The 72,089-nt window shown below is 32.1% G+C and overlaps 4 protein-coding genes and 1 pseudogene across 4 annotated transcripts in view; 3 read left to right on the top strand and 2 right to left on the bottom strand.

The window, feature by feature from the left end:
- The first annotated feature begins 66 nt into the window (after positions 1-66).
- Positions 67-2,897, top strand: LOC114181717 (probable polygalacturonase). Its single transcript, XM_028068249.1, has 6 exons — positions 67-178; positions 496-828; positions 1,406-1,526; positions 1,629-1,803; positions 1,915-1,985; positions 2,083-2,897. The coding sequence occupies exons 1-6, from the start codon at positions 83-85 to the stop codon at positions 2,769-2,771; spliced, it is 1,485 nt and encodes a 494-aa protein (XP_027924050.1). The 5' UTR covers positions 67-82; the 3' UTR covers positions 2,772-2,897.
- A 24,442-nt stretch (positions 2,898-27,339) lies between these two features.
- On the top strand, positions 27,340-30,904 carry LOC114180455 (annotated as a pseudogene).
- Positions 30,905-51,208: 20,304 nt separating this feature from the next.
- On the top strand, positions 51,209-54,136 carry LOC114182549 (probable polygalacturonase). The gene is made up of 6 exons (XM_028069438.1): positions 51,209-51,293; positions 51,516-51,848; positions 52,426-52,546; positions 52,648-52,822; positions 52,932-53,002; positions 53,274-54,136. The coding sequence occupies exons 1-6, from the start codon at positions 51,261-51,263 to the stop codon at positions 53,960-53,962; spliced, it is 1,422 nt and encodes a 473-aa protein (XP_027925239.1). The 5' UTR covers positions 51,209-51,260; the 3' UTR covers positions 53,963-54,136.
- A 6,762-nt stretch (positions 54,137-60,898) lies between these two features.
- Positions 60,899-67,718, bottom strand: LOC114180454 (putative serine carboxypeptidase-like 23). The gene is given in 8 exon segments (XM_028066770.1): positions 60,899-60,902; positions 61,541-61,620; positions 61,795-61,877; positions 61,941-61,969; positions 61,971-62,025; positions 62,128-62,226; positions 62,409-62,516; positions 67,676-67,718. Coding segments are annotated over 8 exon segments (501 nt in total).
- Positions 67,719-70,914: 3,196 nt separating this feature from the next.
- Positions 70,915-72,089, bottom strand: part of LOC114182376 (probable inactive ATP-dependent zinc metalloprotease FTSHI 3, chloroplastic) — a 4,208-nt gene continuing 3,033 nt past the window's right edge. The window contains exons 3-5 of the mRNA XM_028069245.1: positions 71,764-72,087; positions 71,334-71,634; positions 70,915-71,260 (exon numbers count right to left, since the gene is read on the bottom strand). Coding sequence (XP_027925046.1) covers positions 71,061-71,260; positions 71,334-71,634; positions 71,764-72,087 — 825 coding nt within the window. The 3' untranslated portion in view covers positions 70,915-71,060. The remainder of the gene's footprint in view (positions 71,261-71,333; positions 71,635-71,763; positions 72,088-72,089) is intronic.

The following is a 72,089-nucleotide window of genomic DNA, read 5'->3' as shown; positions in this document are numbered from 1 at the left end:
TAATGAAATTTTTAAAACAATAAAACATTATTATTCAATCAGTGCATTCATTATTGATAATCCCCTCTATATATATCTGTCTATGTTTGTATCTTTTCTTCAAGAAAAGCTCAAGACAACAACTTCACTCTGCTATTCTCATACCATGAAGCAGTTTCTGCATCTCAGAAATAATTATGTAATTCTTTTTTCTTATCTCTAGATTTTCTTACGGCAGATAACACATTCTGTCATGAATAATCCATCTAATAGAGTTTTTGGGATGCATTTATAGACTTCCTTTTGTATTCTGATCATTTTCACATAGCAAAAGTTTGGTTAGTGTTGTTCATATATTTTTCAATAGCATTGTCTACAATAAATGGTATTTTTAATAAAAATCAGGGATGCGTTTGTCCACTTTTCAACTCTCGTGGACACGTAGTTCCGTCACTGATTGTTCACAAAGATGGTTTTTGTTGAATTGATATGATGAGTTTGGTGTTGTATGTGCAGGTCCTTGGTGTGATCTCTTTAATTGTGATACTGGGATCAGTGAACGTGAAGGTAGCAGAAAGTAGGGTTCAGAGTGAATTGGCGAAAACCGAATATTCTGCCATCAATTGCAGAAAGCACAGTGGAAGTTTGAAAGATTTTGGAGGAGTCGGTGATGGGAAAACATCAAACACAAAGGCTTTTAACTCTGCAATAAGCAAACTGAGCCAATATGGTTCTGATGGAGGTTCAACCCTTATTGTGCCACCAGGGAAATGGCTAACAGGTCCCTTTAATCTCACAAGCCATTTCACTCTTTTTCTCATGAAGGATGCTGTTATTCTTGCTTCTCAGGTATATCTAATCTAACCTATAACCTCTACTTTTCTCCCTTTTCTTGTAATCAATTTTTTAGACTTACACAACATAGCAAAAATCAAATATAATCCTTTATTATGACTACATTATTCATTTTAGACAATGAAAGTTTCTCTTTTTACTCAATCTTTTGATTACACAATATTTGTGCTTCTTATTTTAAGATGTCAATATCTTTCAATTTACCACCTCTTATCTGTTTCATAATTAAATTAAATTTTAATAGTTAAAAGAAATTATTTCTTTCAATACCATTCTCTTAAAGCCATCTAATTTAAATTAATTTGATCTTAAAACATATTTATATATTTCGAATTTATTATACGCAAAAATAATTGTCTTATTTTATGCATTCACTATTACATAGATTTGAATAGTTGTATATAAGTATAATTATTTTCTATTTTATAATTATTCTGAATATTTTTTTTATTTCTTTATTCTCAACTTCACTTTCAAGGATAATCCATTTAAACAAACAACACATCTACATTTTGCCTTTTCCAAAGTACTATAATAGCAAAATGATCACTTACATTCATCACATTAACAGAATGAATTAGAATGGCCTCATCTTCCTATATTACCATCTTATGGAAGAGGAAGAGATGCTCCTGGTGGAAGGTTTAGCAGTCTAATTTTTGGGACTAATCTCACTGATGTTGTAATTACTGGTAATCATTTACACAAACCATATTACTTTATTGAAGATTGTTAAGTTCTTTTCAAATTGGCTAAGTCATTCTGAATTGGATTTCCTTAAACTTGGTGATTAGGTCAAAATGGTACAATTGATGGACAAGGATCTTATTGGTGGGACAAGTTCCACAAGAAGCAGTTGACTCTCACAAGACCCTACATGATTGAGATCATGTACTCTGATCAAATCCAAATATCAGATCTCACTTTGATCAATTCCCCAACTTGGTTTGTTCATCCAATTTACAGCAGGTTTGATAAAATTCTCCTTTTTTTTTTCTTTCCAAATTTCTTAAAACTGCTTATTCGTTTTCATTGATGTATCGTCTGCTTCACTATTCTGATCAAGCTTTACATCTTCAGTAACATAATCGTTAAAGGGCTAACCATTCTTGCCCCAGTGGATTCTCCAAACACAGATGGAATTAACCCAGGTAAAATTGTTTGTTTTCAGTTTATATTACTTGAATTGGCAACATTAGGTAAAAACCACTGTCAAATTATTCTTACTAACTTTTCTCTTCTCCACAGATTCATGCACAAACACCAGGATTGAAGACTGTTACATTGTTTCTGGTGATGATTGCATTTCTGCAAAAAGTGGTTGGGATGAGTATGGAATTAAATTTGGAAAGCCAACACAACACTTAGTGATTAAAAGGGTGACTTGCATATCCCCAGACAGTGCCATGGTTGCATTAGGAAGTGAAATGTCTGGCGGAATTGATGATGTCAGAGTTGAAGATCTCACTGCCATCAACACTGAATCAGCTGTTAGAATCAAATCAGCAGTTGGAAGAGGTGGATTTGTGAAGAACATATTTGTCAGAGGATTGAATCTGAATACCATGAAATATGTATTTTGGATGACAGGTTCTTATGGACAACACCCTGACAATAATTATGATCCCAAAGCACTTCCTACTGTTACCGGAATTAATTTTAAAGATGTTGTTGCCAAGAATGTTACATATTCTGCAAAACTTGAAGGAATCTCCAATGACCCTTTCACTGGAATCTGCATTTCTAATGTGACTATCGAAGTGAGTGCATTGAAGAAGAAGAAGCTTCAATGGAATTGCACTGATGTTGCTGGAGTTACCAATAATGTCACTCCTCCACCTTGTGCATTGTTGCCACAGAAAGAGAAAACTGATTGTGCTTTTCCAAATGACAAATTACCCATTGAAGGTGTTCAATTCAAGACATGTTCCTTATAAAACAGTCTTGACAAATGTATTTGAATGTATCACATACATATATTAGAAATAATAGAAAGTAATGTGTTAGAAGAGAATAAATTGAGTTAATCTTATGAACTAAAAGATCATTACTTTTTTGTTTAAGGATTATTATTTCTAATTTTAAGCAAAACAAACTATTAATATCAGTAATTGGATTATTATAAGAAGGATGTGGAGATTAAGTTTATGGCCTATCCGGCCCTAGTATTACAAAAATAAAACATATTCAATTATTTTAACTATTAACAAATTTTAAAAAATTAATAAAATTAAAGTTTTTAAATTAAGATTGTAATTTTTTTTCTTATTGTACCGAAAAGAAATTACAATTTTATGCTTATATTATAACTTTTTTGTTATCCTAAAAATAAAATATAATATATTTATTTTATTGAATCAATTATTTATTTTATCTTTACTAAAATGATGTATAGTATGAAGATCAAAATAACTCACATTTGTAAGTTAAATCGGTTACAAATGAATATATAACTGAATTAAATTAGATGAATATATTTTCTTTAGTAAGGCAACATTGTGCATAGTATAATATATAAGTATTTTCATTTTAAAATCATTTAAATACTCTTAGTTATGGATCTTTTAAAAGAAGAATTATTAGAATGATATAATATTAATGAAATATGACCAAGACCCAATATCTTAAAATTTTCGGGTATGGATTCGCTCCATTTTTTTTATATATATCATTTAAAACAACTTAATTGTCTTTGTTTTCTTGATAAAAAGGCACTTGAAAAATATGTTTTCGAATTTTTTAGATTAATGAATTAATGCATAGTTTAGATAATTAATGAATGAGTTAATCAATAAATTAATTATTTACCTAATTACTTACATAATTAATTATTAAGTAATTAGTTAAATAATGAATTCATAAATCAGTAATTTAATTACATAATAAATTAAAAAATAAATTTATTTGTGTATTATATAAGGATAACTTTTTTTCACGCCATTTTTTATTAGAAAACAATTTAGTTTGTAAATTAATAATTTAATTAATTTATAGAAAAGTAAATTATTGAAAATAAATAAATTGTGAAGTAATATAAAAAAAACATATACATTATATATTCATTTTTCAATTTTAAGAACTAAAATATATCAAAATTTTGAATAAAAATAATTCTAATTTAACATTAAATATCAAAAACTAAAAATATATTTAACTTTTAAAATATCATATAATTATTTAGTTCGCTGTCTATACATAACATGTCATGGAATATATATAAGTTTCTCACCAAATTTGAGCATCTATTTTATTTGTCATTCATTTCAAATTTATTAATAAACATATTTTTTATTTGCAAAAAGAAATGTATATAATAGTTATTATTAATACAATTTATCTCTAAACTTTTATTCTAGTGTTTCCAATACTGCATATATATTAATTTTAATTGTAGCTAAAACAACATGAGATCAAGTGAGCAGAGCAAAATAATTGTAATTAAATCCAAAACTGTGACAGTTATGCACTAATTTACAAACAAATCCAAAATTCATTATAGCTACAGGATTATCTTCGAACAAATCCTCGACAACTCTTCAAGTAAGTGTATTGGATTTAATTGTAGCACGACAATGTTGTATCCACAAGAATTTGGTTAGATAAAATAGTGATCTAGAACCTTATTTAAATTTACAATAAAATAGTGATTAGGCTAAACAAATTTTAAATAGATTGTGTTGATGATTAATATGAAATGATGTTGATAAGAATGTTCAGACTGAACTTTACTAATCTTCTACTACTGTATTGTTATTATTCTGCTATAGAACAAGTTGATTGCTATATTTTCTTGAAAGTACTAAGGTAATTATAAATCAATTCCTTGATTTTAGAACCTAAGGATATCAAATCCAATGCAATTTCTCCAGTCTTTGATTGATGACTCCTTGCATTAAGAACATGACTATATGTTTAGGTTAAGCATATAGATCTATTCCTAGTTACATTAGATGATTTGGTTGGATCTTACCTTAAGCCAATTTTCTATCTCAACCTAAATTGATGAAATTAGATGAGTGATCAAGTCAACAAAGCAATAAATGCAAATCAAATCATTAATAACAACATAGGGAATAAAAAAAGTTACATTCAATCCCAACATAGAAGAGTCTAGCTACTCATGATGATGAATATGAATACAAACCCTTGTAGTTGTTGTCCCTCTCCCATGTCTCCTAAATTCTAATACAAACCCAAAAGGAGTTTTAGAGAGAAGCCAAAAATCAGCAAACTAAAAATTTCCAAGACTTAGGTTTTATTCAAATTTTGTATGTATATCTCTTTTACTTACTTTTGTTCATAATCTCTTTTATCTAAGGGCTACATGATCTTGGAAAGTTTGATGTTGTAGTTTATAATGGATCTTGGATTGAATGGGGAGCACAATCTTATACATCTGTTGACATCTCATAAATTCAACATTGTTAGATTTTTCTTTGTCAGAACTTAGTTGTAATTGTCAAACATCTTTTGATACCAAAAATTCCTCTACTACAATATTTCTTTTGGTTGAGTTGCTAGTTTTTTCTAAAACATTGGCATATTTATACTATTTCCTCTATTTAATGTAAATTTTGTCACATGGCTTATATGAAAATAATGATAGGATTGTTTAAGAAGACCCTATAATGTGTTGGGTAAACTAAAAGTTATAAATAAAATAATATTCTGATGCAAGTTTTAACATCTTCTCTTCAATAAATTTTTCTTTTAAATTTGAGTACCTATGAAAACTCTCTAAGTATTAAAATGAGTCGTTAGCCAAGAAAGGGGAGGGGGTGAATTGGCTTTCTAAAAATTTGATAACTTTTAAATTCTTAAAACCCATTTTTATTGAATCAGACCAACCATAAATTCAGAATGCAATTGCTACTAGACTGCATACTTTTACTCAATGGAAAACAAGGATAACAGATTGATTTCATTAAACAATTAACAAGGCAACATAATTCAACAGATCAAAATATCAATGCAATCGATTGAAATACTTAGAGTTCTACAGAAATTTGAATTTGAAGTTTAATTTAGAAACAATTTAAAAAACTTATCAAGATAGATTCTAATAAGTAGTACAAATAGAATCAAAGTCTCAGGTTTTGTCAAATCACTCAAGAACAACTAAAATATTGTAGAAGTCATGTTTCTTGAAGCTTTGGATCACAAACCAAGGGAGAATAGAGAGAATCAAGCAAGAGGACACAATTTATATATGGTTTACTCAAATTTGAGCTATATCTAGTTTGTCAAGGCAACCCAAGCTTGACTTGCACTATATTAAAAGTTTTACTCAATCCACAAGATTACACTTTCAAAATATGCAAAAACACAAATCAAGACTCCTGAATCCCACAAGAATCTCAACAAGCACAACAAGATCACATTTGTAGACCTGGAAAGCTAGGAAACAGTTGATTTATTCATGACAATAAAAACACAAAAAGAGGTAAAAATGGATGTTATCAACTCACCCACCCTTAAAACCTTTCTTGTCCTCAAGAAAAACATAATTTAGCTTAGAAAGATATCTATTCAACAAAGTTTAAACAACTAAAAAGCAAGTTCACACAATCAATTCAGATAACATCCATGAATGCTCTGTTTTCAAAACCAAATTAATGATAATGTGTGTAACCTTGCAATTCCTTAGCTATAGTGCTCACAATGAAAATATCACAAAAATGTATGCATATGCTTTATAAGAGACTAACAATCATGGCAAAAATGTTTTCATTGATCAACCACAAGGTCTAATCCTCACTAGAAAAAGTATTTCACTCAATCACACTAGTGTATAGGGATGTGTGTTATTCTCTCTTCTACCACTAATTGCACCAATTTGACTTTGCTTTTCATTTTAAGAGCTAAGAGTTATTAAAACATGCAAACACCAATAAAAGACTTTATTTGGTGAATTGTGACAAGGCTAGGAAGGGGAATGGTGTTTCTAGGTAGCATGAATTAGTAAAGAAAGAAATCACATCAACTTGACAATCTTAACATTTTACTCTCTTTTATTTGAAAACTAGAGCACAACCAAACACCACCTTGCAACCATATTATTCATTTTTTTCTTCTTATTCTTTTTCTCTTTTTCTCTTTCTTTTTCTTTTATATATACATATTTGTAAGAATGCACCACATCAACCACAACCATATCTAATGTTCCTCATGCTGCCCCACTTTTGATAACTTCCCCCACACTTGAATCATACTCATGACCATGAAAAGTTTTCTCTCTCCACTTAAGGTGTGGTGGTCAAATGTTTTCAACAAGGCTTAAGGATTCAAAGATGAAGGAAATTTTATTTTGATGGTCAAAGGTTTGCACAAAGGTTTTAGTCTTTAAAAACAAGGTTGGCTTTTTTGGTTCAAAATATGATGCTAGGAAGGAAAGAAAAATGCCTTGTTTATATGTAAGCATACAAATGAAAAACAACTAGCTATAAAACTCAAGCAAAGATAATTGTAAGCCTAAAGAGATAACTCTTAATAGATAAAATCTCTGAGGCTCAAAATCTCACTCGGTTTAGTCCTAAGGTTATCATACAATGTCACAATCATTAACCACGGTAAAAATAATGACAACATTCTTAGAATACAAACATGAGAACAACCACAAGCACCAAATTTCACAAGATCACAACATACTCTCAATGTAATCCAAAATCAATTTATCAGCAAACACAAATGGTTCTCCCCAAAGTCACACAAAACTTACTCAAAGTCATGAAACCAATGCATTCATATTTGTCGAACAACCAAGTCAAACTTTTGATTATTGAAAGTAGGAAATGAAAATAAAAAAGGAAAGAAAGTAAAATATTTTTGGATGGGTAAGCCTGCTGCTCAAATCCTCTACTCAATCTCTCTACTCCTTGTGTCTCATCCTCATCATCATGAATACCTAGCACTCACAAGAACACAAAAGATACTCGAACAAACATGTTAACCCAATATTTTTATAGAAGTCAAGATTTGAGAATTGAAAATTGAAAAACATAAAAACAAGGAAGATAATTGAAAGGAAAAAAGATTAAAATAACAAGAAGAAAAGAAAAACGCATAACATATACACAAGCACACCAACCAAACAACAATTCCAATATGCAAAATGATTAAAATAGATTTCCCAAGTAACCTCACTCAGATCCCTCTTGTTGCAAGATGACTCAGTACTCTCACAAGGTGATGAATACTACTTTCCCTGTTGTCTAAGGTAAAAACACTCAGATTCCTCTTGTTGCGCCTATCTAAGCCTGACATAGTGATAAGTGCTAAAAATAAGTAAATTTCATATGGAATTCTGGCACTTCTATTTTTAATTTGTGTTTATATGATATTGATTTTCCCCAATCTAATAGAAATGAGCTTCAATCACATGTTTCCAAGTTTCTACTTAAAGGAAATCATTTTATCCCTACTTTGTGTATTTTCAGGTAAATTAAGGTAGAAGGAGGAAGAAACATAAAAGAGGAAGAATAAATCAAGAAACATAGAGTTAAGGGAAGAAGTCCTGCCACTATTCGCTCAAGCCAAAGCAATCTCGCCCAAGCGAGAACTCTTGCTGCCATTCTCACCTATGCGAGAAAGACCTCGCCTGAGTGAGAGTTCGTGCAGAGGGGGCATTCAAGTTAGGCATTTCTCACTTAATTGATAATAGTTTTGCTCAAGCAAGATGACTTTTCTTCAACATGAACTTCTCGCTTAGGCGAGAATCAGTTGGTTTAAGCGAAAACTCGTGCAGTATAGATCTTTTATGAATCAGAAAGTGAAAAAAAGGCTGGAACTAATTTAGAACGAGCTTTGAAGAACCACAAAAATCAGAGGATCCATATTTTCTAGAGTTTTCTTCTTAGCTCTTATGATTTCAATGGCTACCATGCATGGTTAATCTTTCCTCTTAGGATTGAATGTAATCGATTCACACTTGGGTGTAATATGGTGATATTTATATATAACACTTTTGTTTCTGCTCAATATTGGTATCATTGTTCTATTTTAAATGCTTGATTATATTTGATCAATAGACTCTTGATTATGATTTTTAGATCTGACTGGAAAGTATTTCTAAAAATTTGATCTGAACAATGATACTTGATATATTGTGATGCTAGGAAAAGATTTCAATATATCAATTGATTATAACACTTGAACATAATGTTGGATACTTTGTTGAATATGTGAGGAATCAATATTCAGGGGACTAATCTTATGAATTTTATACGTGAGGAATCAATATAAATGATTTTTGAGTGTTGCATCAATATTGTAAATTCAGGTGTTGTATGTTTATATTCATCCATATTACAAACAAGTGAGATAGATGAAATTCAATCCCAGTTTCTCTTACTGAACTTTTTCTAAACTTTCTGCTTTTATGCTATTATTTTTATGCAAATTTAGTATTACAATTAACAATGAATCAAATGAATATATATATATATATATATATATATATATATATATATATATATGTCAATTGAGATAATTATATATTTTAATTGAATCCATTCCTCGTAGGATTAACACTCTTACTTAAAATTCATTATACTACAATTGACTATTGGTGTGCTTGCCAAGAGATCAACATACCTTACTCAATCCCTTGGCCTAAGCATGCATCAAGACTTGCATTAAAAACCAGAATATTAAGGGCCAAAAAAACAATCCCATCCCTAATGACTTGCAATATTTGGTTTTATTTGGTTAATTTGGCTGCTGAAATCCCATTCCTAAGACGTTCCAACAACTACATCATGCTCTAAAGCGTACCCCGAGACAAGCATTAAGCACAAACCAAATCAATGGAAAGCAAAAGCACCAACAGACAAACTGTATAAAGGAAAGCACAAGAAAAGGAAATAAAGAACAAATTCTAAAAAAGTCACAAATGCTCAAATTGCCTTGTGTTGGAACACAAATCCCTGACAATGATGCCAAAAACTTGTTATTGAAAAACGGTAAGCACACCGGTCGCACGTAGCAAGTAATAAATATCATTCTCTCCCATGGACTTGTACAACACATGACAAATCTCGCAACTGACAACTCAAATAGACAACAAAGCTCACAAAACATAAAGAAACTCTTTTTATATTTTTATTAAACAGTTGGTGTGCAACAAGAAAGTTAACATAAAGTATTTACAATTGTCAAGATTAGATTTCATTCACTTCATTCTCATGCATTCACAAACTCCCCAATTCTATATTCATTTTAAAATCAACCTACAAGAATACTCAAATCATATTCCTCGTAACTTTGAGCCTATGATAACTCATCAAGTTTCAATTCCTTAAATCCTAATAAGTGAAATCATGCATTAGGTTCAAGAGTCTTAAGATTACTAATGAATCATGTTCTATCCCTAGATACAAGCTCCATTAGGTATTCAATTTTGTTAGAAATGATGCTCCAATATTTCACAACCAAACAATACATGCTCTAATTGTTTGGAGCAATTTTCACAATTAATCACACTCTTTTTGCAATTACCACTTTTATGCTTTTCAATATTTTCAAGCTCAGTTTTCAATTCTTCATTTTCTGTTTCAAGTTGTTTTAATCTATTTTCAAGCCACCTATTTTCACCTTTATGTCTGTTATTAGAGTATTGCAGCTTTCTAACCTCTTCATGCAACTCATTATATACATCAAGTAGTTGATAGAACCTAGTTTCATAGCTTTCATCAATAGATTCAAGATCAAGATCACTTACACTACTGTCAAAGGATTTTGTATCAGCCATCAAACACATATTTGTTTCTTCTTCATTGCTTTCACTTGAATCACTAGAGGTGCTGGAGTCATTGTCCTCCCAAGCAATATATGCTTTCTTCACTCTCTTGGACTTGCTTGTGGCCTCACTCTTTTCCTCTAATTTCTTTTTGATCTTGAGAATTGGACACTCAGGTTTGATATGACCAGATTTACCACACTCATAACATGTTGGAGTGTTAGATGATTACTCTTGCCTCTTGGAAGGGAATCTTCTATTTCCTGCAGCAGATTTTGCATTAGATTTATTTTTGTACTTCAAAAATTTTGAAAAACGTTTTACCATCAGATTTAGTGTCTCAGAATCAGATGCTTCATCCTCCTGTTCTGCAGTTTCTTTATCCTTGTTGACTTTGCTTCTGGCTTCAGTTTTTGCAGCAGCTTTTAATGCAATGCTTTGCCTTTTTTCTCCTTCCTCTTCCTCTTTTAAACGTCCAAGTTCCAATTCATGTTCTCTTAATTTTCCAAAGAGAGTTGCCATACTCATTGTGGTGAGATCTCTTGATTTAGAGATTGCAGTAACCTTAGGCTGCCATGCTCTATTCAGACTTTTCAGTATTTTGATATTCAATTCTTCCTTTTCAAAGACCTTTCCCAATGCTATGAGATGATTCACAATATGAGTGAACCTTTTTTACACATCATAGATTGTTTCTTCAGCCTTCATCCTAAACATTTCATACTCTTGAACTAATGTGTTCTTTCTAGCTCTCTTGACTTTTTCCGTGCCTTCATGAGTTACCTCTAACACATCCCACATTTCTTTTGCGGATTGACAGATTGATACCCTGTAGAATTCATCCAATGTTAGTGCAGATGAGATTATATTCTTAGCTCTTACATCATAAGGAGCACGTTTATTTTCATCAGGAGTCCAAGATAGGAAATCTTTAGGTATAGTTTTTCCTTTCTCAATTTTTGTAGGTATAAATGGACCATTAACAATAGCATCCCACACACCTTTATCAAATGATTCTAAAAAGATCTTCATTCTAATTTTCCAGAAGGGATAGTTATCTCCAGAAAATAAGGGTGGTCTGTTTATTGAAGCCCCTTCAGAAAAAGTCTGTGAAATATTGGCCATCTGTTAGGATCTAGTCGACTATGAATTCGACTAACCAGCTCTGGTGCCACTTGTTAGAAATGATGCTCCAATATTTCACAACCAAGAGGGGGTGAATTGGTATTAACAAATTTTGTCCAGTTTTAGCACTTTTGAAATTGTTTTGATAATAACCTTTGTTTATGAATCAATTGAAATAGTATGGATTGATGCTTAATGTGTGGAGCATTTATACTATGACAAGATAAAGAGAGGAAGATATAAAGCACACAAAATTTTATACTGGTTCGATTCTTACGAATCTACATCCAGTTCATCTAGCAAACCACAGCTAGATATATTCACTATATCACAAGAATTTCAAGATTTACAAATACACTTGATAAATCTAAATTCTAAGACAAAGGAACACAAATGCAAGGCATCCACACACTTGCACAACCACACAACAGCAAGGCTATCACACACTCGCTTAGGACAGAAAAACAGAAATAAACGATTTCAGAATTGTATCAAAACACAAAAGCAAAGACTACAAAATGGATTGAGTACACCTTTCCCAAGATTGAAATTTCTTCATCTTGCCAAGTCAAAAATGAATGTGTCTTGATAGAATTCTTCAAGAAGACCTTCCAAGATAGCTCCAAGAACCTGTTTCGCACTTCTCTTTCTTTCTTCTGGTTTTTCAGATTGTTGTTTTCAGAAAATGCAGAAACTGTTTTTATATGACAGCTGCAATCAGTCACGAACCTAGTCGACTACATTAGTTGGCTAGTCGACTATCGGGAAGTGCATAAACTGTTTTTATGTAACAACTGCTACAAGCACGAACTTAGTCGACTACATTAGTTGGCTAGTCAACTATATTATGACAGAGTCCAAACACCAAGTTCCAGGACATGCGTAGTTAACTATATTAGTAACCTAGTCAACTATCGGGGCAACAAATTGATATTTTTAGGATATCACATCCATGTCAAATTAACAATGTAAATCTATTAAGGGCATCATAAAAAACATAGCACATCACACATGCATACATTTAATAGCAATAATCTCCCCCTTTTTTGATGATGGCCAAAACAAGACACTATATTCAAGACAAGACACTATATTCAAGATTTTCATAATACAGATATATAATACAGATATATCAAGATAGCATATTATGTTGATTCAGATATAAGCAGTCAATTTTTAACAATACTGAATGCACATAATACAGATATATCAATATAGCATGTTATGTTGATTCAGATATAAGTAGTCAGTTTTTAATAATACTGAATACAGAGTTCTCCCCCTTTTTGGACATAAGCAACACAAGGAAATAGCAACCTAGACTAATTTGAACAGATATATGTAGAGATAAGAAGATAACCCCAAGGGACCAAAAAAGGTAAGCAGCAGCGAGAAATACTAGTTTGACATATCATCTGTAGTGGAGTAGGTATCTTCATCCGTAGCATCGTTAACAATATTAGTAGCATTAGCAGTGGAGTTGGGATTGTCTTCTGCAGCAGCAGATTCATCATCACTGGTATCAGAAACAGAGTTTGCAGCGTCTTTTGTAACAGGATCATCTTCCTCATCATTAATTTGGTGATGCTTCAGCAATTTGGTGACCTTTGCATCCAGACGGGCAACAGAAAGAGTGAGAGCAGCTAGAGAATGTATAACATCAGAGTGCATGGAATGATCAGTGGATAGCGGTGGCGGTGAAGTTGCTGCAGATGGAGAGGGATCATCCTTAAATGTCCACTCATTGTCATTAAAAACAAAACCCATGTGATGAAGAGCATTGAGTTCGATGAGGTTTGAATGAGTGAGCAGAACAGAGATTTCATCAGCCAAATCAAGATTATAGTACTCAAATACTCTTGACAAGAATAAGGCGTAAGGTAGGGGATACATCTGTAATTTTGTGGTCTTGATGATGGTGTCACACACAAGAGCAGACCAATTGATTTTTACCCTAGAGTTTATGGCATGCATCAGAAAGATATCCTCTGTTAGAAGTTGCCCATGATTTCCAGCTCTTGGGGCTAAAATCAAACCTATAATGAATGCCATAACACGATCATCCCTCTTCATACCACCAGTTTTGTAGAAGGTACATTTCTTTGCACTAGACGGATTACGCAGCAAGGATTTGTATATCTCCATTTTTCGTAGATTTGGGGAACCCACATGCGACTTTTCTCCCCCTAGTTGAAAGCCAGCAATAGTGGTCCAGACAACATTATCCAAGATTATATTAACCCCTTTCACTCGTGATACTACCGTACCATTATTCTCACGAGCATTTGCATAGAAAACCTTAAGAAGATTAGGATAGTAGATACCTCGAAGTTGGACAAATTTTTCCAAGCTTTGATAGGCAAAGTGCTCTTGAAACTGAAACCCATTGTTGCGAAAGAAATCTATGTCGATATATTTCGGATTGATAATGTTGCGATCCTTCCAGTTCTTGACAAAGGTGTCATGCTGCTCATCATCGCTGATCCATCCATCGAGGTTAGCAGGACGGGACGTGATCTTAACAGTTGTGCGCTTATGCGTTTGGGACGCGAAGATGACGAAGCCATTGATGGCGATGCAAATATTAGGGTTTATGTGTGGTGGAGAGGGGATGAGAGAAAAAGAGGGTTTTTAGGGTTCTTAACAGATTTGGGGATTTTAAAAGAGAAGAAGATTTTACCAAACCACCTATGTGCCAGTCATAATTAACTAGGATACTAATGTAGTTGACTACTTTCAAAATATGTAATAGGAATTATGAAAAATGTGTGCCGAGTTAACTAGCAAGTTGACTATGTTATGCATAATAAGAAAATTTGGTGCAGAAATGACAAGTCTGATGCAGGGAAAAAATATAACGAACTAAGGAAAAAATATAATGAACTAAGGATAATCTATTAAGGGCATCATAAAAAACATAGCACATCACACATGCATACATTTAACAGCAATAAATTTCAATTCTAAATTCAAAAGACATTTTCCAACACCTCAAGAACCATAAACAAGCAACGGGTGATAAAGCCACAACTAGCATTAAGCGCAGAAATAAAAACACTAACTTAAATTGGAAAAGCATATATATATATATATATATATATATATATATATATATATTTATATATATATATATATATATGAATATACATATATATATATATATATATGTATATATATTACACAAGAATTTATTTCATTACATCTAATCTCAACAAAAAGGTTTAGCTCTCTATGGTGGAGAACTTGGGGTTTACAAATAGAAGAGATAGGAAAGAGATGGAAACCAAAGAGAAGATGCAAGCCCTCTCCTGAGGTTCTTGCCAACTGCTCCATGCTCCAAAATCGCCTCCCATTCACGTCTCCATCTCCAATTTGCAACCTATCTTCCTCTCCAACCCCAAAAGGGAGAAAACCACCATGTATGGAGGAGAAGACCCAAGGATGGGTGGGAGAGCTTCCCAAAAGCTCTAGCAACCTCCAAAAGGCTCTCCAAGCACCCAAAAGTGTTTCTCTATCGTGAAAAATGAGGAATCTCCATTACCCTCGTGAGAAACATGTTTAAATACCTATTTTTGACACATCAGCGCGCTGCCGCTCTGCCCCAGGTTCCACCGCCCGACACTATTAGTAAAATTGTGAAACAAAAACTTCTTCTACAGATGGCTCCCGACCCTGACTTTCTAGACTCTCTCGTGCCTGACCTTGTGAATTGGCGCCAAGCCTTAGCATCCTGGACTCTTTGGAGCCCGACCTTATGTACTGGTGCCCGACCCTAGACTCTCCAACAACACTAGTTACTTTCTATCTTTGTGGCACTAGACACCATTCCAGTAGGGCCTAACTCAATATTTTCTTGTCCAATCATGCTCCATTGAGTTCTTACTTGTTTTCCTCCACTACAAATGCTTCCTATTGACTTATTTAACACACTCAAAATAGAGATTAGAGGTAAAACAAGTATAAAATAACTAAAACACATAAAGAATACAAAACACATTAAATTTGAGAATATAACAAGATAAAAAGCTAGGAAAGAGTTGATTTATTTATGACAATAAACACAAAAAAAGAGGTAAAAATGGACGTTTTCAATATTTAATTTTGAAAATAAATCTAATCCATTAATATCCAACAAATTATCATGTTTTAAAGATTTTTCAAGGTTTAAGAATTTTTTTAAATGTATAATTTAGTGACTTTAATTTTTAACACGGAATAAAAAACAAAAAATATCTTCATATATTTTAAAATTTTCAAATCTACTTTAACGTGTGGTAATTACTTTATGCACAATATACAAAAAGTAATCAATTTTAAATGATTCTTGAAGAGATTTTACATTTTCATTCTTAACATTTTCATCAAATTGTTTCTTTCTGCATCTAGTGCATTTTTCACAAAACCTAGGTTCTATATTCATTTGAAAAGAAATTTCCTTGATTAAAATCAATGCATTTTCAAATCTATTTTCTCTGTACTTTTCAAAAGAAATGAAAGAAGACCTTTTAATTCTAAACATGCTCAATAGCTTCATCAATGCACTTTTATTTTGATTGTAAATTCTTACTAACTGAGTTAACTACAAATAAAATGTCATACCAAATATTCATGCCTAACAAAAACTTAAAGTCTTCTAGCTCATAAGTTGCTAAACAATCAACTTACTTTTTATTTTAGGATAATCATTAACTTCAACTAATTCAAATAATGCATCTTTTATTTGTGAAGTTTGAAATCTTACAGCTTTCACACTTTCAATACGACTTTCCTAATGTTTTTGTGACAATGATTTAAGAGTTAAGTTATGTATATGGTCTTGTAAACTTTTTCACCTTTTGTAGAAGAAGAAAATAAAGTATATATACGTTGTAACACACCAAAAACATATGTAGCTTTTGGACAAGAGTTAGCCATATCACAAAGTACTAAGTTTATGAAAACCACACGGAGTATAAAATTATCTAGGATTAATATCAAGAAATTTTTTCTGCACACCCTGATGTTTTCCTTTGATACTAAATCCATTATCATATCCTTGTCCTCTAAGGTCATTAATATCAAGTTGGATATTCTTTAATTCATCTACACTAGCATCAAAAAGACATTTTCCACTTGTATCATCTACTTTTAAAAATTCTAAAAAATACTCATTAACATGTATTGGAGTTCATGAAATATCTACACACCGTAATACACAAGACATTTGCTCTTGATGACTTATATATGAAGTGCAATCAAGTATTGATTGAATAATATTTTGCATCCCTAATTTTTTATTTTTATTTTATTTTGATTCCATTTGCTAACAAATTTATCAACTCATTTTGTATGTTATGCCCTAGGTAATGGTTGTGAATTTCATCATCTTTAATTTTACAATCATATTAATTAGACTTAAAATATTTCCATTAGCTTCTTGATAAATATTTTTATTGTTTCCACATAAGGCTAAGTTATTCTTACAAAAAATTTAACAACTACAATAATTCTTTACAACACATTTCTCTAGTGTTCTCTATCTCTATTTATTTGTTCTTGAACATATTTGTCTGTTGTTTTATTTTTGTTGGCAAAAGCAATACAAGTCTAAATGCTGAAGCAAGATTTTGATGATGATAAAAGAAGCCTGAAAGCCATCTGGAAGACAATATGAAGACTACATGTTATTATGTTTAAAGCTATCTTGTAAAATGTAATTAGATTAAGTTAGAAGCAGTATTGTACAAGAAAATTCTAGTATTTCTCGAAATATCAAAATGATAATCGATTATCACTTAGAATAATCGATTATCCTGAGCTGAACAATTTTTTCAAGAAAGCACTGGAATAATCGATTATTACTTCTGATAATCGATTATCTGCTCAAAAATTTGTTTTCCATAAACCACACTGGAATAATCGATTATCACTAGTGATAATCGATTATCCTGGTCTGTTGGGCGCGACTGTTCAGCTTTTTGACCTAATTTCTGGAACCCCTATTTAAGGAACTTCAGAGTTACTTCTCACACCTTTTTGAGAAGCTAGAGTACTAGTGTTGTGACTGCAAGAGAGTTCTCTGAGTGTTCTCAATTGAAGCTTTGAAAAACCTAGTGTGGGTAGAGCGATAACTTTTCCTGAGAGGTGTTCTAGGAGATTGAGTGCTGCTGCTGTTGCTAGGAAAGCTAAGGTCAAGGTTCTCTGTGTGATTCAGAGAAAGGTGTTCATCTCTTGTGTGATTCAAGAGAGGTGTTTTCTTTCCTTACACTCTAAATATCTGATTGTAAATCTGTTACTTGTTAGTGATTTAGTTAATCTCGTTTTTAAGAGATTAACAACTGGACGTAGGGTCTTTTGATCCGAACCAGTATAAATACTTGTGTTCAATCTTCTTCTCTATCTCTTTATTTCATCTATTATTGTGTTATAAAGAAATTATTTATTGATCTACTTGATAAATTTTGGAAAAATTTTAAAGTATTAATTTTATTATTCAAAAACCAATTCACCCCCCTCTTGGTTTTGTCCGCACGCTCAAACATTCCGCTGCGCGATACCAACAATTGGTATCAGAGCTTGCTTTGATAGTTATTCAAAATTTTCGAAAATGGTTGGACAAAATCAAACCTTTGCCGAGGGCGTCTATCAACAGACCTCCTCTATTTACTGGTGAAAATTATCCTTTCTGGAAAGTTAGGATGCAAATTTTTCTGGAATCTGTTGATAGGGTATTTGGGATGCTGTTTTAAATGGTCCATTTGTTCCTGTTAATATTGTAAATGATGTGCAGGAACCAAAGCCATTCTCGCAATGGACAGCAGACGAAAATAGAAGAGCCCAATATGATGTAAAAGCTAGAAATATAATTTCATCTGCCTTAACCCTAGATGAGTTTTACAGGATCTCAGTATGCACCAGTGCACAAGAAATGTGGGAAATATTGCGTGTAACCCATGAAGGAACAGACGATGTGAAAAGAGCACGCAAGAACTCCTTGATCCAAGAATACGAAATGTTTCGGATGCAGCAAGGAGAAACTATATACGATGTGCAGAAACGATTCACACATATCGTCAATCATCTCAAAGGTCTAGGTAAAACTTTTGACACTGATGAATTAAATATAAAAGTTCTTAAATCCTTGAACAGGACTTGGCAGCCGAAGGTGACAGCCATCACGGAGTCACAAAATCTTGCGACAATGACGATGGCGGCTCTGTTTGGAAAGCTGAGAGAACATGAGCTTGAACTAGGCAGATTAAATGATGAAGAAGATATTGGAAGAAAGAAGAACATAGCCTTTAAAACCGAAGTGGTTAAAGGCAAAAGACAAAAGGAAGAAGAAGATTCAGATGATGATGAAAATCTTAGTCTCATGATTAAGAAGTTTACAAAATTCATGAAGGCCAAAGGTAAAAATCAATTCAAGAGCAACAAGAAGGATAATCAAGGATCATCCTCAAATTTCAAATGCTATGGATGTGGAGAATCTGGACACGTCAAAGCTGACTGCCCAAATTCAAAGAAAAGTGAAGAAAAGAAGGGTAGAAAATTCTTCAAAAAGAAAGCATATATAGCTTGGGAAGACAATGCCTCAAGTTCATCAAATTCTAGCGATTCTGAAATGAAGAAGCAAATCTATGTCTGATGGCAATCATGATGATTCTGATAGTGAGGTAAATTCTACTTGCCACGAAAATGATTATGATGATTTGTATGATGCCTTTCAACAATTGCTTATTAAATCTAGTAAATTGGATACTGCTCATAAAAAGTTAAAATCTGATTTTAAAGATTTGCAAAGTAAATTTGAAAAATCTCTTGAAGAAGAAGAATTTTTGAAAATAAAATTTCAAATTTAGAAAATAAAGAAACTGTTGAATGTGCTTCATGCAAAAGTTACATGTTTGATATATGTATTTTGGAAAAACATCTCGAAGATGCTTTAGAAAATAAAAATTGTGAAAAGTTTAAAATCAAGAAAAATCCAAATAAGACCAAGCATGCTCATAATCATAGTTTTAAAAATAAAACTAAAAGAACTCGTAGAGTTTGGGTAGAAAAAGGAACATATCATTCTATAAATACATATGCATGTACTACTACATGTTTTTATTGCATGAAAAAGGGTCATACTTCAAACAAATGCAATATCAAACATTTGGTGTTCCTAATAAGAAATATATTTGGGTTCCTGTTCATAAGTAGATATTTTTTTCTAACCCCAAGGACCCAAACAAGTTGTTGGGGACCTAAATGAATTGTTTCCTTATTTTGCAGATGACTTCTAAATCCAGAAGATCAATGTGGTATCTTGACAGTGGTTGTTCAAGACACATGACTGGAGATAAAAAGAAGTTTAAGAACTTTAAAAAGAAGGAACAAGGATTTGTCACTTATGGGGATAACAACAAAGGAAAAATACTTGGAACGGGTGATGTAGGTGGAGGAAATACTTTGGAGATCAAGGATGTACTGTATGTGGAAGGACTAAAACACAATCTTCTCAGTATAAGCCAATTATGTGATAAAGGACTCAAAGTAATATTTGAGAGTGACTACTGCACTATTCATCAAAAGGACTCCAAAGAAGTAGCATTAAAAGGTATGAGACACAATAATATTTACTTGATTGATCTTGATACTGCATCATCTAGTGATATAACTTGTTTGGTTGTTAAAGAAGAAAATCCTTGGTTATGGCATAAACGAGCTGCTCATATTAACATGCAACAATTAAACAAACTAATTTCCAAAGAATTAGTAATTGGATTACCAAAAATAAAGTTTGAAAAAGATAAACTATGTGATGCATGTCAAAAAGGAAAACAAGTAAAATCTTCATTTCATTCAAAAAATGTAATTTCTACATCAAAACCTTTAGAACTTTTGCATATGGATTTATTTGGCCCTTCAAGGACAAAAAGCTTTGGAGGAAATTATTATGCTCTTGTTATTGTTGATGATTACTCACGATATACATGGACTTTCTTTCTCACACTAAAAAGTGAGGCATTCAAAGCTTTTAAAAATTTGCAAAAGCTGTTCAAAATGAAAAAGATTTGAAAATTAAAGTTTTAAGAAGCGACCATGGTGGAGAATTTCAAAATGAATTATTTGAAAACTTTTGTGAAGAAAACGGAATTATGCATAATTTTTCTGCACCTAGAACTCCTCAACAAAATGGAGTTGTAGAAAGGAAAAATAGATCTTTAGAAGAATTAGCTCGCACCATGTTGAACGAATATGATGTGCCTAAATATTTTTGGGCTGATGCTGTGAGCACTGCTTGTTATGTATTAAATAGAATGCTCATTAGACCAATTTTAAAAGTTACCCCCTATGAATTGTTTAAAGGAAGAAAGCCTAATGTAGCACATTTAAAAATATTTGGATGCAAATGCTTTGTTCTGAATAACGGAAAAGAAAATTTGGGTAAATTTGATTCTAAAGCTGATGAAGCTATTTTCTTAGGTTATTCATTAACTAGTAAAGCCTATAGGATTTTTAATAGAAGAACCTTGAATATGGAAGAATCTGTGCATGTTGTTTTTGATGAAATTGTGGACCTTGAGGAGAACCCTCTTGAGTCAAATAAAACAAATGCAGGTGATGAAGAATATTTCAAAGAAGCCCTTGATGAGATGTATCTAAATGAAATCCACTGACTGAACCTGAAGATCTTGCCAAAAGCTGGAAATCACCTAGAGGATTATCTCTGAAAATGTCATTGGAGATATATCAAAGGGAGTTGTTACTAGAAATATGTCAAATTTCTGTATGACTGTTGCCTTTGTTTCACAGATAGAACCCAAAAGTGTAGACGAAGCTCTTCAAGATGATCAATGGTGCATAGCAATGCAAGAAGAGCTGAATCAATTTGAAAGGAATGAAGTTTGGGAACTCATTCCTAGGGATGATTCACACCAAGTAATAGGAACAAAATGGGTGTTCAGAAACAAGCTGGATGAGGATGGAAACATCACTAAAAACAAAGCCAGACTTGTAGCAAAGGGATACAGACAAGAAGAAGGTATAGACTATGATGAGACTTATGCTCCAGTTGCCAGGTTAGAAGCTATACGCTTACTTCTTGCCTATGCTTCTCTCATGAAATTCAAACTATATCAGATGGATGTCAAAAGTGCTTTTTTAAATGGATTTATAAAAGAAAATGTGTATGTTGAACAACCACCTGGCTTTGAAGACTATAAGTTTCCTAATCACATTTATAAATTAAAGAAAGCATTGTATGGATTAAAACAAGCACCTAGATCTTGGTATGAACGATTAAGTACATTTTTGTTAGAAAATGATTTTGAAAGAGGTAAAATTGATTTAACTCTGTTTATCAAAAGAGTAAATAAACATATTTTGCTAGTTCAGATTTATGTAGATGACATAATATTTGGGTCTACTGATAGTTCACTATGTAAAGGCTTTGCAAGCATAATGCAGGGAGAGTTTGAAATGTCAATGATGGGAGAGTTGACATTCTTTTTGGGTCTTCAAATTAAGCAAATGGAAAATGGAACTTTCATTTCTCAATCTAAGTACTGCAAAGAAGTACTTAAGAAATTTGGAATGGATACTGCTAAGGAAGCAAGTACTCCTATGGGAACCTCCTGCTACTTAGATAAAGATGAATCAGGAATAGAGGTAAATCAAACTATGTTTAGAGGCATGATAGGTTCTTTGTTGTATCTTACTGCTAGTAGGCCTGACATTATGCAATCTGTATGTGTGTGTGCTCGTTTTCAAGCCAATCCAAAAGAATCACATCTTACTGCAGTAAAAAGAATTTTAAAATACTTAAAAGGTACTGCATGTTTTGGACTATGGTATCCTTCAGGAGCATCTCCTAATTTGATAGGCTATTCAGATGCTGATTATGGTGGTTGTAAAATAGATAGAAAAAGTACCAGTGGTACTTGTCACCTCTTAGGTAGTTCATTAGTCTCTTGGCACTCAAAGAAACAAGCTTGTGTGGCTTTGTCAACTACAGAGGCTGAATACATAGCAGCTGGAAATTGTTGTGCTCAAATTCTTTGGATGAAACAACAACTAGAAGACTATAATATCTTTTTAAATCACATACCTCTGAAATGTGATAATACTAGTGCTATTAATTTAACCAAAAATCCCATAATGCACTCTAGGACAAAGCATATTGAAATAAGACATCATTTCCTAAGAGATCACATTAATAAAGGAAATTGTGAAATAGAATATGTAGATACAAAGCATCAATTAGCTGATATCTTTACAAAACCTTTAGCTAAAGATAGATTTTATGAACTAAGAAGAGACTTAGGCATATTAGAGATCTCTTAAATGCTAAAAACTCACAATCCTTAAAAATCCGAAAAATAGCGTAAATAATCGATTACAAGTGTCAATAATCGATTATCAGACTCTCTTCAAAAATCCAAAACATACTGGAATAATCGATTATTTTGGGTAATAATCGATTATCCTTAAAATCTCTTCCTAAAATTCAAAAACATTTTGTAATAATCGATTATTCAGGGCCATAATCGATTATCCTTAATTCTGAGCCAAAAATCAAAACTCACTGGGATTATCACTTAGGATAATCGATTATCAGCTCGTCAGACTTCATATTTTGCCCAGTTTATGAACCAATAATCGATTATCATCTTAGAATAATCGATTATTACACGTCGTTGGACCAACAAATTTCAAAAACTAGCCGTTGCAACGGCTAGATTTTCATCAAATCGCGTGTATATGGCCGTTGGAGTCTTCTCTCTATAAATATTAGCCATTTTTGTCACCAGAACACTCTTTTCTCTCCATCAACACTCAAGACCCTCTCCTTTTCTCATTTTCTCACAAAACTCTCAAAGGCTTCCCTCTCTTTTACCTAAACCATGGCTGAATCCTCTCGTAGAAAAATTCCTACACGCAGAAGGACTGCATCTCGTGCCTCTCATCCCTCAACTGCACCAAGAACAGCCTCCATTGAAGGATGGATTTCGGATGAAGAAAGACGTTCTGAATTCATCACACTATGGAAAGACAAACCCCTCATCACTCCAAAATTCATCCAGTCTCAATGGTTTGTAAATCGCCATTTCACCATTCAAAACTTTCTGGCTGAACAAGGTGTGAAATTCTTCACAGAGATGCAAGGCACTACTATCCAGATTTGGTTCGAGCCTTTTATTTCAACTACAAATTCAGAGATGGAGTTGGGTTCACAAAAGTGAAAGGTATCGACATCATTTTAGATGATGATATTTGGGAAAATGTTGCACAATTTCCCATTCATGATGGCACATCTCCCATTCTCACGGCTGGCATAGAAGGGTTCAACAGAATTTTTGCATATAGATCCTTTATGCGACGCCCAGATCAAGAAATTGGCCGTCAATTACTAGCTGGACCTCTCAAAATCGATGAGCGTCTACTTCACTATCTCATTGTTTGGATTTTATGTCCACGTGGTACAAATCACGCACAGTGCAGTGAAGCCGATCTTATGATAATATATGCCATGCTCAACCACATCCCCATCTATTGGCCAAGCATCATTCTTGACACCATGCTAAAAGCCAAAGATTGCCTCAATATCCTCTTCCGTATTCCTTGCTCATCTCTCGTATTTGTGAGTATAAAGGGGTAAATGTCTCTGATGAACAGTCTCATAAGACAACTGCAGCAAACAAAATTGCAGAAAACTCCTTGAAGCAGATGAAATTTATTCCTTTTGGGAATACCTACATTCACAAGGATGATATGCCTTCTTCGGACAATGAAGAAGAAGAAAATCCTCCCACTGCTCCTATTCCTCCTGTTGACACACATATTGGATCATCCAGTGGTGTTGGTGGCTCATCCTCTTCTTTAGAGGATCACATTTTAAATCTCAATCAGAGGCTTGAAGAATTCTTTCTTCTCTCCACTCACAGACATGAAGAAGTCACTGGCTTAATTAGAGGATTAGATTCTAGGATCTCTAACTTAGAACATAAATTTGATAAATATGAGGACGATGATGACATGAGTCAAGACTTTTAAAAGTCTACATCATAGTCTCATTGTTTGCAATTGTAATATGTTTTCCAGTTTTATTTTTAATAAAGTATATTTGTCTTGTTATTCTTTACCTATGCCAAATTGAGGGGGAGCTTCTTTATTAAAACCTTTTTCATATGATCAAAACAGGGGGAGAAAAAGTTTAAACATTTAAACCAAACAGTGCTACTAACAAATCTCCTTGTAAGATATTTTGATTGCAGATACTTTAAACATATTGTTTTGATCATCATCAAAAAGGGGGAGATTGTTGGCAAAAGCAATACAAGTCTAAATGCTGAAGCAAGATTTTGATGATGATAAAAGAAGCCTGAAAGCCATCTGGAAGACAATATGAAGACTACATGTTATTATGTTTAAAGCTATCTTGTAAAATGTAATTAGATTAAGTTAGAAGCAGTATTGTACAAGAAAATTCTAGTATTTCTCGAAATATTAAAATGATAATCGATTATCACTTGAAATAATCGATTATCCTGAGCTGAACAAATTTTTTCAAGAAAGCACTGGAATAATCGATTATTACTTCTGATAATCGATTATCTGCTCAAAAATTTGTTTTCCATAAACCACACTGGAATAATCGATTATCACTAGTGATAATCGATTATCCTGGTCTGTTGGGCGCGACTGTTCAGCTTTTTGACCTAATTTTGGAACCCCTATTTAAGGAACTTCAGAGTTACTTCTCAATCACCTTTTTGAGAAGCTAAGTACTAGTGTTGTGACTGCAAGAGAGTTCTCTGAAGTGTTCTCAATTGAAGCTTTGAAAAACCTAGTGTGGGTAGAGCGATAACTTTTCCTAAGAGGTGTTCTAGGAGATTGAGTGCTGCTGCTGTTGCTAGGAAAGCTAAGGTCAAGATTCTCTGTGCGATTCAGAGAAAGGTGTTCATCTCTTGTGTGATTCAAGAGAGGTGTTTTCTTTCCTTACACTCTAAATATCTGATTGTAAATCTGTTACTTGTTAGTGATTTAGTTAATCTCGTTTTTAGAGATTAACAACTGGACGTAGGGTCTTTTGATCCGAACCAGTATAAATACTTGTGTTCAATCTTCTTCTCTATCTCTTTATTTCATCTATTATTGTGTTATAAAGAAATTATTTATTGATCTACTTGATAAATTTTGGAAAAATTTTAAAGTATTAATTTTATTATTCAAAAACCAATTCACCCCCTCTTGGTTTTGTCCGCATGCTCAGTCATTCCGCTGCGCGATACCAACAATTTTTTGCCAATCTCATTTCCAAATTAATCCATTCATTCATTTTAGTAATATGCTCATTTGATACTTCATGTCTCTTTAACTTACTGCTAAGATTTCTCTAATCATTACTACCTTTGTTAGCTAGCTTACTTGTACAAGAAACAACAATAAATAATTTGCAGCAAAAACAAAAGACTATATCTAAATCTCTAGAATAAATTAACCATCTTCTTTCGTATTTGTCTCTATTAAACAATATTTGAATATAAATTGATGAAGAAAAGTGCCTAGAATGTATATCCTTAGGAAATCTATATCACCAATTTTAATATGACCATTTTCTACCAATAAATCTCTCAAATTTGTATCAATATTCTTCCATTGGCTTGGATCATATGTATTTTTGTTAAGAGTAGAATCATTATCTAGTCTCTCAATCTCCTCATTGTTGTCATGTGTTTCAAATTATCCTTATCACTAACTACTTCTCTTTTCCTATTGTTGTTTTCACCTATATATATATATATATATATATATATATATATATATATATATATATATATATATATATATATATATATATATATATATATTATCTCGTTCATTCAAAGAGTACTCACCTATATTTTTTAATTCATTTTTCTTATTCTAATATAAATTCAAAACAAAATAAAAATAAAAACAACACAAATAGAAAGAAAATATACTAACCAGAAATGAGGATGAAAAAATTGGTACACACGGGCAACATGATATTTAAGAGATTTAAGAAATGTACTCTGCCAAAACCCTAAAAATGACTCTTCGAAGAGAAGAAAGGAAGGATAGGCAAGAGAAGTTACATAGAGCTAACAGAAGAAAATAGAATCCAGATTGATTATAAGAGAATAAAGATAAGTAATCACTCTCTTTCTTGTAAACAAAATTATAATTTAATAAAAAAAATTAACTCATTAATTATCATTTTAACTACCAAAAAAAATTAACATACACAAATAATAATTTAATTAAATTTTTTCCCCCAAAAAATTATAATTAATTTAATAGTTATATTAGTAATAAAATATTTTTTGAGGCCTTTTTTATCTTAACATAATTTTATAATTAGTTTAATAGAGGTATATTAATTAGTACTAAAAACAATTTTGATGCATTTTTTTCTCAAACATAATTTTATAATTAATTTAATAGTCTTAAAGAACATGATTCTCATTATAAGAAGCATAAATGATATAGTGAAAGTGTCGAATTACAAGGCAAATGGGATCGAAAGTAGAAAATTGTGTGTTATTTCTTTGTGATTAAATCTCTGTGTCTTATTACAAATTGGAATATGGCAAAGCATATATACACGGTTTTGAAGAAGATAAAACTAAAAAATAGTTTTAACGGACTAAATGGAGGTAGTAGGGCTTGATTTATCAGTTATTACGAGAGGAGTTGCTGTTGGTTATTTTGACAACCCACCTCAAGCTGGGCAAAATGTTGAGAAGTCCCAGCTTGGGCATAAGGGTGTTGAGAACGAATAGAGAAAGAGCCTTTGTCATAATGTTAGCATGTTGATGTTGAGAGCTGATGTGAAGGAGCTTGATGATCCCTTTTTTGACGTTTTCCCGTATCAAGTGACAATCTATCTCTATATGCCTGGTCCTCTCATGTAGTGGCGAAGTATTATGGGTGCAGGGGGGCCTTGGCCCCCCAAAAATTTTGAATTTTTTTTACAATAGATATTTTAATTTTTTATTATTATAAATATTAGGTATTTTGATTTTATTTTGTTATAAATATTAAATCAAATATTTTATTTCTTTTATAAACATAATAATTAATACTAATAAATAATAAAATATAAAATCAAATATAATAAAGAATAAAGATTAAAAAGATTTATCAAGATATTTTTATTATTTGTTTTCATCATAGATTGTGTTTTTCATAAATTGTTCTCATATTTCATTCTCATATGTTTTCTTTTGTTCTGAAAAGAAAAAGATCTATTATTTTTTCTCTTATTTCTCCTTTACTCTTCCATCCTCGAGGAAGAAAAGAAGAAGGTAATTCTTTCGTCTCACTTGATAGTGAAATATTAATTCAATAATTTATTTAATGAGCCTCTTTTATATGTCTATGCCTTGAATTTCTTACAAATTGTTCTCATCTTCCATTCTTACCTATTTTCTTTTGTTTCTGAAGAGAAAAAGATCAATTATTTTTGCTTCTTTCATCTCTCAATTGTTCTCTTCCATCCTTGAAGAAATAAAGAAGAAGGTAATTCTCTTTTGTCTCACTTGATAGTGAAATAGTAGTTTAATAATTTATTTAATGAGTCTCTTTTATATTAATTTTTTATTTTATCAACATAGAAGAAAAAATGATTATACTTATAATTGAATTTTAAGTGTGGTTTGATTATCATCAAATTTTCTTTTGGTATTTATGTCTCTCAATTTTTTATTAGATTATGATAAATCTTTTTTAGTATTTTTTTAAAAATAGGTATATTGATGAAGAATAAAAGAATAGATTTATTTTTTAAAAGTGATAAAAGGGAAGCTACCCGTGAAGATGAAAACAGGACAAATTCAACTCTTCCAGATATTCTGAAGCATGATACTAATATTCCAATTGTTCAATCAGATGAGCCCCCTTTTAAGGTTCAAAAAATTATAGGTGAGGAGTTTCATATTATTTTTTGGAACGTGATCCAGGAAAACGTCTTCAAATATGGGAATATCCAATGAGTCAAAGAATGAGATTCGAAGAGCTTATTTAAAATGGGGTCCATATCAAATGCAACTTGAAAACTATCCTTATTCTAAGAAAAACATCCAAGGAGATTTCAATCTAGTTGGTTTAAAATGTTTCCTTCTTGGCTAGAGTATTCCCCGACTAATGATGGAGCTTATTGTTTGGCATGTTATCTATTTAGTTCAAAGCCAGATGGTCGTTTTGAATCAGATGTGTTTACTAAACAAGGTTTTAGATCATGGAGAAAGGTTAATGCAGGAAAAAGATGTGCATTTCTCAACCACATTGGAGATAGTCCTTGCTCACCGCATAACAATGCAATGAAAGCTTGTGAAGACTTGTTGAATCAATCTATGCACATTAATAACATTATAAATATTCAAAGTTCAAAACAAGTTTGCAAGAATCGTTTACGGCTCAAAACCTCTATTGACACAATTCGTTGGTTAGCATTTCAAGCTTGTGCATTTAGAGGCCACGAGGAAACACCAGAGTCAAGTAATAGAGGTAACTTTCTTGAAATGATTAAACTTCTAGCATCATATAATGATAAAGTGGCACAAGTTGTGTTAGAAAATGCTCTGTATAATGCTAAGTATACTTCTCATCATATTCAGAAAGAAATCTTGCACATTTTCTCTAGAAAAGTAAGAAGTCACATTCGAGAAGAAATTGGAGATTCTAAATTTTGCATAATTGTTGATGAAGCACGTGATGAATCTAAAAAGAGCAAATGGCTATTGTTTTGAGATTTGTAGATAAGGATGGTAATATAAAAGAACGATTTTTTGATATTGTGCATGTTAAGGATACAACAGCCGCCACTCTAAAAAAAGAATTGAGTGTCGTTCTCTCTAAGCATAATCTTGATGTTTCCAATATTCGCGGTCAAGGGTATGATGGTGCTAGTAATATGAGGGGAGAATGGAATGGGTTGCAAGCATTATTTCTCAATGATAATCCTTATGCTTATTATTTGCATTGTTTTGCTTATAGACTACAACTTGCTTTAGTGGCTGCTTCAAGAGAGGTCATTCTAGTTCATCAATTTTTTTCAAATTTGGCTTTTATTGTAAATGTTGTGTGTTCCTCTAGTAAACGTCATGATGAGTTACAAGCTATTGAATTAGATGGAATAACTCAATTGTTAGAAATGGGTGAACTTGAAACTGGTAAAGGAAAAAATCAAATTGGCACTTTAAAACGAGTTGGTGATACTCGTTAGAGCTTGCATTTTTATTCCATTTTAGTATGATGAAGCTCTATAATGCATCTTGTCTGGTTCTTCAAAAAATTATTGTTGATGGATCAACTTATTCTCAAAGGGGTGATGCTGATGCTGCATTGAATATGTTGTCTTCATTTGAGTTCACATTAATTTTACACATGATGAAAGAGATTATGGGAATTACAGACGGTCTTTGCTAAGCTTTGCAGAAACAATCTCAGGATATATTGAATGTTATGCAATTGGTTTGTTCTACTAAAATTTTGATTCAAAAGTTGAGGGAGGATGGTTGGCAAAATCTATTGAAAGGTGTGGTATTCTTTTGTGAACAACATGACATTGATATTGCTGATTTTAATTCTACTTATGTTGCATGTTATGGTTGTTCTCGACATCAAAAAGATCATGTCACTATGGAACATCATTTTAGGGTGAATATATTTCTTGTTACAGTGGACAAGCAGTTGAAAGAATTAAATGACAGGTTTAGTGAGCAAACAATGGAACTTTTAACTCTAAGCAATACTTTAGTTCCTAAGGATGCTTATAAAGCTTTTAACATTGAAGATATATGTACTCTTGTGAACAAATATTATCCTTTAGATTTTAGTGAGCAAGAGAAGATTAGTTTAAAATTTCAACTTCAACATTTTATTATTGATGCTCCTAACCATCCAGATTTGAAGAATTTATCAACCATGCTTGAATTATGTCAATCTTTGGCAAGAACAGGAAAGTCAAGGCCATCCTACTTGATTAATCATTTAATTCGTCTTATTTTAACTCTTCCTGTCTCTGCAGCTACAACAGAAAGATCATTTTCTACGATGAAGATTATCAAAACAAGATTGCAGAATAAAATGGAAGATGAATTTCTTGTCGACAATATGATTATTTACATTGAAAAAGAAATAACTGAAAATTTTAGTTCTGATTCAATTATTGATGAGTTCAGGGATCTGAAGAAACGAAGGGCAATCTTTTAGATATTTGTGATTTCTTTTTTAGTTATCGTTATACTAAGTTATGTATTCATTTTTATTGTGTTAGTAACAATAATGAAATGTATAAATTTTGGATGTATTATTTGGGCTCCCCCAACAATGTTGGTCAAGATCCGCCACTACTCTCATGGTATACTTGATTAGAAGTTATCTAAATAACAAAGAGGTTATCATAATACAAAAGAGAGGGTTGCTGATGATGAACCCTGAAATCTTGTAGATGATGAAAAAGCCATTGGATTTCACATGTTGTGAAGGCAATGGTGTGATATTCAGCTTCAGAGGAGATCCTAGATACGGTTTGTTGTTTCTTCAATTTCCAATAAATGGGAGAATTACCAACATAGATGATGAAACCTGTTATTGATATTCTGGTGAAGCGGCATCCATCCCAATATAAGTCATAGAAAGCTTTTAATTGTAAATTGCTGGTGAAGTCAAAGAAGATGCCTTGTCCTGGACATTGTTTTAAGTAGTGAAGGTTCTGCATGGAAGCTTGATGATGCAGGTCTGTAGAGGCAGAGATAAACTGACTCATGATGCACGTCAAAGGTGATGTAAGGTCTTGTGTGAGTAAGATAAATGAGGCGACCCAAAAGCATTCGAAAGGGAGTAGGATCATGAAGGATATCTTCAGGTTCTCTTGTCTTGGAGAAATTCACGGGTGTTGATATTGGAGCTAAACCAAGCATTTCAGCATGTTTTAAGATGTCAAGAGTGTATTTTCGCTAACATAAGTATATGCCCACTACAAGAAAAAGTAACTATAGTGATACTAATATTCATCACTAAAAATTATAAATATGTCACTAATATCATCTTGTGACAATAATTAAGATGTCACTAGTATCTTTGTCACTATTGTACTTGTGATAATAATCTTAAATGTCACTAAAATTAAAGTTTATTGCGACAAAAGTAATTATCACTAATAATTTTATGTAATAGTGACAATAATAAAATATCACAAATATATAAGACAATAGTGATACATTTATTGTCACTAGAGTATTAATAGTGATAATAACTAGATATCACAAATATAAAAGAGAATGAAAATAAATTGGTTGTAACTATTATTAATTATAATAATAATAATAATACTACTAATAATAATAATAGTTATTCTTATTATTATTATTATATTGTAAAACTTTATGTGATAATTATTTTTAATTATTAATAGTTTATCATTTATTATTATTATTAAAAATGATAATATCAATTAAATTAAAACGAGGTATCATTTAAAATAAAATAACATAAAATGTAAACACAAAGTATCCATTAGAGTTAAAATAACAAACTAAAATTTTGAACAATAAATATAAATAATATGTGAAATGAGATCTAATTGCAATTAAACTAAATAGCTACTTAAAAATAATAATAAATATAGTGTCTTGAAGGATTTTGATCTTGTCTTCAAGGATTTTGATCCTGCAAAATAAAACAAAGTAAATCATTAATATCAATAAAAGAATTAATTAATAATACTTTAGAAATATATAAAGATAAAATTATAGACACATTAATTAAAAAATTTAAATATTAATAATACAACTTACTTCATTTTGAGGAAACATTTGATCCACTAAATGATAGGTTTCCTAGTAAATTAGCCATTTGACGTTTCATCTCTATTTCAATATTTTGCTTCATTTGATCACGTTGAGTTCTCAAAGCAAGTTCTTGATCTTCAATTAATTGTCGTTGAGATTGCACTTTATTATGAAGTTGAGTGTTGGTTTCCTCTTGATTTTGAATGATGCTATTCAAATTTTGAACTTCTAACTCTAGATCACTTGCTCTTTTTTGTGCATTCTCCACTTCATTTTGTACAATTTGTCTCTCTACATTTTTCTTTGTGATTGATATAGTTCCCATACCTTGTGAATGATTTGGTGTTGTTCCTAGTACAAATGAAAAATTCTTAACCAATGGTACATGTGCTTTCAAAATTTCTTCTTTGTAGACCTCACCCACATTTTTTAAATTATCCTATACAATATAAAGACAAAATAATTAACATTTAAAATATTTAGTAATAGTAAAATAAAAGCGTTTTGAATTTGATTAGATCAAATAAAGAAACATATTTGCACAAATTAGTAATAGTAAAATGTAACTTGTATATATTAAAATAGAAGTTAGAGTATTTTCTTTACTTACCATAATTTCTTCTCCATTGGGAATACACCAATTTCTATTAGATTTCATACATGTAGCCTTCCATACTTCCACTGCACTGAGCCATTCCTCACTTTTTGATTCTTCTTTCTTTTGAAAAAATAAAAAAAAGAAGATAATGTGATGTTAGATTAAATAAAAGAACAAAAACAAACTTGTATATGTGAAACATATAAAACAAATCGTATAAAACCTAGTTAAAATTTGCACAAATTAGTATATATAAAACATAATAGTAGCTTTACCATCTCAAATGCATTTTGGACAATTGATTTTGTGCCAATAACCAATTTAATCTCTTGTTTACTTCGACTAGCTTTATTTTTCAAGCTTCTTTCCTATAAATGTAGAAATAATTTAGTATTATAATATAAAAGTACAAAAAAATTAAAATTCAACTTTAACATATAGATATAAAAAGAGAATAACTTTACCTTAAACTTTGAATCATTCCACTTGTTATTTATTAACCAATTCCAATCTTGAGGATGTACGTCATTTGGTCTATCTTTATTTTGGATGTATGTTTGATACAAGTGGTGATGTTTATTCCTATATTGCTTTTGTAATTGTTTCATTGCATGTTCTTTATCCTCTTCCTTCAACCATAATGCATCCTAAATGTGATAAAAAAATAAAAAGTTTCAAATATATCATTGTCAAAATACATCAAATACATAAATAAAAATTAATTAAATACATTCACAATAATAAAGTTATACTAACTTCCATCTGTTTCCACATTATAGTTAAATTATCCTCAGGTATCTCTTTCCATGTTTTAACTTTTAAAGGAGCTTTGTGACGTATACATACAGTTTCTTCAGCCTTGAAATACTTTGCATGTTTTCCACAAAGCTTGAAGTAGGGAAGAGGAGATTGGATATCAAAAGTTTTGCCCAATACCATTAATTCTTCTCTTTTACTTGGGAGTTTTGCATTAATGGTATGTCCACGTCTCTTTTTAACCTTATCTAACTCAACCTTCTCTAACTCAACCTGGACATGTTTCAAATTCCTGAACCTTATCCAACTCAACCTTCTCTAACTCATAAGCATTGACCCTTTTAGAATTTAACCTTAATGGTCTAGTTATCTACAAAATAAAAATAATCATAAAGAAATGTCATGAAACTAAACAAAAGCATTTAAATATTCTAAGAGTCTCATTACATACCTTTTTCTTATTGTACTTTTCATCTTCTTCACTTGAAGAGTATAACTCTTCTAATTCTTTGGGCTTATACTCTTCATCATTCTCCTCATCTATTCTTCTTCCCTTCTTATTCTTGGTATTTTGAGTTAACTCTCAAAGAAGAAGCTTTGCGTGATATTTCCAAAGCCTCAAATTTTGTTTCATTTTTTGCAATTCTTTGTAGCCTCTCTTCTTTATAGTTAGACATGTTTTGCATCTAAAAAAATGACATATTTACATTACTAAAAGACAATGTTTAGACAGCTACAACTCAAAATAATTACAATTTAAAGTAATAAATTACAAAGTAATGAAAAATAGAAATTAATAACTTGGAAAGAAATTAAAACATGATGGAACTCATACCTTGGAGGAGGAATCTTGATACAATAACTTGCTGAAATTTGTAGAACCCAATTGTGATTACACCATAAAGACAATAAATTAGAAAGAAATAAAAGATATAAATTTATATCACAGAGATGAAACCATACATAACTTCATATTTTACTTTCTACAAATTTATTTTTTATCTATTTCTAGAATTTAAATTTTTGAAAAATATGTGATTTATTTGAAGATGTCGTGATGTTGGATATTTATAGGATCTTTTTTATTCACCAAGAGAAATGAATACGAAAGAAGATATCACTTGCTTGGCCAAGTGGTGAACTAAACATGCTAACCAACGGACAACAAATGGAAAAGTAAGAAACATTATTGAGCACTTAAATTATATTAAAAATATCAAGTACAATGTCTTGTTATACCTCCATAAAGATTCTGGATTATAGTAATGCATTCACTATGAGAGAAAAAGGTATTTTTATATAACTTTATATTTATTACATAGTTAAAATACAATGCAGAAATATGGATGACAATTTTTTATAAGAATTCAGTAACATCATAAGCACAATCACCGTTATGCTTTCGTACGCTTGGAGAGATGATTCAAATGCAAGGTTGTCAGTTTTAATATTACTCCTCTGAAAATTCAAAATTCTTCTCCGTGCAGGACCTAAAAGAATAAAAATTGAGAGAAAAACAAAATGAAAATTTGACAAAAAGCCAAAGAATGAGCCAGAATTGCACAACGATTTTTCGCCGAGGAAGAAGAAGAGACTCATCTACTAGTGGACACTCATTGCAACGTGAATTATACCTTGGGAAATTAATATCTTGAAGGGGTAGAAATTAAGACTTGAAAGATGAAACTCATACCTTAAAGGGGAATTTTAAACTTCGCTAAATTTAATAGAGACCCAAACTATGCTTGCACCAAATTTTACAGCCCCAACTGCGATTGCACCAAATTTTATAACCCCAATTGTGATTGCACCAAATTTTATGAAATAATGGTTCAACCATAGTTTTGTTTCTAAACTGAAGAAGTAAAGATTTACGTGAGAATGAGAGGTAGACGTGAATGTGAAAAATTGGAAAGCGGGGAATTTGAAAATTTTTTGGGTAACTGTCACATATCTAGATGAACACACCTTAAAAATTTAATAAAAATCAATTAACATAATAATTTATAATTATATTTATTAATTTAATTTAATTTAATAAATTAAAAATTGAATATTTTTATGATGAACCTTTTTAAGAGTTCACGTCTGTTCTTATCTATTTATTTATTTATTTTAAAACATTATTTTATTAGTAATAACATAATAATTATAAATTATAAGTTACGATATTAATAACAAACTTTATTATATATTTTTTGGAAAAGAAATCATCATTAATTTTCTTTTTACTGTATAACTGCATTGATAAATCTTCATTAACATTTTTTCTTAAATTAGCAAATTTTTCTTATGATGAATGCTTAAATACAAATTTTGTTATTTTCTAAACATATTAACAAACTTTTTGACATATTTTTCTCAACAAACTAACAATATAAAATATATTAAAGATAGTGATTTTTTGTTTAGAAAAAGATAAAATTTAATACATAATAGAAGTCTATATAAATTTTAGAGTACCCAGAAAAGAGAAAAGAATGACATGATTAGGGATGTCAAAAATATCCGTACCTACGGGTATCCGCGGATAAAACCCGCAATGGGTAGAAAATGAATATTCAAAATGGATACCCGTTACCTGCGGGTATGGGTATTTTTGATACCCGCATGTTAACGGGGCGGGTACGGGTATCATAGTATCCGTACCCATGGATACCCGTACCCGCTAAACTTTAATTCACAAAAATATCTTTATATATATATATATATATATATATATATATATATATATATATATATATATATTAGTAAAAAATATTCTGACGTATCTTTTTCTCAAAAATCAATCAGAGAAAGTGAGTTTGTAGATCAAAGCACTAATTAAAGAATTTTTAATGTGTTGAACATCATTTTATATTTATTTTTATGATTATTTAGATTTGTATGGACTTGAGTTTCTTTGAACTTTATTTAAAATTTATGATAGTGATATATTTTGTTTTATTTTATTTGAATTTACGATTAAATATTTATTTTTAAAATAATTTTGTAAATACCCGCGGGTACCCATGGATACACGCGGATATGAAAAAATAGACGGGTACCTGCATAACGGATACCCGACGGATATGGGTACGGGTACGAGACGGATATTTATCCAGCGGGTAGGGTGTGGGGGAGCTACTACCCGTACCCTACCTGCCCAGTTGACATCCCTAGACATGATAAAGAAAAGAATGACATGATCAAACATGAGAGTGTTAAATTGAAGAGAAAATATCAAAATTTTTTGGAAAGTTATGAAATATGTATTTTTAATTATTTATTTTATGATTTCATGGATTTTGATTATAAGATTTTATTTATTTTTTACCATGTTTTAATAGGAAATTTTTTTAACTTGATAATATTTTTTTTTCATTTGGTAGGTATGGAATTGAATAAAAGTTGGATGCAAATTACTGATCGAACAAAACCTTTATATGAGAAAGAAGTTCTCGACTTTATTGAATTTGCATTTACCGATCTTGAGGAAGGAGAGTTAATATGTTGTCCATGCAAAAAGTGCAACAATAATCTCTTTCGGTCTAAAAGAATCATATATAAGCACTTGATCACAATTGGGATAAAAAGAGATTATGTTATATGGGATCTTCATGGAGAAGTAGCGAAAAAATGTGATGAAGATGAACACAACCAAAAATTTTAATGACGGGATTCAGAGTCTACTACATGACATTGAGAGTGCTATTAATCTTGAAAATGCCAAAGAAGGTAAGGGAACAAGTTATACAACAAATCCGAAGTATAATGCAATGAATGAAAAAACATCCAACTTTTATAAATTATTAGAGGATGTTGAACAAGAATTATATCCTGGTTGCAAAAAGTTCTCCAAGTTATCATTTATTGTTCAATTATTGAATATCAAATGTCTCTTTGGTTTGAGCGCAAAATCAATTGATGCCATACTTACTTTATTGAAAAAAGCATTTCCAGACAGAAATAAAGTTCCCAACTCATATTTTAAGGCTCGAAAAATTATTCGTGAACTTGGGCATGATTACACAAAAATAGATGCTTGTGTGAATGATTGCATTCTTTATCGAGGTGATTATTTGAAATCCACTTCTTGCCCAACTTGTAAATTTTCTCGATATAAAGATCCACAAAAAAAGATACCCCAGAAAGTTGTGCATTATTTTCCTTTAGCTCCAAGGTTACAACAATTGTATATGACATCGAATATGGCTAAAGAAATGAGGTGGAAACAAAGATAGGCCTTTTAATGAAGATGGGAAAATGAGACACTCGGCTGATTCTATTGCTTGGAATAATTTTGACTCACAATATCCATCTTTTGCATCAGATCCACGTAATGTTAGACTTGGTTTAACAAGTGATGGTTTCAATCCATTTGGAAATATGAGTACTTCATATAGCGTGTGGCCAGTTATTCTAATTCCTTATAATTTGCCACCTTGGATGTGCATGAAATATCCTTATTTCATAATGTCAACACTTATTCATGGTCCTAAAGCTCTTGGAAATGATATTGATGTGTATTTACAACCTTTGATTGATGAATTGAAAGAACTTTGGAATAATGGTGTACAAACATACGACGCATCAATGAAAGAAATGTTTCAATTACATGTCTCTATTTTGTGGACTATTAATGATTTTCTCGCGTATGAAAGGATGGAGTACTAAAGGAAAATTTGATTGTCCTTGTTATAACAAGGATACATGGTCATTAAGTTTACCAAATGGAAAAAAAATTGTTATATGGGAAGCCGTCGATTTTTGCCACTTGGTCATTCTTGGAGAAATAATGCAAAAGCTTTTGATGACACTAAAGAAAGTCCTCCACCTCCTACACATTTATCTGGAGACGATATAGTTCAACAATATCAACAATTTGACCAGGTTAGTATTATTACATTTTTCTTAAAATCATTATTTCAAACTACTCTTATTTTGCTATTATATTAAAAAAAATGGTTAGTTAAAAATAAAGACTAAAGTAAAATATATTATTTAAATATTATTATTAGATAATTTTATAAAATGATATATTTTGAATATATAAACTAATATAATATGTAATATATTATAATTTTATCTTATTTTTGGGAATTATTTTTAAATTTAAATAATAGGGATAGATAATATATTGTTTCTTCAACGTGAATCTAAACTAATCTAAGTAAAAGATAAAATAATATTATTTATGAGATAATTTTATTCATTGGCATTTGAATATATAAATTTAACAATATCTAAATTTTATTGTATTATGTTCGGTAACTAACTTTATCCACATTATCAATTTTATCTTATCGTGTTAGAATTATTTTTAAAAATTTAAACATTAGTAATATATAATATATTTCTTTCTGAACGTGAATATAAGTTAATTTAAGTAAAAGATAAAATAATTTAATTTTTTAGTTTATCTTATATACTAACTAAATGGTTATATTTAAATATTATTTATTACTATTATATAATTTTATTAAATGACATATTTTGAATATATAAATTAAAAAATATCTGATTTAAATTGTATTAGCTAAATAAATTAAAACAATAATTATTAATGTTTCTTAGTTAATGGTGTTGTTGTTTTTTCATTAACTAATTTTTATTTTTTATTAGAATTAGTATATTCATATTTTTATTAATGATAAATATATACAAGTGACATTTGGTAAATTTGCCCAGAAAATAAAGCGAGGAAAAATTCAACTACCAAAGAATTGAAAGAAGAAAAGTATTTTTTTGAGTTGCCTTATTTCAAATGTCTAAAATTACGTCATAATTTAGATGTCATGCATATCGAAAAAAATGTTTATGATACATCATAGGAACATTGATGGATCTTGAAAAAAGACAAAAGATAACATAAACTCCTGATTTGATCTTGCTCATATGGGTATACGTTCAAAGCTTCATCCAACAATGATTAAAGAAGGAAAATACGCATTTCCATATGCATGTTATACCATGTCATCTCAAGAAAAACATGCATTTTGTCAATTTTTAGTTGATTTGAAGGTTCCCGATGGTTATTCATCCATCCAATATTTCTTGGTGTATAGACGTTGAAGGGGGAAAATATATGGGATGAAATGTCATGATTGTCATGTATTTCTACATTGCTTTCTCCCTCTTTCAATTCGTGGTGTTCTTCGAAAGGAAGTTTGTGAATCCCTAATTGAACTTAGTCTTTTTTTTAGAGAGCTATGTTCTAAAACATTGAGTCTAGGCATTTTACACCTGTTAGAAAAAACTATAGTTTTAACCTTGTGCAAGCTAGAGAAAATATTTCCTCCTTCCTTTTTTGACATAATGGTTCATTTACCCATTCACTTAGCAAATGAGGCTAAGATTGTTGGCCCAGTGCAATATCGTTGGATGTATCTAGTTGAAAGGTATCTTCGTAGGCTAAAATCATATGTAAGAAATAAGGCTCGTCCAGAAGGATGTATAGTGAGGCCTATATTGCATAGGAATGTGTGCACTTTTGTTCGAGGTATTTGGATGGGGTTGAGACAAGATTAAATAGATGTGGAAGAAATTATGAGGGTGATGTACATCAGTTAAATAAGTCAAAGTTAAAAATGTTTCTACAAATTTGAAAAGCATTGCATGCAAAAAAGTATATTGAGTTAAATGTAGCCGAACAAGAGCAAGCAAGAAATTATGTTCTCCAAAATTGCAATGATGTTTTGCCTTTTATTGGGTAAGTGATTTTCTTATATTGCACATTTATATTATTGTGGTTTTATGTAATTCAATATAATTATGTCTTTTTGTGATCAGACTACATAAACAATAATTGGAGAAAACAAACTCACAAAATTTGGAACAAAGACATCAAAAAGAATTTTTTCAATGGTTCAAAAAATATGTAAGAATCAATTAAACTTGCTTGTTTGTTATTATATAACTCAACCATATTTATCATTCTCATTATTTTTTTTATCAGGTTGCACATTTGAAAAGAGAAGGCAACATAAAAAATGAGTCAGTATTTCACTTGGCTTGTGGACCAGATTCGCGTGTTTTTCGATATACAAGTTATTTGGTAAATGGTTGGAGGTTTAATGTAAAGGATCGAGATATGTACTTGAAATCACAAAATAGTGGAGTTTTAGTTAAAGATGACGAGAATGCAGGTAACCTGGATTATTTTAGCATCTTAACAGATATTATTGAATTAATTTACTCTGGTGGAAATAATGTCATTTTATTTAAATGTGATTGGTGGGATATGTATTCTATAGGGAGAGGATACAAAGAAGATAAGTATGGATTTATTCTTATTAATAGGAAGCACAAGTTGAAGACGAATGAGCCATATGTCTTAGCGAGCCAAGTTCAACAAGTGTATTATGTTAAAGATACCAAATACCCGAATTGGCTTATAGTAAGGAAAACAAATCCTCAAGATGGGTATGATATGCCAAAAGAAGCTATAAATGAAGAATGCCAAGAAAATGAAGAGATTGGCTCAATCTCATTTATATCCAATGAGTTTGATAAAGAACACGAGTTTTCTTTAGATAGAAAAAACCTAACCCAATCCACACGCCATGCGCCACACTAGATCTCCTGGTGAAAGATCGGGGTTTGACTTTAGTATTATAGCGGCGCTAGGCCCTTAGTTTGGATGCCTCCTCCCGAATGCGCACTTGATCTCGGAGCTCTTGAACCAGGTCTAGGCTTGTTAGCATACTTTCTTCATTAAACGCGTGTTGAACAGATGCGCCGTAAAGAGGGCTCTCCAATCTCGACCGGGATCATTGCGTCTACTCCATATGCTAAGCAGTAGGGTGTCTCTTGTGTTGTTGACTGCGGGGTGCAGCGATATGCCCATAAGACTTCTAATAACTCGTCAGCCCACCTTCCTTTGGCATCTCCCAACCTCTTCTTAAGTTCTCGCAGTATGACCTTGTTTGCTGCTTCGGCTTGCCCATTTGTTTGTGGGTGTTCGACCGAGCTGGTTATATGTTGTATGGAGTCCCTATAGAACTCGGCTAGCCCCTTGTCGATGAACTGTCTACCATTATTTGTTATGATGATGCTTGGATGCACCAAACCTGCACACTATATTCTTCTAGACAACTTCTGCACTTGCTGGGCCATCAGGCCAGTGGTCTGCCTCAATCCACTTAGTGAAGTAGTCTATAGCTACCAACAAGAACTTTACCTGACCTTTCCCTGGGCTGAAGGGCCCTAGATATCCATGCCCCACTTGGCGAAAGGCCAAGGGGAGGTAATACCGTGCAACTCCTCTGACTTGAGATGTATCATGTTACCATGCTTGTTGGCACTGGGCGCACTTCCTTACGTACTTCTCGCAGTCTTCTTTGACAGTCGGCCAATAGTATCCTGCTGCCATGGTAGGCCTGAATGTAAGCCACAAATTCCCGTGTGTAACTCTTCCATAATATACTGGGCTTGCGTTTGTGACGCATTTTAACAGAGGGTTGGAGAAGCCTCGTTTGTACAATTCTTCACCAACCAAAGTGAATCGAGAAGCTTTCCTACGCATGATAGGGTCATCAATTCCGTTTTGTCACCGTGTTGAATGAACTGTATAATAGGAGCCATCCACTCCTTTCCTCTGTGCGACTGTCTCAGTAGTTGCATTCTGCCAAGTTACAGTAGGACGGTCGAGTGTGGCATGGATCACTGTATGATGTTGTCCCTTTACTTTGGTAGTTGCCAACTTCGAGAGCAAGTCGGCTCTGGAATTTTGGGCTATCAACATGCTTTACGCTTGCTGTTCTGAATCTGTTCAACATGCCCTGCACAACGTGATAATATCGTAATAGGAGGGGGTCCTTTACCTGGAAAGTGTCGTCCAAGTGTCCTACGATCAGTTGAGAATCAGTTCGGCATGTCACCGTATTCTCCCATGTCTGCTGCGAGGGTCAACCCTGCTATTAATGCCTCATATTCTGCCTGATTGTTAGAGGGTTTAAAGCCAAAGCGCAAGGCTTGCTCGAGTAGTCATTCGGTCCTTGCAAAACAATCCCAGCACCCCCGCCTTTCGCGTTGGAGGAGCCATCCACCGACAGGATCCAACCTTCCTCGCGTACGTCAGGATCTCCTGTTAATTCGTTGACAAAATCTGCCAGGCATTGTCCCTTGATCGGCCCTCGAGCTTCACATCGAAGATGATACTCAGATAGTTCTACGGACCACCCAACCATTCGGCCGCGAGGTCGGGTCGCCTCAATACTTTGTGTAATTGGTAGTCAGACTTGACTATTACCTCGTTCCCTGAAAGTATGCGGTCATCGTCTGGTTGTTATCACAAGTGCTAGGATTACCTTTTCCACTGTCTGGTACCGCAATTCTGCATCATGTAGGGCTTTGCTGATAAAGTATACTCGTTGGTCCCCCGCCTGATCTTGTACAATGGCCTGCCTAACCATTGGTAGAGATGGCTAGATATACTAACAGGGGTTTCCCCTTGCTAGGCTTCTGTAGTACTGGGGGAGAAGACAAATACTCCTTCAACTTGGAAAGATTGCTCGCAAGCCTCATCCCATACGAATTTTGTGCTTTTTTCATGAGCCTAACATCGGCTGGATTCTTTCTGCTAACTTAGGCATAAAACGTGATAACGCAGTTAGCCTCCCTACCAATCTCTGTATCTCCTTGATGTTGGATGGACTCCTCATGTTAACAACTGCTTGACACTTGTCGGGGTTGGCCTCTATTCCCCTGTGGGTTAACATGAAACCCAGGAACTTTCCGCCTGCAACCCCGAAAACACACTTTTCTGGATTCAGTCTCATGTCATACTTCCGTACTGCCAAGACCTCGTCCAAATCTTTGACGTGTTGCTCGAGTGAATCTGACATGACTACCATGTCGTCGACGTAGACCTCCATACACTTTCCGATGAGATGACGAAACACCTTGTCCATCAGCCGCTGGTATGTGGCCCAGCATTTTTTAGTCCAAAAGGCATGACTTCATAGTAAAAGTTAGCTTCTTCCGTGATGAACGTTTTTTCTTTTATCAGGAGGATACATTGGGATCTGATTGTACCCAGAGTATGCATCCAAAAAACTAAGCACCTTGTCCAGCTGCACCGTCTACCAATCTGTCGATGCTTGGGAGAGGGTATGTGTCTTTAGGGCACGCCTTTGTTAGGTTGGTGTAGTCTGTACACATCCGCCATTTGCCATTTGCCTTTTTTACCAACATACGTTGGCTAGCCAGGTCGTGTAGGTGGCCTCCTTGATGAAGCCTGCCGAAATTAACTTCTGTACTTGCTTTGGCTGCCTCCCTTTTTTCTCCCCCATCTTTCTTCTCTTCTGTGCACGGGCCGAGCTTCCCGAAAAATAGACAGTTTGTGACTGGCTACTCTTGGGTCAATGCCTGGCATGTCGGCTCGCGCTCCAGGCGAACAAATCAACGTTCCTCTGTAATACTTCCTGCATCTCGGGGGTCTTTACAAGTGTCCTGCTGACATGGGTGTATCGATGCTCATCAAATGGAATTCTTCTGTGCTTTCGATTGGTTCCACCCTCTCCTCGCTGCTGACCCGAGGATCCAGGTCTACTTCCGCTTCCCCTGGGACCTTCTCAACATTATTCACTATTCGTCTGGGAGGAGACTTGGGTCTTTCTCTCAAACTTCCGCATAGCATCTGCGAGCAGTCGGTTGGTCTACATGCACCGTGATTATGTCCCTGAGGCTGACGAAAACTTCATGGCCAAGTGATATGTGGAGACTACTGCACCAAGCGTATTCAACGAGGGTCTCCCTAGCAAAATATTATAAGAGGTGTGAGCATCAACAATAAGGTATCGAATTTTTACCGTTCATGTTACCATTCTCTGTCCCGAACTTGGTGAACAAGTCAACGTAGCCTTTCGTATTCACTCGCTCCCCTGAAAAGCCCACGATCGGCTCTGAGTATTGTTGGATCTTCTTCTGGAATTTTCAGCTTTCTGAGAGTGCCCCAGTATAGGATGTCCACCGAACTACCCGGGTCCACCAGGGTTTTCCTGACCGCGAAGTCCTCGATCTCTACTGATATCACCATTGGGTCGTCATGCTGGGGGTCGATCGCTTGGAAATCGTCGTCTCGGAACGTGATGGGTGGCATGTGCCGCCTGGGACATACTGTCACATTGACGCTCTGGATTGCTCGCACATACTTCTTTCTTGCAGACGTAGTGGCCCACCTCCTGCGAAAGCCTCCTGAAATGTAATTGATTACTCCTCTCAGGTTTCTCTCGTATCCCGCTCATCATCTTTTTTGGGTTCGGCCCTTCTTCGGGTGCCTTCTCCTTCCCTTCTCGGTATCCTGATGTCCTTCGTGGTTGCTCCTCGTAGCGTTTTTCTCGTTCTCCCCTTGAAGAGAATCCCCCGCCTTCCTTTTACGAATCTTCTTAGGTGTCCCGCCTGTATCAAGTTCCTCGATTTTGTCTTTCAAGGTAAAACATTCTTCTGTTGTGTGCCCATAATTTCGGTGATACCGACAATGCTTGGTGGTATCGGCGTTTGGGGGAGTCGGGGCCCTTCGAGGGGCTGTTATTAGATCGGTGTTCAGTGCTTCTTCCAGAATTCTGCTGTGTTGGACACGAGGGGTGTGTACCTGTTGTATTTCGGCTGCCTAGAGTCTTTGAACCTGTGGCCGGATCGGGGTGCAATTTCCCTATCATGGTGCCTCTTTCCTGTGCGTCTGATCGAGTTGTATTGCGGAATTCTTTCAGTTCCTCCATCTGCATGAATTTGGTGGCCCTGGTCGAAGCTCATCTAGATTGTTCACGGGCTTCTTGCATAGACTGTCAACGAAAGGGCCAGGCTTTAGTGCTGTGATGAGGTGGTGCATGGCGACCTCAGGATTCAAATTAGAGATATTCAAGGATATCTTCCCAAATCGTTCCATAAACTCCCGCAAGACTCTCCTTTTTCCTGTCGTATATTTACCAATGCTAGAGAAGTAAGGTGGTGTGGCTTACTAGTGGCAAACTGTATGCCAAACGGGTGGCAACGTATCGAAACAGTCGATAGAGTTGGGTGGTAATCGTGTGAACCAATTGAGTGCAGGCCCTTTTAGGGATGTTGGGAAAACACGACAGAGGATTGCGTCGTCCGAAGTATACAATCCTGCCTGGGTGGTGAAGACGTCCACGTGCTCCTCCGGATCAGTAGTGCCATCGTACTGGCTCATAGTCAACCCCTTCCAGCGTGCGAGGAAGTTCCACTTCCATGATCCCGTCCACGAAGGGTGGCGTCTGGCTGCTCTGGGCCTTGCTTCTGTTTGGTTGGTGGTGGTTTGTGCTCGGGACTCGTCTCGTCCAGTCGTCCTCCTCCCTCTTCATTGCTACGGGATTCCTCCCTGTTGGGGGGATTCTGCTCAATTTGCGCTCGCATCCGCTGGTTCTCCTCTCTTAGGGCATTTAATCTTCCTCGTTCTTGCGCCTTAATTCTTCCAACTGGCGGTTCATCTCTCGTTGCATCTCCGCTGCTACTGAATTTGATCGACTGCTGCTCTTGTCGACACCATCCTGCTTGAGAATTGTCTGGCCCCACGGTGCGCCAATTGTACCTGATCGATACTATTTAGCGGAACCAGACGATCTCAAGAACCCTCTGTGTCGAACCTCCTCCTGTTCCTCCTTGGACTCCTCCTGATCTCCCTGTTGTATGAACTCCGGGGTGGGGTACCTGCAGGCACTCCGACGCTCAAGTCAGAGAGTGATTGATATGAGGTGTATGTAGGTTAAAGTGAGAAAAGTGTACCTTTACCTGTTCACTAGGCCTTAATTTATACTAATTTCTTAATGGACCTGTTATTAATATTTGCGGGCCGTTTGTATTCGAGGATCGATTCTTTCCTTTCCGACTGAGGTTGCACGCATCGGTTCTTTCCTTATTGGCTGAGATTGTTCTGTTGCCACTTTGTCAAAGATCAACTCTTTCCTTTTTGGTTTGGGATTTGTCGTTTGTACTTCTCAATATCAACTCCTTTCCTTTTTGGCTAAGATTCGTTCGTCTGTACTCATCCAAATATCAACTCTTTCCTTTTTGGCTGAGATTGCGCGTTGCTCCTCTGCACCTCTGTGCCATAATCCCATTTTCCATCTATCACACCATTGGGCCGGGATATACTTGACCATCACACTTATTGGGCCCTCTGTGTTGTGCTGGAGAAAAGTTGAAAAGCAAGGCGAGAGTGTCCCACACTTGGGCCAGGATGATCCCGACCATTTGTACCTCATTGGGCCGGGATGTACCTGGCCATACACCAATAATGTCAATTTAAGGAAGGACAATATTACTTCATTTTTACAAAACTTGGGACTAAATTGAAACTAAAAACAAATATAGGGACCAAATTGAATCACTTTGACACATGGCACAACTATGAAGTGACATGTGTAAAAAATTTTAAAAATTTTAAAATTTTAAAAATTTTAAAAAAATTCTAAAAAATTCAAAAAAAAAATCAAAAAATTAAAAAAAAAAATAGAAATTGACATATGGCGTTGACTTTAACACTGTCTGTTCAAACTAACGGTAAGGACCAAATTGAGATAACAAAAAACTTGAGGACCAAACTGAAATTTCTTGACAAATAGAGGGACCAAAAAAGTAATTTAACCTATTAAAAACTTATATTCTTTATTCTATTTTTTTTTTTGTTTCATTAGAAAAACTTTTTTGTTTTGCTAAAAGAATTTGTGTGATATCTCAACCTATCAACTAGGATGATATTTGAAAAATTTTCTAGATCTCAAAGGTTTTTTTCATATTAGCATACCCTTAACTATACATTTATTTTTCTTGGTGTCGATTTCATTTAACGGTCTATCATATTGTTTGCACTTATTCATTTTTTAAATATTTTTATTTGTTATTTATTTTTATCATGTAGGATATTATTTTGATATTTTTTATATAATTATTTTAATCACTATAATTGTATAAATAATTTTATTTACTATAATATAATAATATAATATAATTATCATTAATATTTTCGATTACCATCCAACATATATTAAAATTCAAAAGGTGACAGATCTATGTTAAATTTCAATTATTATTAGTTTAATCTTTGTTCTTTGTGTGATTTTGATAAAGTGATATATTATAATTTTTATTAGCATAGATTTTGTTAGAATTTAAAAAATTGAAGTAAACATATATTTAAAATATTTTTTTAAAATATTTATTTTCCTTTATATTTTTCTAAAAATACTTTTAAATTTTATCAACTAGGTAACATTAACGTTTGCAAATTTAATAAATATTTTGATTCTCGAATTTTATTTGGTATTTTAATTTCAAATGTATACAATCATTATTTCTTTTTAAATATTTGATATTGAAGAAACATGAATACCTTCCTTTTAAGGTTGAATATTTGATAATATTATGTTTTCATTAGAGTCATTTTTTATTATTTTATAAAAATTAATTAATTTATATTAAGTCATAAGAAAACGAGTACAAATACGAGTAATAATCGTCACCCGGTAAGGATGAGGATGGAACAAAATTTGATACCTGTTATCTTTGAATATGGGGATGAAAATAATTTTTTTCTCTCAAGATATGTATGGGATAGTGAAACACATCATTATCTTGTCCTATTGTCATCCCTAATTAACCATTAAGTAATTTGTTTCAAATATCAAATATTAATTGGAAATGGTTTTTTGCAATTATAACTTCCTTTATTATCTATACATTAGATGGCCAATTCTTGGTTTAAATAAATTTTCATTCTTTATTAAATTTTTTCTGTATTACTTTAATATGTTTTAAAGTTTACATTTAATAAATATTTCTTTTCAGTTTTTTTTTCAAAGTAAGCTATCCCTCTTAAAAATAACCTACTTTTATTATTCTATTAATATTAAAATTATTCGGTCAATGTAAACTGTATTCATTAATTTGTTATTCCTTATTTTTTTTGTATATTATTATTTTTTATCTCAAATTTGACTGTTTATATTTAAAAATATTTATTTTCACTTTTTTTTAATGTGCGTTTTTCTTCTTGGATTTAAGTTATTTATAGGGCATTCATGTTACAAAGTTTTGATGATTTGAATTGGCTACATTAGGTAACAATCATTGTCAACTTATTCTTATTAACTTTTCTCCTCTCCAGAGATTCATGCACAAACACTAGGATTGAAGACTGCTACATTGATTCTGGTGATGAATTGCATTTTGGCAAAAAGTGGCTGGGATAAGTATGGAATTAAATTTGGAAAGCCAACCCAACACTTAGTCATTAGAAGAGTCATTTGTGTATCCTAGACAGTGCCATGGATGCATTAGGCAATGAAATGTTTGCTGGATTTCTGAAGAACATATTTGTCAAAGGATTGAATACATGAAATATGTATTTTGGATAACTTGTTCTTATGTATAACGCTCTCAACCTAACAATCTTTATAATTGATATCAAAATTTTAAATTTTTTATGTTTGAAATTATGTCAGATTTACATTTATAATAAAAGTTTGAGTTGTGTTATGGTTTTATAGTTAGGTATATCATTCATTTTGTATTTTATGTTTTTCCTTTTTAATAATTGGGTTTTAATATATTTTAATAGAGTTAATTTAGTCTTTTTCATTAAATTAGTATTAATAGCATTTGAAATGTGTCACATAAAAAATTGGAAAGTACTCACATATCAACAGTTTGAAATTATCATATGTCAAATCATAGAGATCCTAAAGTAGAAGATGGCACTACAAATGATTAGGGGCGGATGATAGAAGGTGCAGGCAGGGGCCATGGCCCCCTCCCTCAAATATTTTGATTTTTTAATTTTTTACATTTTTTACATTTTAAAATCTTTTTAAATCATATAAACTTTTTTTAATTGTATATATCTTTTTAAATTGAATAATATTATATTAAAAAGTAATGAAAATTAAATTATGTATTTTTTTATTTATTTTATATAGTATAATAATAAATAATAAAACATAAAATCAAGTATATAAAGAAACAAAATTATTAAGATATTTTTTATTTTCTCTTCCATTAGTTTTTGAGTTTCTCATATATTGTATTCATCTCTTATGCTTTTTTTTTTTGTTACTAAAAAAAGGTTAGACAATAACTCAACATTTTTGTCCTAATTTTTTCACATCTTCTCTTCAATTCTTAAATAAATAAAAAATGTAACTTTCTTTTATCTTATTTGATAGTGAAATATTTGTTTAACATTTAACACTATTTTTTATCTCATGACATTTTTGTATATTCATTTTTTATTAATATAGAAGAAGAAGCAATGTACTATGTGATTTTTTAATTGTAACTTAATTATCATAGTTTTTTTAGTAATTATGTCTCTCAACTTTTGATTAGATTATGATAAATTATTTTTTAATCTTAAACTTCTTTTTTAGAGAGGTATATTGATGAAAAACAAAAGAATAAATTTATTTTTTAAAATTGATAAATAAACTGTCAGTGAAAATGAAAACATGACAATATGATTGCTCATCGCATAACAATGAAATGAAAGTTTGTGAAGACTTTTTGAATCAAATGCATGTTAATAAATGGAAGATAAATATTTTGCAGATAATATGGTTATTTACATCGAAAAATGAAAATTTTAATTATAATTCAATTACATAAGCTCAAGAATACGAAAAAAGATAAACATTTCTTTTGATATATGTAATTTCTTTGATAGTTATAGATATACTAGATTATGTCTTCGTTTTTATTGAATTAGTCACACTAATTAATATTAAATATATGTTTTAAATATATTATTTTAGCTTCCCCAAAAATTTTGGTGAAGATCTGCCGTTGCAGATGACAACTTTCAAATGAACTTAACATAAATCTCAAGAAAATAAACTAAATTAAGTCTTTTTAAGAAAATAAAAAACTACATTGTTTCATTGAAAAAAATAAGAGTTCAACTAAGTGAAAAAAAATGAAATATATATACATAAATAAATATATATTAAAAAAATTAAAAACCTAAATATTAGAATCAAACTACTAGGTAAACCTAAAAGAACGTCATCATCTCGATCTGGTAGATAAACTTTATTTTCTATATCTGTTTTTTTTTCTTTTCTTAAATTTAAGTTATTCATAACACTCTATTTAATGTTAACACTCAGTCAATACGTCAATTAATTTGTTAATTATTGATAATTACAACTGCCATCATTTATTCCCCATTAAAGTAAACTCTCTATAAATTGGTTCAACAAGAAAAGAAAGAAAAATACAAAATAGTTAATATGATCAATAATAAAAATTTTCAAACATTAAAACATTATTATTCCATCAATGCGTTTAGTTTATATATATATATATATATATATATATATATATATATATATATATATATATATATATATATATATATCCTATGCTTGTATTTTTGGTTCAAGAAAAATCCTCCAAAACTAAAATTTCACTCTACTATTCTCGTATCATGAAGCAGTGGCTGAACCGCGGAAATAATCATGTAATTTTTTTCTCTTATTTTCTTACGGTAATAGCACATAAATCGTCATTAATAATCATCAAATATAGTTTTTCCGATGCATTGATACACTTCCATTTGGATTTTGATAACTTTCATAGCAAACTTTTGGTTAGTTTCTTCATATATTTTTCAGATACATTGTTCATAAATACAGATGCTTTATGTTAAATTGATATGATGAGTTTGGTGTTGTATGTGCAGGTCCTTGGTGTGATCTCTTTAATTGTGATACTGGGATCAGTGAATGTGAAGGTAGCAGAAAGTAGGGTTCAGAGTGAATTGGCGAAAACCGAATATTCTGCCATCAATTGCAGAAAGCACAGTGGAAGTTTGAAAGATTTTGGAGGAGTCGGTGATGGGAAAACATCAAACACAAAGGCTTTTAACTCTGCAATAAGCAAACTGAGCCAATATGGTTCTGATGGAGGTTCAACCCTTATTGTGCCACCAGGGAAATGGCTAACAGGTCCCTTTAATCTCACAAGCCATTTCACTCTTTTTCTCATGAAGGATGCTGTTATTCTTGCTTCTCAGGTATATCTAATCTAACCTATAACCTCTACTTTTCTCCCTTTTCTTGTAATCAATTTTTTAGACTTACACAACATAGCAAAAATCAAATATAATCCTTTATTATGACTACATTATTCATTTTAGACAATGAAAGTTTCTCTTTTTACTCAATCTTTTGATTACACAATATTTGTGCTTCTTATTTTAAGATGTCAATATCTTTCAATTTACCACCTCTTATCTGTTTCATAATTAAATTAAATTTTAATAGTTAAAAGAAATTATTTCTTTCAATACCATTCTCTTAAAGCCATCTAATTTAAATTAATTTGATCTTAAAACATATTTATATATTTCGAATTTATTATACGCAAAAATAATTGTCTTATTTTATGCATTCACTATTACATAGATTTGAATAGTTGTATATAAGTATAATTATTTTCTATTTTATAATTATTCTGAATATTTTTTTTATTTCTTTATTCTCAACTTCACTTTCAAGGATAATCCATTTAAACAAACAACACATCTACATTTTGCCTTTTCCAAAGTACTATAATAGCAAAATGATCACTTACATTCATCACATTAACAGAATGAATTAGAATGGCCTCATCTTCCTGTGTTACCTTCATATGGAAGTGGAAGAGATGCTTCTGGTGCAAGGTTTAGCAGTCTAATTTTTGGGACTAATCTCACTGATGTTGTAATTACTGGTAATCATTTACATAAACAATATTCCATTATTCAAAATTGTTAGTTCTTTTCAAATTGGTTAAGTCATTCTGAATTGGATTTCTTTAAACTTGATGATTAGGTCAGAATGGTACAATTGATGGACAAGGATCTTATTGGTGGGACAAGTTCCACAAGAAGCAGTTGAGTCTCAATAGGCCCTTCATGATTGAGATCATGTACTCTGATCAAATCCAAATATCAGATCTCACTTTGATTAATTCCCCTAATTGGTTTGTTCATCCAGTTTACAGCAGGTTTGATAAGATTCTCTTTTTTTCTTACCAAATTTCTTAAAACTGCTTACTCTTTTTCTTGATCTATAGTGTGCTTCATTAATATTCTCATCAATCTTTACATTTTCAGTAACATAATTGTAAAAGGGCTTACAATTCTTGCCCCAGTGGATTCTCCTAACACTGATGGAATAAACCCAGGTAAAATTCCATGTTTTCTGTTCTCTACTACGTAGCAGATATACCAACATGGTTACTTTGACACATGTAATCAGACATTTCACGATACATGTCATACAAATGTCATCCGACACAAGAATACACCATGTGTCCGAGCTTCATATGTTCTATACTTATGTTCACTTATGTAGTCAAAATAAGGGCATTCTTGTCACAAAGTTTTGATTACTTGAATTGGTTACAATAGGTAACAACCATTGTCAATTATTCTTAACTTTTCTCTTCTCCACAGATTCATGTACAAACACTAGGATCGAAGACTGCTACATTGTTTCTGGTGATGATTGCATTGCAGCAAAAAGTGGTTGGGATGAGTATGGAATTAAATTTGGAAAGCCAACCAAACACTTAGTGATTAGAAGGGTGACTTGCATATCCCCAGACAGTGCCATGGTTGCATTAGGAAGTGAAATGTCTGGTGGAATTGAAGACGTCAGAGTCGAAGATCTCACTGCCATCAACACTGAATCAGCTGTTAGAATCAAAACAGCAGTTGGTAGAGGTGGATTTGTGAAGAACATATTTGTCAGAGGATTGAATCTGAATACCATGAAATATGTATTTTGGATGATAGGTTCTTATGGACAACACCCTGACCCTAACTATGATCCCAAAGCACTTCCTATTATTACCGGAATAAATTTCAAAGATGTTGTTGCAAAGAATGTTACATATTCTGCAAAACTTGAAGGAATCTCCAAAGACCCTTTCACTGGAATTTGCATTTCTAATGTGAGTATCGAAGTGAGTGCACAGAAGAAGAAGAAGCTTCAATGGAATTGCACTGATGTTGCTGGAGTTACTAATAATGTCACTCCTCCACCTTGTGCATTGCTGCCACATAAAGAGAAAACTGATTGTGCTTTTCCAAATGACAAACTACCCATTGAAGGTGTTCAATTCAAGACATGTTCCTTATAAAATAGTCTTGAGAAATGTATTTGAATGTATCACATACATACAGTAGAAATAATAGAAAATACTGTGTTAGAAAAGAAAAAGTCGAGTTTGTTATAAAATAATGCTAACAATAGAGAGAATAAGTAAAGGAAGAATAGAGAATGAGAGAATAAGTAGCAACTTTTACGTGTCTTATTACTAATAGGAAGAGTCTTATTTATAAATACAACATGGTAACTCAAATGATACAAATAAAATAGTTAATACAAGTATTTACATAAAGAGTAATGAATTATACGACTATCAATCATATGAGTAACTGTATCAAATCAATGGACGACCAGTAATTCATAACACTCCCCCTTGGGTGTCCATTGATAAAAGAATGTGTCTCGTTAAAAATTTTCTAGAAAAACCCTTTGGGATAAAAACCTAGTGGAGAAAAAAGAGTACAACATTCTGTATTCTTTAATACAATATTGTTCATCATATATTCTATTTCTCCCCTCATGTAAACTTACATCATTAAGATGATGGTGTCTGAACTTGTGAATCATTTGTTCAAAAGTTCTTCTTGGCAAAGACTTTATAAATAGATCTGCCAGATTTTCACATGAATGAATCTTTTGGATATTTATATCATTCTTTAAATTGAACAATATATTGTTGTCTTCATATATGGTTGTTGATTCCATCTATGTCGAGGATAGCCATAAGTTTCTTGCACATGTTGAATTATAGACCTTAACCAAGCATATTCACAACTTTTCTCATAATTCTGTATGATTAGATGATGTTGTTGTTATGTATAATTGTGACATTGTGAGGATATGTAAAATAACATACATATGCATAATCCATTAGGTCTGATTTTAAATCAATTGGATAAAATAAGCTCATATTCGTAGTATCCTTAAGGTAATGAAGTATTTGTTTTACTCCAAACCATTTTCTTCTTGTAGTTGAAGAACTATATCTTGCATAAAAAATTTATAGCAAATGCAATATCAGGTCGAGTATAATTAGCAAGACACATTAGTGTTTCTATGATACTAAGATATGGTACTTCTGGATCAAGAAGATCTTCATTTTCTTGAGGTTTAAGAAAAGTCTTTACAACATCTAACGAACTCACATCTGTTGGAGTGCATAATGGACGTGACTTGTCCATTTAGAACATTATAAGCACCTTAATCATATAAGCCTCTTGATGTATAAAAAACACCTTTATTTAAATACTCAATTTGTAATTTCAAACAAGACTTTGTCCTTCAAAGATCCTTCATCTCAAATTATTTCTTTGAGCAATCAATTTTCTTGTGAGCTCATTAGGAGTTCCAACGATGTTTATGTCATCTACATAAACAATCATTATGGCAAATTCATTTTCTAATATTTTCATATAAATACAAGGACAAAAATGATCATTTATATATCTTCTTTTAACAAGTACTCAATAAGACAATTATACCACACCCGTTCTGATTGCTTTAATCAATAAAAGGTCTTGTTCAATCTGTAGAATTTCCCTTGTTAGGAAAATTAAATCCTTCAGGAATTTTCATATAAATATGATTCTCAAGAGAACCGTACAAATAGGCTGTAACATCATCCATTAGATATAAATGCAGACCTTGTTGTGCAATGTTATTGCATCCAATACCAATGAATATGTATTTTCTCATTCAGGAGTTTTTATCTTTTGAACCTATAGGCCTACCACGCTTGAAGTGTTTCTTTGGAACTAACAGGTCTACCACACTTCAAGCGTGTTATGAACTAATATCAATTATCTTTGGAGCATTAGCAACTGATATTAGTTACCCTTTTTCTGTTAGTAAAACATAAGGTAATTGGTTGACTAATTTTGTAAATGAATTATCCTTTGAACTTTTAGTTCACATTCTTTTTTACAAGGATCAAGACGGGATAATGATAATTCATTTCGACCAATATCTTTTTCCAATTGTTTTCTTTCACCCTCTAATGTTGGAAAAACTTATTCATCAAAGTGACAGTCGAAAAGTCGAACTGTAGGTAAGTCTCGTGTTGGTAGTTCAAGATATTTTATTATTGAGGGAGAATCATATCCAATATATATTCTCAATCATCTCTGAGGAACCATCATAGTCCCTTTTTGGTGGGGAAATTGAAACATATACACCACACCTAAAAATTCTTACATCAGAATATTAGGTCACTGACCAACAAAAATTGAATAATAGAAAATTTGTAATAACTTGTTGGCTTGATGCAAATCAATAATGCAACATGCAAAATTGCATATCCCTAAGCAGCCATTAGAAGATTAGCTCTCATAAGTAATGGTCTTGCAACCAATTTTAGACGTTTTAGTAATGATTTTGCAAGTCTATTTTGAGTATGAACATGTGTTATTGGATGCTCAACTTCAATTCCAATTGATATACAATACTCATGAAAAGCATGAGATGTAATTTCACCAATATTATCAAAACAGGTTTTCTTAATCTGATAATCTAGGAAGTCAACTCTTAATTGTACTAATAGCTTTGCAAATACTTGATTGCGAGTTGATAATAAACTAATATGTGACCATCTAGTTGATGCATCAATTAAAACCATGAAATATATAAATGATCAACATGGTAGGTGTATTGGACCACAAATATCACCATGTATTCTTTCTAAAAATGAGATTGAATCATTTTTAATTTTTCTAGTGATGGTCTTAATATCAACTTTCCTTTGTGAACATATAGTACATGAGAACTCATTGGTCTGAAGAAGCCTTTTGACTCTTAAGTGTGTGTGTGTGTGTGTCCACATGAGTTTTTCAACCCTTTTTTTCCCATCATAATTGATCATGTCAAACAAGGAATTCATTCTAATTCGTAAACTTTTGGTTTACCATGAGATGCATTTTAATTATACTAATATATACGTAGTACAAACCATATCCAACTGATCATGCCAAACAAGGCATTCATTTCGATTCGTATTTAAACTTCTGGTTTAACATGACATGCATCTCAATTTTTCTAATATATGTGTAAACCATAAGAAAATGTTGATAATTTCTCCAATACACCTTTTTTTTAACTCAAACGTAGAGATATAGAGATATTTCATATCTTTTTTAACTTTTGTCTCAATATGATATCCATTTAAACAAATATCCTTGAAATTGAATAAGTTTCTATTCAACTTCTTGATAGAAGTATAATAGCTCTTTCGGAGCATTCAAATATATTTTTAGTAATATAAATAATACTAACATTGATGTCTCGCATTACCAAACAAGAGAAAAATTTATTACTCTTGAGAATTGTATAAGTTGTTGTACCATCGATAAGACACATATCCTCATCATTGGTGCTGGTGCCAAAATTCATTCTTCAAATAAATATAAATATCAATATGAGATTTTTTTTCTCATAACCAATGAGGTGATCAATGATTCCATTTGGTTTAGTAAAGAAAATAATAATATCAAGATGAGTCGCATCCATATGGCCATAATCAGAATTACCATCTTCATAAGCAAAGTGTGTTTCTATGTTCTCATTATTTTTAAGATGCTTTGGTGTACGACAAGTGCAACTCAAATGGCCTTTACCATTGTAATGATAACATATATTCTCATCTTGCAGGACTTATATATTATTAAATAGTCTTATCTTTAATCGATCTGTGACTTCCAACACATCTCCCTCACGCTGAGGTATATACATCTCGTGTATGGGACTAGACATTAATGGATGGTCTAATAGCGACCCGATATTGGGTGGAACTATATGCCCACCAAACACAAATCTCACTAGGATAGGCTTTAAACAATGGCTCTGATACCATGTTAAAAAATGGATTTTAAGCCTAACTCAACCTCACAAAATTTACTTGTAAGGTGAGGTTTTCACCATATTTTTCTTTTCCTTTTTTTTCTTCACATTATTGTTCCACTTCTTATGATAAAATGTGTCTTTTTGAAATTTTCTTTATGACCATGTCCATAATCATGATTCTTAGCATAAAAGGAGTAATCAAAAGCAAAGATGTTTGATTTTTTTTTTGTGAACTCTCTTGAAAGGACAATGTTTGTGAAGTCCACTAATGACTTGCAATTGGTGAAGACAAGTGAGAAATTGATTGAGTTTCTTGATATCCTTGTAAAGGAGATTGGAGAAGAAAATATTGTTAAAGTTATCACAAATAATGGAAACAATTATGTATTAGTTGGGAAGATGTTAGAGGAGAAAAAATCCAATCTATATTGGACTCTCTATGTTGCCTATGTTGTCCATTGCATAGAATTAATGTTTGAAGACATCGGAAAACTTTCTTTAATAAGGAAGAGAGTCCAAAAAGGAATTAGTTTTGTTGGTTTTATATAATCATTTTAATACCTTGAGTTTGTTGTGTAAATTTACTATTAGGAAAATGATATACTGACTACTTTGTTTGACTACTTTTTTTACTCCCTGAGTTAGCATCCAAGGTGGTCATAATGTTTAAAATTCTGATTTAAATTTTTTTATCCACGCTAGCGAGAGAGGGAAAGGAGGAAAAAGAAAGAAGCAGTGGGGTTTCAAACCTAATTTTCATTTTCACTGCTACCTTCTCTCCTAATTTTCATTTTCACTGCTACTTTCTCTCCTTTTTTTCTACATCTATTCTTTGCTCGAAAAAACAGCAATTTATAATTTTGACCCAAAATAAAAAGCCAATGCTTTTTGTCCCTTCTCGAAAGTGGCCTTTTGTGCCCTTTGTGATTCATCTCCACGATTATTGTTGTTCGAAGCAATGGCTAGTTCATCTTCACTGCTTTCGTTTTCGTGGTCATTTTCTCACTGCAAGGGAAAAGAAACAGATACCCATTTGGATTCCTAGTAAATATCCTCTCATTCTCTTTGATTCATGCATTTTTTAATTTGGATTCACCGCTTTGAAGGTGGTTTAGGGAGGGAAAATTGAAGGGATATAGTGATATTGTTTAATCCCTAGGTTGATTACAGTTTGGGGTTCTTGTCTGATTCCTAGTTTTTGTTTGTTTAAATTGCTCAGGAAATTGTATAATTATATTGATGTTGATGCATTTGATTAATTACTCAATGAACCAAATATATTTTGGTTTGCTATATTTTTTAGGGTTCACCCTTCCCAAATTGAAGATTCTTTGGATAAGGAATTTGCCTTATTGGATGACTGATCTCCAAAAAAAATGACAAAAAACCTGTCAAACATATCTGGTGACCTATGTGTAAACAAGTGGGGAGCTACACAGTACTTTTTCACAAATATACAAGAACTTGAAAAATTAATCTTTTTTGTACACACGTAGTTACATGTATCTTTTATGGACCACCAATGTAAACATTTAATTGGTTATGAACACAAATTAATTATTTGGTTTGGCTGGTCTCTATAAAAAATGACACAAAACCTATCAAACATATTTGGTGACCCATATGGAAATAAGTAGGAAGTTAGGAAGGACTTTTTGAACAAGTTTAGCAGAACTTGGAAAATTAATGTCTTTTGTATACACAAAGTTACATGTACCTTTTATAGACCACTAATGTAGTCACATTTAACTTGTTATGAACCCTAACCAATTAACTAGCTTGATTAGTCTCCAAAAAAATAACGAAAAACCTATCAAACATATTTGGTGATCTATGTGAAAATAAGTGCAGAACTATAAAGGGCTTTTTGCACAAATATACCAAAACTTGGAAAAATTAATCTTTTTTGTACACACACAGTTACATGTACTTGTTATGGACCACCAATGTAATTACATTTAACTGGTTATGAACCCAAACTAATTAACTAGCTTGACTGGTCTCCAAATAATGACACAAAACCTGTCAAACATATTGGGTGACCCATGTGCAAATAAGTGGAGAGTTGTGAAGGACATTTTGTACAAGTTTACAATAACTTGGAAAGTTAATCTATTTTTACACCCGAAGTCACATGTACTTGTTATAAACCACCAATGTAATTAGATTTAACTAGTTATGAACCTAAACTAATTAACTGGCACTGGTCTCCAAATAAAATGACACAAAATTGATCAAACATATCTAGTGACCCATGTGCAAATAAGTGCAGAGCTAGGAAGTACTTTTTGTACAAGTTTACAATAACTTGGAAAGTTAATCTTTTTTTACACCTGAAGTTACACATACTTGTTATGAACCACCAATGTAATTAGATTTAACTGGTTATGAACCCAAACTAATTAACTGGCTTGACTGATCTCCAATAAAATCACATAAAAATTTGGCAAACATATATGGTGACCCATGTGCAAATAAGTGTTGAGCTAGGAAATACTTTTTGTACAAGTCTACCAGAACTTGGAAAATTAATCTTTTTTGTACAAAAAAAGTTACATGTACCTTTTATGACCACCAATGTAAATATTTAACTAGTTATGAACCCAAACTAATTAACTGGCTTGGCTAGTCTCCAAATAAAATGACACAAAACCTGTCAAACATATATGGTGACCCATGTGCAAATAAGTGCAGAGTTAGGAATTACATTTTGTACAAGTCTACCAGAACTTGAAAAAATAATCTTTTTTCTACACAGGAAGTTATATGTACCTTTTATGACCACAAATGTAAACATTTAACTACACTACAAGAAATATGGTTATTATCTACGCCAATATTTCGTAGGTAATAAACACTTTTTGTAGATAATTTGAATTTATCTACGAATTACCTACGAAGTGAATTTCGTAGGTATTACGCTGGTAGATAACTTTATCTACGAAAATATGTTTCGTAGATAACTTACCTACGACTATTATCTATGAAATACAGTGTAGAAAAATTATCTACGAAATTTTTCGTGGAAAAAATACACTTCGCAATACTCAAATTACCTACAAAATATTTCGTATGTAACTTACCTACGAAAATCTTCGTAAGTAACTTACCTACGAAATACTTCATAGGTAACTTACCTACGAAAATTTTCGTAAATAACTTAAATATAAAAATTAAAAAAAAATATATTCTAAAATCCCTACAACCATATATATATATATATATATAATTTTATAAATAAATACAATTCAAAATTATAATTTTTTTATATAACTTTTAATTTGTCAAAAATGTATATCAATATGAAATTCTATATACTAATAGTAAAGAATAATTCTAAATCTTATAATATTCTCTTATTTATATTGTATTTTATATTTTAAAGATATTAAATGTATTTTTTATGGAATAATTTTCTTCATACAGTAGGTACATTTTATGAAGTAGTATGTTTTAAGAAACTTTGTTAAATGATAGCAAAATTAGTGAGAGACTATGCAAGCAAAGTATAATATTGTTTTTTTATTTTATATTTTAAAAAATCACAGTCATTTGAAATAAGAAATAAACTTAAAATAAAGTTATATTTTTTTAATTAGCATAAAAAATTAAACATGTTTTTTTCCAAATCAATATAGGATCAAAGTATATATGTATGTGAAAGTAGGGAAAAACAAGACTTGTAGTTTGTTTGGGAGACTTTGTCCTTCCTAGTCATGAAAAAAAAAAAGTATTTAATAAACCTATTCTAAAGTTAAATGATATAAAACCATACCTGAATACCCATATTTTCAATCCTGCAGCAATTAACTCTTTATATATAGGCAGCACAGAAATTTCAGAATCCTTCCAATTCTTTAGGAGCACTTCACTGTGCAACAAACCAAAGGCAAATTTTGAAACTCGTAAGTTCAAACAATTTATATGAACTGAATTTTGATTTCAATTTATTAGAAGCAAAATATCTAGTTTCTACTAACAGTAGAATGCAGTGAAAAATATATATTGAGTGAAAAATAATTGACTTACAATGAACCCTTTGAGATTAATAATTTGGGGATTGTTTTTGTTATAGTCATGGATTTTCTTAGCCAACCAGGGGACATAGTGCCCTAAAGCATAAAATATTCACACCAAATGTCAGATAAAAATTTTCAGACATTAATTTCAAGTACCTGCATAGCTCTCCCCAGCAATGTAAAACTCTATATTTATACTATGGAAACCTTGACAACCATCTGATTAGAAAAATCAGTGCATCTTGAGGATTGTTAAAAATTTGAAATTCTTAGGATAGAATGATAGTGGTTATGAAAAATGGTGACAAAACTCAATTATATTCAACTGCACATCAAAATTTACTTATACTTATTCTTTTGTCCCCTGAAGTTTTGAGATCAGAGTTGGTATTTGTGTTTGAGAAGCCAACACCAGCAGATGATTCAAGAAAAAGAATATTTGCTTATGAAAATCAATTTGAAAAAAAGAAAGCAAAATTGTGTTTTCATCATATATTGTCATTCTGAAAGGTTAAGAAATCTTAATAAAAACATGTGGTATAGTATAATCGATGTGAATTACAAATCCTATGTAGTAAAGTGACCCAGTGTAATAATGATAAGAGTTGATTCAATGGACATTACCTCTGTTGCATGCATCTGGATTGAGATACAGAGAAGATCCAGTTTTGTTTACACAAAATGGCCCAATTTCCTCTGATGCATCGTATGCTACAGATGAGCATCCAGGCCCTCAACCAGAAATGAAAAATTTATCAATTCACTGTGATTTGGCACATGCAAGTTTTATCTAATGGTCTTAAGAAGCTTGCAGGGTAAGAATTAAGAAGCATGCATGGCTAACAAAAAAGGATAAACAAAAAAGGAAAACAAGAAAACATACTCACAGATATCTGAAAATCATTCCTCTTATAAGCCTGACAGTGCTTTCTTCTTTTCCTACACATCCATGGAAACCCTATCTATGAAAACTCATTTGTACAATTTTATAATTGGGTATCCTGAATTACACGAAAAAATAATCAGAAAAGAACCGAAATACTGAAAAGCAGGGAAATAACCACAAATACCAACATAAGGAAATAGAAAGGTTGCTATATCAGAATATATTCAATACCTTCAAGGCTCCACTTTCAGCACGAAATGGGTGATGGTAATGGGTGATGGTCATCAAGTCTGTGCGTTGAGCATCTACACTATGATCAATCTTTCACTCACTCTTAACTAACCCACAAAACATAAACCCTAAATTATAGACACAAGACGAAAAGTAACAAAATCAAATTCAAACAAATTAACCACAAAGCATAAACCCTAAATCGTAGGTGAGAGAATACAAGATCCTAACCTTTGTTCACCATTCAAGAACTTTCGGTGATAGATGGAAAATGTGTAGCAGAATGAGATAGATGAATGATAGATTTATCAAGTTCATGGACTGAATAGTGAAGCGACGGCAGTGAGATGATGGTGTTGAAACGTAAAAGCACGAGGGAGTCATGAGCCGTGAAGAGGATTGAATGACGGTGACAATGGAACTCAGGCGAGGATCGAGCGACGGAGAGAAAGTTGAACCCAGGTGATGATGGAAGGTGACGGTGGTGTTAAATGTGAGGGGACGTCACTCTAAGGGTGGGAAGTTTTTTTTTCTCTTCCATTCAGTCTCACGAAGAAGTGAACCATAAAAATTTGGGCATTTATTTAATTCTTTTAATTATATGTAATCTACGAAATCTCAGTGTAGAAAACATATTATTTAGTTTTTATCTTTGAAACTATAATATTTCGTAGGAAATTTTTTTGTCAAAATCTGGTATATTTACCTACAAAACTTTCGTAGATAACTTTATTCTTTTGTTATCTATGAACGATAATGTTATCTGCGAAAATTTTTCATAGATAAAATATCATTATCCACGAAAATTATTTCGTAGATAATTTTTCATAGATAATATATAATTTTCTTGTAGTGCTAGTTATGAACCCAAACTAATTAACTGGCTTGGCTAGTGTCCAAATAAAATGACACAAATCTTGTCAAACATATCTGGTGACCCATGTGCATATAAGTGCAGAGTTAGGAATTACACTTTGTACAAGTCTACCAGAACTTGGAAAATTAATTTTTTCTGTACACAAAAAGTTACATGTACCTTTTATGACCACCAATGTAAACATTTAACTAGTTATGAACCCAAACTAATTAACTAGCTTGGCTAGTCTCCAAATAAAATGACATAAAACTTGTCATACATATATGGTGACCCATGTGCAAATAAGTGCAGAGTTAGGAATTACATTTTGTACAAGTCTACCAGAACTTGGAAAAATAATCTTTTTTCTACACAGGAAGTTACATGTATCTTTTTTGACCACCAATGTAAACATTTAATTGGTTATGAACCCAAACTAATTAACTGGCTTGGCTAGTCTCCAAATAAAATGACATAAAACTTGTCAAACATATCTGGTGACCCATGTGCAAATAAGTGCAGAGGTAGGAAGTACATTTTGTACAAGTCGACTAGAACTTGGAAAATTAATCTTTTTTGTACTCAGGAAGTTATATGTACCTTTTATGACCACCAATGTAAACATTTAACTGGTTATAAACCCAAACTAATTAACTGGCTTGGCTAGTCTAAAAAAAAATGACACACATCTTGTCAAACATATATGGTGACCCATGTGCAAATAAGTGCAGAGATAAGAATTACACTTTGTACAAGTCTACCAGAACTTGAAAAATTAATCTTTTTTGTACACAAGAAGTTACATGTATCTTTTTTGACCACCAATGTAAACATTTAACTGGTTATGAACCCAAACTAATTAACTGACTTGGCTAGTCTCCAAATAAAATGACACAAAACTTGTCAAACATATCTGGTGACCCATGTGAAAATAAGTGGAGAGGTAGGAAGTACATTTTGTACAAGTCTACTAGAACATGGAAAATTAATCTTTTTTGTACTTAGGAAGTTACATGTACCTTTTATGACCACCAATGTAAACATTTAACTGGTTATGAACCCAAACTAATTAACTGGCTTGGCTAGTCTCAAAAAAAATGACACACATCTCTTCAAACATATCTAGTGACCCATGTGCAAATAAATGCAGAGTTAGGAATTACATCTTATACAAGTCCACCCGAACTTGGAAAATTAATTTTTTTGTACACAAGAAGTTACATGTACCTTTTATGGACCACCAATGTAAACATTTAATTGGTTATGAACCAAAATAATTAACTGGCTTGACTGGTCTCCAAAACAAATGATACAAAATCTGTCAAACAAACATATCTGATGATCCATGTGTAAATAAGTGCAAAGTTGGGAAAAAGTTTTTGCACAAATATAAGTCTATCTAAAATTTAATATATTTTTCATAATATATTTATTCTTAAAAATTTAATATTTTTAAAAGTCATAATTTATGTGTAACCTAACATCTTGTGTGAATCAAACTATTACCATAAAATTAATTACATGGTTATAAAAGAATTAAAATTACAAATCATAACAATAATAATAATATTGAATATACAACTATCCTCAATATGTTGAATCAAATAAGGATTAAAGGTACACGTAGAATAACATAATATATTATAAATAAACGTTTTAAAATATCTGTTAAGAAATTAATAAATAAATCACTAATAAAAGTTAAGGTGAAAATTTCACAATAAGAAAATAATAATTTTTATCATTATTATTTTTTCATGATTATCCAACAATCACTACCAAAAAATGTATTTTAGCGATCACTGAATTCGGTCGCTAAATAACATACATCAGTCGTTAATACCATTTGTGACTGAATTAGCGACCAAATTTATGGGGTAACAAAAACTTGGTGGCAAAAACAATAGCGACCGATTTTCATTTAGTCGCTAAATAGCTATCGAAATATCGATCGCTATTTGGTCCTTAAAAGTTGGTCATTTCCTAAGCATAAGAGACCAATTTAGCAACCAGAAGTGATACTAAATTCAGTTGCTAGTTTGGTCGCAGAAGGTAGGTAGTTAGCGACCAACTATTTCATTTGCTAAAGTATGATTATATTTATGTACAATTTTTTTGGTCGCTAAATTGGTGGCAAAGTTATAAGACAAACAGCAACCAATTAAATCGGTCGCTAAAGTATGATTGTTTTAGTGATATACAATTTTTTTTGGGTCGTTGAAATGATGGCAATTTTTTTTGTGAACAGGGACTAATATTGGTTGGTCGCTAAATTGGTGGCAAAGTTCAAAGACTAATAGCGACCCATAAAATCGGTCGTTGATTAGCAAAAAAGTGATTTTTTTTTTATATTATTTACGATTTTTACCTAGTTAAAAACAATATTTTTACCTGTTTATGAATGATAAAATTTAATCTAGCTAAGTAATAACAAACTACATTACATAATATAGTAAAGTGTAGTACATACATTACAAGTGGTAAATATATATAACATGATCCAAAAGAACTAAACAAAAATAGTTTGAAAGTGTGCAACATTGAAACACACCAAATAACTAAACATGAAACTAATGATCGCCTGGTCTACTATCACTATATGATCTACTCTATCCTCTCCAATAGTAGGAGGATCACTAGGACCTAGCACAACATTCTTCAAATGAATATGTTGCAAAATAAGTTTCATTTGTTCATCTTGTTAGCGCATACGTTCATTTTGTTCATGCATACGTTCACTATGTTCGGCATGATTTTTCAGCAAGTGTCTTCTCCTTGGCATTCTTTGCCATAAGTTCAGCATTCAACTTTTGAATAGTCTCACTCATTTCTTCTATTTGATGTACTACTGGAGCTTGGCTAGTAGAAGAGTGAGCACCTGCAGAACTATAAAACTTTTTGCTTAATGTACCAAGTCCATACACATTCCCTTTCTTACTTTCACCTCCAACAACACTAAAGTATATTTCATTGTCCTCAATAGAGGGAACATTAGAGTTTTGTGAAGATGAGCCATCATGCATGTGTTGTTGTTGGACTTCTTCTCAGAGTTGTTATATTTTTCCTGAAAATAATAAACATTTAGCAACCATTAAATTTTTGGATCTTAATATAACATTTAACCATAAACCCTAACCCTGAGTCTTAAAACCCTAACCATTAAATCTCAAACTCTAAACACACACATCTAATGCAATTTTAAAAATATTGAATTTAGCGACCAAAACAATTTAATCGCTAAATGATGTGTTCAACATTTAGCGACCACTGCATATCGGTCACAAATTGATACGTTAAAAACACTATATTCAGCGACCAAATAATTTTCAGTCGTAGATTGCAACAAAAATCATTCAGTGGCTAATTTGGTCTTAGATAGCAACCTATATTTTTCGGTCGCTAATTTCAGTCGTTAAAACATTAATTTCTAGTAGTGAATTACATGTTAATTTATATATAATATTTATTAATTTTTAATTTTCACTTAAAGGAATCCATGATTAATTGATAAAATACATTATTTTCTATATGCACAAAAACATATTAACTATAAAAAATGTTAATAAAGTGTATTTTTTTCTCTTCTTATATGTGTTTGATGAGATGACAAGATACATTAATAATACATATAAAAGTTGTGGAAATTTAATATTCTTGAAATTATGACAAATTTTGTTATTTTTCTTGTCCTTGCTCCTGAAGGTCTTCATCATGTTGCGGCTATTGAAGGTTCTTCTTCTCCAAAGCTTAAAAGAATTTCAAAACTATATATGTCATTACTTATCCTTAGTTGACCTTCACAATATACACAATTGGAAAATTTTCTAGTGATTATAATATAAAGGATCATTTTTTCCTTAAAATGTTTATGGAGTGATTTTTCAGACAATATGCACCCATTTTTGAAAAGCTTAATACCTGTGGTAATATACTCAGGAGCAGTGTAGCCAAAGGTGCCCATCGCCCTTGTAGAAACATTACTCTCGTCACCTTCTGGTCCATTTTTTGCCAACCTAAAGATCAGAGAGTTTTGCATTAGAACTCTGTCATTCACAAAAACAAATTTTAGAAACCCAAGACTAACTAATAAACTTATCTCTAGTTTATATGATCAATGCTATTTCACTTACAGAATCAAGTAAAATGTTTGAATTTTTGAAGTCCCTGAATATTATATCTACTTCATCACAAAAAAAAATGTAAGGCCCTTGACAACATTAAAAGCAATATTCACAATAAATATCTAAACAACAAGCACTTCTGATTTATTGAGCTTCACTGAAAATTTTTATAGTTTCTAATAATTTTTTACCTATAATGATTTAGAAGGATAGTGTATTACTAATATTTGGTAGTTATGCATATACTTCTTACTAACACATAAGTATATACTACTTAACCTTCAAGGCTATTGTATCAAACTGATCATATCCAAAACTTGAGACATTGGATTTTATTCTTCCACCATCCACGACTAAAGTGCTACATATAGCAAAATCAATTATTTGCCAAAGGCCTGAATGCTTTCATGGTGTTGTTTTCTGACACTACTTCGTGTAAGAGGCCTCATGCTAGGAATGGAGATAGCTATAATTGACAAACTCATGCCCTAGTCCAAGAGAAGTGACAAGAAACTAATTGGTGACTTGTAGTATAGATAGAAAGATGTTTAAAGTAAAAAAGTGAACCTTGTTGTATTCATAAGTAACGTTAACACAATACCTTTTGCTTAATATTCACATCATTTCATTTTATGATTACTTTATCTTTTAATCAACTTTTACAATGAATATTATGCCACTCTTAGACAACTATCACCTTGATATTATATTATTAAATTATTCTAGTCTTGACTTCTAATTAAGAAGGTGAAAAGCATATTCTTATAAAATCCAATTTAGCCAACAACATGACATGTATTTTATATATCTTTAACATCAATTTCTCAATTCAGTTTCAAACTTTTCAATTTATTAAGATGCTATACACATTGAATCAAGTCCAAATAATTACATCTCATAACCAAAAATTCCTTGCTTACCCTGTGCTCAAAATAATAGGACGTCGTTCATATTCTCTGGCAAATAAAAATTGCAATATCCTTGTGGAAGAGCATCCTGAAACCATAAATTTAAGCAAATTTGGAATCATAAGAACAACAATTTCAACTCTTGATCCAATTGTAACATGATGTATTATATTTTCCCTTTAACAACATTTATGACCCTACAGGTTTGAACCTTTTATTCTGGTGTACGAGATACAATTTCCATGTGGTGCATGCAAATGTGAAGTCATTCCCCCTCTCTCTCTCTCTCACTCCACACCAAATGTACTGGTTGACTTTCCAAATTTTCAAGTTTTAATAGGCAAGAAGTGCCCCAACGCACCTTTGTTTCTACCCTAATATTGGTCAAATTCTAAATTTATAGAAAATATCCACTCCACCTACATAGTTCTTGCAAAAGTCAATGGATTATATAATCATTAAAACGCTTATACATTATCGATGCAATCTAAAACAATACATCACACATTTTAGGCAATAACAACTAACTAGTGAACAAGCAAACTAATCATTAAATATATTCAATATGGGAAGGATGAACCCTAAAAAACATAGCAAACCAAATTTTATTTTGTTGATTGAGTAATTAATCAAATGCATCAACATCAAATTAATTATATAATTTCCTGAGCAATTTAAACAAATAAAAATCAAGAATCAAACAACAACCTCAAGTTGTAATCAACTTATGAATTAAAGAATATCACTATGTCCATTCAGTTTTCCCTCCCAAAATCAGACCGAACCACCTTCAAAGCGCTGAATCCAAATTAAAACATGCAAGAATCAAAGAGAATGAAAAGATACTTACTAGGAATCCAAAAGGACTTTTGTTTCTTGGTGAGAAAATGACTACGAAAACTAGAGCAGTGGAGATGAAATGACCTTGATTCGAGCAACAACAATTGTGAAGATGAATCACAAAGAGCACAAAAGGCCACTTTCGAGAAGGGACAAAGAGCATTGGCTTTTTATGTTGGGTCGAAATTATAAATTGTTATTTTTCGAGCAAAGAATAGATTCAGAAACAAAAGAGAGAAGGCAGCAGTGAAAATGAAAATTAGGTTTCTAAAACCCCACTGCTTCTTTCTTTTTCCTCCTTTCCCTCTCTCGCCAGCATGGATAAAAAAATTTAAATCAGAATTTTAAACATTAAGCCCATCTTGGATGCCAACTCAGCGAGTAAAAAAATAGTCAAATAAAGTAATCATTATATCATTATATCATTTTCCTTTACTATTAAGAAGAAATTGGTAAGACATTTTATTGCAAGATTTGCTAAAAGGAAAGACATGTTTTCTAAAGAAGCTAAGGGGGCACAACGTCAAAAGTTGTTCTTATGCCTTCATTTTGGAACCATGTAGCTCTTACTTTGAAGTTCATCACTCCTCTCTTTTGTGTACCTTGTCTTGCGAGTGGAGAAAGAAAAACAACGAGATATATCTATAAAGAAATAGAAAAGGCCAAAGAAACCATAATGAAGTCTTTCAATATCAATTAAAAAAGTAAGTGCAAGAATGGACTTGTTCATCTTCAATTACAAGCTGTTGATTATATTACTCTAATCTTCTTGACGAGGAATTTGATTTGAAGGTAACTAATAAGTTGATGCTTGCTTCTAGAGGTCGATCCCAAGTAAAGATGTACAAAAAAAAATAAACTAAGTGAGTTGTCACTATATAAGAGTGAAATTGAACTATTTGGACACAATTTTGTAAAATAATCAAGACAACAACTCTTAGTGACATACTTAAAAAAGTTCAAGTATTTTGAATTAATTTAAGTTATAAATCATAATTTTTAATTTATATGTTTCTATAACTTAATTGTAGAAAAAATACGATTAGGTAACTTCAAATCTATCAAAACTAAATCAAGATTTTAAGTTTGATATATAATTCATCAATATGTGAACATAATTGGAGTACATTTGAACAAGTAATATTTGTTGTTCATGCCTCATTTCGTAATTATATTCCCACTAAAATAGGACAGAACTAATTATTACTTTATTTATTCATAATAGTACAGAACTAATTATTACTTTATTTATTCATAATGTAGATTCATTCGCAAAAGAGAAATAAGCTTGACCATAAACTTGGGCTTTTAGCGGCTATATTAAATTTTTCCCTTTCTGCTGACAGTGTATATTCTCAGGCATTATGTAAACGGTAACAATGAAATGAAGAAATATTGAGGAAAACATATAAGCAAATTTAACATGAAAAATCATCAACTCAGTGATTGATAACCTAATGGTCCTTGAAGATCATCCTGTCTTCTTTCATTTTTTCCCATGAGTGATGGCATCCAAGGGAATAGCTTGGTTAGCTCCTTTCTTATTTTACTAGACCTCAATTGCTTATCATTGATTCCGAATTTTGCTCTTTCAATAGCTTCCATTATGTCTTCCCTTGCCACAGTTTCACTACCTGCAAAATCCAAGTATATGGTCACTCCTAAACTCATCACACATTAGATATAAAAATTGTAAGTTGGTTTTACCTCTACGAGCAGCAAGCAAAGCGGATTCATTGACAATATTTGCCAAATCAGCACCAACAAAACCAGTACTAAGAGAAGCAATTAAATGGCAAATGATGTTAGTGTCCTCCTCCAAAGGAACTCCTCTCAGATGCACACCCAATATTTTTCTCCTTCCTTCTTCATCAGGTTCACCTACATATACTTTTCTTGAGAACCGACCGGGCCGGCATAAAGCCGGATCCAAGGCTTCCGGTCGGTTAGTTGCTGCAATCACTACCACTCTCATCTCAGATTCAAATCCATCCATTTCTGTCAGCAACTGCACACACACCAACATACTTCAAAATTCAGCTTAGAGCATACAACAACTACTAAAACAAAATGATTTGTTTCTCAGTTTCATACTTCAAATTTCAATTAACATATCAAATATTAAGTAAAAACTTGCCTGGTTTAGTGTCTGGTCACGCTCATCATTGAAACTTCTTCCACGCTTGCCTCCTACTGCATCAAGTTCATCAATGAATATGATTGATGGTGCAAATTTTCTCGCCGCGTTGAAAAGGTCTCTGATTCTAGCCGCCCCTCTTCCAACAAATAACTCCACAAACTCACTAGCAGACACAGTGAAAAAGGGTACACCTGCTTCCCCTGCCACTGCTCGTGCAAGTAGTGTCTTCCCAGTTCCCGGAGGACCCACCAGCAGCACCCCTCTAGGTAACTTTGCCCCTAGCTTGCGGTAATTTATATCTCCTTGAAGACATGAAACTATCT

Source organism: Vigna unguiculata, chromosome 4, assembly GCF_004118075.2.
Source record: "Vigna unguiculata cultivar IT97K-499-35 chromosome 4, ASM411807v1, whole genome shotgun sequence".
Taxonomy (NCBI): Eukaryota; Viridiplantae; Streptophyta; class Magnoliopsida; order Fabales; family Fabaceae; genus Vigna; species Vigna unguiculata.
Note: the sequence above shows the minus strand (reverse complement) of the source record. Positions and strands in the feature narration are given on the sequence as shown.

Bases quoted from the DNA above. Each gene is read 5' to 3' on its own strand.
- LOC114181717 (XM_028068249.1), top strand. From the start codon at position 83: ATGTTTGTATCTTTTCTTCAAGAAAAGCTCAAGACAACAACTTCACTC. The intron at 179-495 runs GTAATTCTTTTT...TTGTATGTGCAG, and splicing joins TGCATCTCAGAAATAATTAT to GTCCTTGGTGTGATCTCTTT. The intron at 829-1,405 runs GTATATCTAATC...TCACATTAACAG, and splicing joins CTGTTATTCTTGCTTCTCAG to AATGAATTAGAATGGCCTCA.
- LOC114182549 (XM_028069438.1), top strand. From the start codon at position 51,261: ATGAAGCAGTGGCTGAACCGCGGAAATAATCAT. The intron at 51,294-51,515 runs GTAATTTTTTTC...TTGTATGTGCAG, and splicing joins TGAACCGCGGAAATAATCAT to GTCCTTGGTGTGATCTCTTT. The intron at 52,547-52,647 runs GTAATCATTTAC...CTTGATGATTAG, and splicing joins CACTGATGTTGTAATTACTG to GTCAGAATGGTACAATTGAT.